Consider the following 61,760-nt stretch of genomic DNA (forward strand, 5'->3'; position numbering starts at 1 on the left):
AGATTGGCAAAGAACAAAACATTTGATCACACGCTGTGTTGGCAAGGGTGTAAGGAAACAGGGACTCTGAAAACTGTGAACTTAAATGGGCATGGCCTCTGTGGAAGACAATTTGTTATGCACTATCAAAATGTAAAACACACTCAGCCAGGTGTGGTGGTGTAAACCTGTAATCCCAGCACTTTGGGAGGCCGAGGCGGGAGGACTACTTGAGCACAGGAGTTTGAGACCAGCCTGGGCAACAAAGCAAGACCCTCACCTCTACAAATAATAATAATAACAAAAAAATTGGCCGGGCGCGGTGGCTCAAGCCTGTAATCCCAGCACTTTGGGAGGCCGAGGCGGGTGGATCACGAGGTTAAGAGATCGAGACCATCCTAGTTAACATGGTGAAACCCCGTCTCTACTAAAAATACAAAAAATTAGCTGGGCATAGTGGCGCGTGCCTGTAATCCCAGCTTCTCAGGAGGCTGAGGCAGGAGAATTGCCTGAACCCAGGAGGCGGAGGTTGCGGTGAGCCGAGATCGTGCCATTGCACTCTAGCCTGGGTAACAAGAGCGACACTCCGTCTCAAAAAAAAAAAAATTGCTGAGCATGATGGCATGCACCTGTAGTCCCAACTACCTGGGATGGGAGGCTGAGGGAGGATGATAGCTTAACCCAGGAGGCAGAGGCTGCAGTGAGCTGGGATTGAACCATTGCACTCTAGCCCAGGCAACAGAGCAAGACCTTGTCTCAAAAAAAAAAAAAAAAAAAAGAAAGGTCCATTCCATCTGAAGTTGGAACACACTAAGCAGCTGTAAAAAATAATTATTTTGTGAACATTGATGATAACACTGTCTCCAAAATATATTAAGTGAAAAAAGGCAAGGTGCAGAACTGTGTGCATAGTATCCTACATATTGTGTGAAAAGGAATGGGGCAGACAAATCCCTCTTTGCCTATGTAAGGGACTGCAAATGTCTTGTCAAAGTGATGGCCTCTAAGGAGGGAAACTAAGTACTTGAGGGAACATGAATGGGAGCAGTTTACTCTTCATTCTAGACCAGGGAGGGGTTAGTAACTTCTCTGGAAAGGGCCAGATAGTAAATATTTTAGGCTGTGTGGATCATTTGGTCTCTGATGCAACTATGAACTCTGCTGCTGCACTGCAAAAACAGCCTTGGACAATATGTAAATGAGGGGCAGGGCTGTGTGCCAATTCAGCTTTACAAACTAGAATTTGAATTTCCTGTGTTAGGAAATGTTGTTCCCCCTCCCCCAGCCATTTAAAAACTGCTCGTGGCTGGCATGGTGGCTCACACCTGTAATCCCAGTGCTTTCAGAGGCTGAGGTGGGAGGATCACTTGAGGCCAGGAGTTTGAGACAACCCTGGGCCACATAGCAAGACCCCTTCTCTACAAAGAAAAATTAGCTGGGTGTGGTGGTGTGCATCTGTGTAGTCTTAGCTACTGGGTAGGCTGAGATGGGAGGATCACTTGAGCCCAGGAGTTTGAGGTTACAGTGAGCTGTGATTGTGCCACTGCATTCCAGCCTGGGCAACATGGCAAGGCCCTGTTTCTAAAAAAATAAACAACCCACAAAAGCTTCTGAGCTGTAAAAAAGCAGGTGGGCTGGATTTGGCCCACTGGCCAGGGTCAGCTAATCCCTGCTCTAGCCCCTTTTATATTATTTGATATGAGCCACTGTACCTGACATGATTCTTATTCTTTACCTATGCAAGCATTGCCTGTTGCAATATATATATATATATATATATATATATATATATATATAAAAGGGTAGCTTGAAAATTATTTTTTATCAAAAGGGGGTTGGCTGGGTTCGGTGGTTCATGCCTGTAATCCCAGCACTTTGGAAGGCCAAGGTGGGCAGATTGCTTGAGCTCAGGAGTTTGAGACCAGCCTGGGCAACATGGTGAAATCCTGTCTCTACAGAAAATACAAAATGAAATTAGCTGGGGGTGGTGGCGCATGTCTGTCATCCCAGCTATTCGAGCAGCTGAAGTGGGAGGATTGCTTGAACCTGGGAGGTTGAGGCGGCAGTGAGTGCGGATCATGACTCTGTACTCCAGCCTGGGTGAGAGCGAGACCCTGTCTCAAGGGAAAAAAAGGAGGGGTGATGGAGTTGAAGTCAGGGGCAAGTGCCCTGATGTGTGTCCTCAGGCCTCCTCTAAAGAACAGTGAGCACAGGGGGGCATGCGAGTTCACTACAGCTCCCCTGGTGGAGCTGGAAACCCATGTTTGCCCTGCATGCCACCTACCCTGTGCCACCACCAGATAGCAGCACATGCCCACCTAAAACCAACCCATCCTGCACCAGCTGGGAGGGAGGCTGCAGGCAGTTGGCCCATGCACCCGTTTTGTTTTGCCCACGGTACGTTTTAAACATGGAGCCAGCATTTTTAAAGTTTAGATTTCCGCCTTCTGTTTAAGTAGCTGCTGTGAGTAGCAGCTGCCCTTTGGGGCCTTACATCTTCAGGTCATCCCAGTCCCAAGCATCAGCTGCCCTTTCTCAGGCATGCTGCAGTGGCCTCATAGTGGCCACATTTCCCACCTGCCCCCTTCTCACCTCCTTCTTCACAATGGGAGCGTTAAAGCACATGGGCTTTGGGTCAGACCTTGGCTCAAATCCTGATTCTGCCACCTGCCAGCTGTGTGACCTTGGGCATGTTACAGGACCTCTGTGCCTCAGTTTCCCCATCTTCAGATGGTGCAGAGTACTCACTTCTCAGAGCTGCAGGGCTGCTTGACAGGACCCATGCGAGAGCTCTCTGCACAGTCTGACACCAGGTTAAGTGCTCAGTAATATTAAGTAGCATTTTTCCCTGTCTGGCCCTCATAGGCACTTATTTGCAAGTCCCTGATCTCACAAGTGGTCCCAACACTCTCAGACCCAATGCACACCTTCTTCTGGTTTTGAGATGGATTCTTTCCCCAGCCCCCAGGATTCAGAAGTGAAATGGTCTGAGTCTGAAGCCTACTCTATTCTTACTACCTGTAGGACCCTGGGGGGAGTCACTTAACCTCTCTGGATTCAGGGGAACTGACCCAGATTGGTAGGGCCTGGAAACCAACACCACAGTTGCGAGCCTTGGCCTCTGAAGAATTGAGCTGCCTGTCCCATCCACTATAGACTTGTTTTTGTGGTAATGCCTTAATTTTGATCTAGGAACCTCCCTCTCTCCTGTGGCTTAGGAAGAGGTCACCGCAATCCTGCAAATCCAGGTGGCCATTTTTCAGCCCCGGGCAACCAGAGCATTTCACCCCATTGGCCAATGTGATTGGCCTAGTCCAGACCAATGAGAGCCTGCCCTGGGACTTCCACTGCAGCTACTGGAAATGCACTTTCCACTGAGATTGCTGAGCTAGTCCAGTAAGTCTCAACTCAGAAAAACAGAGCTTAGAGAGACCATGTTTTGATGAATCATGTGAGCTCCTGGGTCCTGCCAAACCTTAAGTCAGAACACCTGTGGACTTTAGCGTTTTATGAGCTAATACAATTATTTTAGCTGTTAACTTCTGCTTTAGTTTTCTGTCATTTATGAGTTGTTGAATTCTAATATCCTTGCTTGTATGGTCCCCTAAGGCATAGTCACAAATCAAAAGTCTAGTGTGGGCAAAGGAAAATGGCATTATGGGTCATATTTTTTTTAAAAAAAGTCATAGCTGGGAGTGGTGGCTCACGCCTGTAATCCCAGCACTTTGGGAGGCTGAGGCGGGTGCATCACCTGAGGTCAGAAGTTCGAGACCAGCTGGCCAACATGCTGAAACCCCATCTCTACTAAAAATACAAAAAATTAGCCATGCGTGATGGCGAGCACCTGTAATCCCAGCTATTTGGAAAGCTGAGGCAGGAAAATGGCTTGAACCTGGGAGGCGGAGGTTGCAGTGAGCTGAGATTGTGCCACCACATTCCAGCCTGGGCAACAAGAGTGAAACTCCATCTCAAAAAAATTGTCATTATCTGTGATTGCTTTGGAATCCTTTAGGTATCTCCCTGTCCCCAACAGGCTTTCTTTTTTCTGGTTAATATTGTAGAAACTAGCTTAGACTAGACAGTGACTATCTCTGTAGTGTTCACTACAGAATCACAGTACCTAGTTCATAGGAGATTCCTTATAATTACTTGGACAATGAATAAACAAATTACTAATTTGTCGACAATGTCCTGGCCAGGTGCAGTGGCTCATACCTATAATCTCAGCACTTTGGAAGGCCAAGGCAGGAGGATCACTTGAGGCCAGGAGTTCAAGACCAACCTGAACAACATAGTGATACTCCATTTCTTAACAAAACAAACAAACAAACAAAAAATCCAAGCCAGGTGTGGTGGTACATGCTAGTCCCAGCCACTTGGGAGGACTGTTTATGTCCAGGAGTTCAAGGTTGCAGTGAGCTATTAACACCTCTGCACTTTAGCCTGGGTGACAAAGCATGACCGTGTCTCTAAAAAATAGTAATAAATAAAAATAACTAAAACGACCAGCAGCTCCCCACTCACCTCAGCCTGTGAGTCTCTGTATAACAAGTCCATCTGTTCCCAACCTCGTCTTCCATTTTTCCTTAGCTCACTCTAGTCCAGCCACAGTAGCTGCCTCACCATCTCTTAAGGTCCCAAGCTTGTTCTTGCCTCAGGGCCTGTGCCCTTGCTGTCCCATCAAGAGGCCTCTTCCCTCACTTCTTTCCTGGCTGGCCTCATCTCCTTCTCCAGGTCTCAGTTCAGAGGCCCTCCATGACCGCCCTGCAAAGCAGTGCCGACCCTGCTTTTCTGATGTGGTTCTGTCCTGTTTGACTTTCTTCACAAATCACCACCTGAATTTCCATGTGCATTTATTTGTTTATTGTCTCTTTCCCCAGGAGGTCAGCTCCACCAGGGCAGGCCGTTGTTGGTTCTCTGACCGCTGTACCTGTGTACAGGACAGAGCCTGGCACACACCGGGTACCAGTGAATATTTGCTGAAGGAAATCACAAATAGGGATCAGCCATCACTACTTTATCATTATGATCAACAAGAAAGACCACTGTCCCCACCCAACCCCCTCCAAAAGTCTTTGGATCAGATGTCAACATTAATTCACTGTCTCCGGTGACAGCTCCCATCCTGAGGCCAGGGTTGGGGGGAGCTGAGAACAGGGTGAGAGTGGGGCCTCATGCCCCAGGCTCCTTGATACCTCCCACCCCACCCAGCCAGGAAACACCACGAGGCAGCCAAGGTTAAGTAGACTCTTGCTGCTTTGTTATAAATATATTATGTACATCCAAAACATGACATTAAAATATTACTCCGTGTTACAGAAAAGATATTAAGGCTTTCTATTATTTACATTAAACAAGCAAGCACCTTTAAAAAAAAAACAAAACAAAAAAGCCCTACTCTTCCTTCTCGGACATACTTTGGCCAGAGGGGATACTGTGTCCTCTTCCAAATGACCAAGACCCTCTATAGGGGCTGTATCCTGTGAAGACATCCTGGTATTGGAAACATCAGCTCTGGCAGGGTTGGGGCAGCGGAGAAGTAGGGGTCTAGACTTGGGCAGGAGGTTCCAGCCTCTTTTGGCTGGCTGCCCTCAGACCCCTGCTGAGCTTCGCCATCCTTCGGAGACAGGCTGGGGTTGTCCACCTGCCCAGCCTTCCGGGGTCAGTATGCAGGGCTGTGGCAGAAAAATACTCCGAGTTGCTTAGGTGTGCCTGGGGGCTCCCCAGACCACTGGGGCCAGACAAGGAGGGAAAGATAGAGGCAACTCAGTGGCCCCAATGCCAGCCACACTGAAGGGCTGCCCACCGGGGCAGGGGCAGCAGGCGTGCAGGGAGTGGGTAAACCTCCTCTCTTCCAGGGGAGGCTGGCAGGGTGGGGGCTCCCTTTTCTGCAGAGTCAGGCTTGCAGACAGAACAGCTCAGGTGGCTGAGGAGGGGTCGAGGAAAGAAAATGAAAAATCAGTGGCTCAAGTATTCTGTGTCATGAGGGGTGGGCTGGGGGTACCCAGGCCCAGCCCAGGATTTGTCCTCTCCATCTGGAGGGGCTAGCTCGAAGAGGCTGGCATTTGGCAGATGGCTTCGATTTAGGGGCTAGGGAAGGTTGGCAGCCAGGAAGCAGGCTCGGAGAGGTTATTTGATCTTCTGGGCCCATTTCATGTCATCTGCCCGAGGCTTCTCGCCCGTCAGGCCCTGGATGAGGTCTTCCAGGCGTCGCCAGAAGCCTATCTTCTCCAGAGGGTAGTTGAGCCAGCCTGCAGTAGAAATGGCACCAGGAGGTTGAATGGGAGAGTAGTCAAGGGGACATTGGGAGAGAGCTGACCTTCACTGGGCTGGAGGGGCCCAATGAGGAGTGAGTTCGTAAAGGATAGGACACAGGGACTGACCAAGGAACTGGAAGTGGGGGCCTCCCACCAATCGGCCTGGGGGGCCACTCAGGCCTCCAACCCCCTTATTCATCTACTTTCTTACTATATACCACGCACTTACTTGTATTTGAGCACTTACTATGTACCAGGCACTGTAGTGGCCTTATCACTCAGCTCAAATGCTACCTCTGCCAGGAAGCCTTCCCTGATCACTCACTTAAGCGGCACCCCAGGTTTCTCGAATGATCCTTTATTTATTTCTATTTTTAATACAGATGGGGGTCTTGTCATGGGGTGTTGTCTTATAGAGGCTGGTCTTGAACTCCTGGGCTCAATCCTCTCACCTTGGCTTCCTAAAATGCTGGGATTACAAGCGTGAGCCAGCGTGACAGGCCACCCTCTTTCATTTCTTTATAGCCTTTATGATAACCTGTAATCATCTTCGTTAATTCTCTATTTTCCTGTTCTGAGTTTGTTTACCTCCTAATCCCCAACTAGAATATCAGCCCCAAAATGCAAAACACCATGTTCTTCCACTGCTGATCCTCAGTACCTAGATACAGCCAGGCACACAGGAGGTGCTCAGTAAATACTGCTCAATCTGACAGCCTTCCAGCTCACCATGAGGTTGACACTAATATCAGTCCCATTTTCCACACGAGCACACTGAGGCTTAGAGAAGAGTTTCCCAGTTAGCAGGTGGCCAAACCAGGATTGGAACCCAGGCCTGCTTAAGTAGCTAACCCATCTCCTAAATAGCCTAAATTCTAACCCCTCCACCTGCGCTCCAAGGAGCACAAGTTGAGGACATGAAAAAGAATATTTTCTGTGGTTCTCAGTTCTGTTTCCAGAAAGAAAAAAAAAAGTAGCTGTAATTTATCAAGTACCTACTATACGCCAAACACTGCATCTGCCACTCCCCCGAGAAGGTGATATATGAAGGAGGGGGCGGGCTTCAGCCATATTTTGTGGAGGAGAAAAGTGGTCCCCAGGGAGGTTTGTGTTTCCTAAAGACATATATGGAGAAGCTGAGAGTTAGGCCTGAGATGGCCCGACCTGACAGCCCCTGACACACTCAACCTTGAATGAAGCCCAGCTGGCCCCAGAGAGACTGCTCAGTTTACCCTGCCTCTTCCGCACTGGCCGTTAACCGAGCCTGGCACATGGGCCTCCTTTCCATCCCTCTGTTGCACCTGGCGCTCCTACCTCTGGCCTGCGTGCTTCCTGCTTCCTTTGCTCTCATCTGTGCCCATCTATCTGCAGGCCCTCCCGCGCTTCTCTCCTCCCTCTTCCATTGCTCTGCCCCCAACTCCCTCCACGCCAGTCAAGAGCCTCTTTGCCATGCTGGAAACACCCGAAGCAAGCACAGGCCAGCCTCAGGGCCTTCGAACCTACTGTTCCTGCTGCCTGGAGTGCCGCTCCCACAGAGGTCTTCACGGCTTTCTCCCTCAGCTCCTTGGGTCTTTGTCCAAGTGTCACCTCCCTGACCATCCCATTTAAAAGGCAAAATCCCCCTCTTCCTTCTCCCACCCTCTGCTTTATTTTCCTCCATAGCAGTTAGCAAGTTAGCACCAGCAGCTACACTACATATTTTTTTCATTTGTTCCCTCTCCCTCACTAGACGGTGAGTGCCACGAGGGCAAGGATCCAGGGTGTGTGTGTGTGTGTGTCAGACCCACTCTTGTTGCCCAGGCTGGACTGCAGTTGTGCGATCTCAGCTCACTGCAACCTCTGCCTCCCCAGTGCAAGCAATTCTCCTGCCTCAGCCTCTGAGTAGCTGGGACTACGGGCAGCCGCCACCACACCCGGCTAATTTTTTTTGTGTTTTTAGTAGAGATGGGGTTTCACTGTGTTGGCCAGGCTGGTCTCCAGTTCCTGACCTCAAGTGATCCACCCACTTCGGCCTCCCAAAGTGCTGGGATTACAGGCGTGAGCCACTGCGCCTGGCTGATTCCTGCTGTTTTGTTTGCTGCAGGAGCCTAAGCCCAGAGCACCGTGGCATGTGATAGGTGCTCAATAAATACAGGATGATGGGTGGCTGGAATCACAATGCCATGAAGTCGGGGGAGAGAGCTTTGTCTGTCTTACTTACTGTGTCCTCAGCACCTAGAAGAGTGCCTGGCACACAGTAGGTGCTCAATAAATGCACGTTCTGAGAGACTGTTCCAGAGGGCAAGGACTGTGTGACCTCCCGCTGTGATCTCTGCCCTCCTGACCTCGAAGATGGTGTGGTGGCTGGGGTGGGGAAAGCCCATTCCACGCCGCCGCTGGCCGCACCTGTGGTGATGCAGAAGTAGGTCTCGTGGGGCGAGACGTGGTGGATGCGATGGTGTTTACGTGGCAGGATGACGTGCCAGTCCTGCAGGAGGGTGACCCAGCGCGGCAGCCCAAAGTACGTATGCGACCACTTGTGAATCTGGTTGGTGAAGGTGCCAAAGATGATCAGGCAGAAGACGAAGCACTCCCAGGGGTAGTACAGCTGCTCCAGGGCTTCTGCAGGTGGGGCAGAGGGAGGGCCGGCACAGCTGTCACTCGGACAGGGAACCCACCCCTACCGGCCCTCACCACCTGCCCCTGGCGGCTCCTGCACTGTGCAAGCACATGGGATTCTTTCCCACCCCCTGCAGGGCTGCAGGCAAGCTCAGGTGCTGCCATGGGCTTCAGGCTTTCCTCCTGCTCAGGAAGCAGGTGTAATGGCAATAGGATAATGGCTAAGAACGTGGACAGGAGTGAGCTGGAGCTGGGTTCCGATCCCTGCTGACATTTCTTGGCAGTATGAGCTAGGGTCAGTGGCTGCCTCTTACAGGCTTAATTTCCCCTTCAGGAAAATGGGAATAATGGCTTCACCCAGGTTCCCTAGGAGCGGAGCCTGAAACAGGTTCCTGTGTATACGATTTATCAAGGCGGCCTCTTCAGGAAAAAACTCGAAGGGAGGGAAGCCAGACAGGGCAGGGCAAGAGCAGAGCAAAGATGAGGTGGGTGGCGCCCTGCCTCAGGCTGTTCCTGCAAGGAGCTCTGACGTGTTAATGGCTCTTTAGAATTAGACCCACTCAGAGGCAAAGGGACTGGCCTCGGAGGCGGTTCAGTCACTGGCTCCAGGCTTATCCCAGGGGGAGAGGCAGGACTTCCGCTCCATTTCTGGAGAAGCTGGGAGCTGTCAGCAGCCACCACTCACAGGAGCAGAGGATGGGTGCACCCCCAGGGAAGGGAATGGGTAGGGTGCCACAGCACCCACTGCATACACATCCTCAGCACCTCTATCCACGGGAGGCTGCCCGAAGAACCAATGGGTGTTAAGGTGCCGGAGCAGGACCGGGCCCCACTTTACCTCCACCTGACAGATAAGGCAACTGAGACTCAGAGTGGTGAAATCACTTGCTTTGGGACAAGTCCCTCTAAAAATAGGTAGGCCCTATTTTCACAGCCTAGATGTTTTCTACTAGGCCATGGTAGCAAAACCAGAAGCCCTGACAGGCAGGTAACACAAAGGAACAAGGTGGGTCGGGTACAGGGCAGCAAGTGGTGGGGACGGTGGTAAACTGGAAAGACTCGTCCTATCAAAGGCAGTGGCTGCGTTTCAGCTCCCACCCAATGAGGCCAGGTGGGAACACGGACCCAGGGGGGCCAGAGCAGATTGTGCAAGAGAAGCTGGAAACCCCGATCTTTATGTCAGGTTTCCTGATTTTACATGAAGACAATGAATGAAAAATCTTTTAAAACACCATAAGGAGCCAAACACAAGCCCCAGGAAGCTCCTGGGGGTGGGCCTCTGCCCCCACGGCCCCCTCCGGGCCCACCACTAGCTGGGCGTCTCACCAGGGCTCTGCGTGCGGAACTTGTAGGCCATGTTTAGCAGCGGTAGCAGCGTCACCAGGCAGTTGTCCCCGTTGGTCTCGATGAAGTCGTGCCGTGTGATAGCTGTGGGATCAATGTGGTGCTCCCGGAAGGGGCGGATGAAAGCCTGGGGTTGGGGGGGACACAGTCCCAGCAGTCACCCCACGGTGGTCAGCTGCTCTCACAGACCCCTAAACACAATCACCCTAGGCTCGCCTCCCACCTTTGCTCCTAAGTTCCCTCCACCCGGGATGCCTGAACATTCCCACCCCGCCCACTGCTGGAAACAGACCTCATCCAGCCTTTGGGGAGATAAGCGAAATGACCCTGGGGGGACTTTGGGTTGGCACTATCTGCCTCTGGGCCTCAGTCTCCCCATCTGTGCTGTGAGAGGGCTTGGAGACAACATCTGCCCTTCCTCCCTACCCCAAGGCAGCTGAGGAAGTCCTTCTAACAGGTGGGACCCTCTGGACCACGTGCACCTCCTAGGGTAACAGCCTCCCCTCCTTAATCCAAGCGCTTCTGGTTGGGCTGACCCCGCCCCCTGGCTGAGAAAGAACATGTGACCAGGCCTGGCCAATCACAGCATCTCATCCCTCTAGCCACAGTGACTGGCTGACGGCCCAGAACGTGACCCAATCTGGGCCGATGGGAGTCAGCCATGAGACTTTGGTTGGCGGAAACCATGGGAAAGGAGAAATGCTGTTTTCCTGGGAGGAGGGCTGTTCTCTTTTCCCAGGAGCTGGAAGGATGCGTGTCTGGGCAGTGAGAAGCCACACTGGCCACCTTATGAGGTAAAAGTAGAGACAGAGATGGAAGAAGAATGAGCCTGAAGAATGTGGTCTGTCTGTCTTGCTGGATGCAGCCATACCTTAATTTGGCTCTAACTCTGACATTTTCAGTTACATGAATCAGTACCCTTGTTTTCCTAAGCCAGTTTAAATTTTCTATCAAAACCAAAAAAGTCTGATTAATACAAAATAAAATGCAGTTGAAAAAGCAAGGAGCAGCAGGGAGACAATGGAAAAGCAAGATGTGGTCCCCAAATTCAGGGGTTCTGGTGAGGCAGGCACACATCTAAACTTTTGGACCATCCCAAGCCTGATGCTTTTGCTTCCAAAATCCCAATGGACTCCTGTTCTAGTCTTGCAGGATGGGGGTGAGGGACAGGTGCCTTCTTTCAGATAGGGAAACAGTCTTAGAGAGGACATACAGCCCAACCTCCTTCTGGAGGACATGGTTAGGTCAACATACGCACCTTCCCCACAACAGGCAGCTCCACGGAGCCCCACGTGTCAGCACCCCAGTGCACCAGGCCAGATAAGAAGTCAGCAATGAGAGCCCCTGCAACTGTGGACAAGAAGTGGGTGAGTGAAGGGACATCCCTGTACCTCCCCCAGAGTCCCTCATTCATTTACTCCTTTGCCTGCTCATTCATTTGTTAGGAGGGGAAAGTGTCCCTTCTCTACTCGGGATGTTATCTTCCCTGAAGATGAAGCCTCAGGCATAACACTCCTGCTTGTCACTTGCTGTGCCCCAGGGGAGATGCCAAGACTCATCTGCTTGGAGAGTCTGAAGAGCATAAACTGGGCATGCTCAGATCGGCCCAATCTTTCCCTATTAGGAGCTGGCTGTGCCCTTCTCTCTGCCCCGCATAGGGAAGCCTGTTCGAAACCGGTGTTGCCTGGAACTGGAGCAATGTCCTTCTAGGTTTGGTGTTAGAAAGAAAGTACCTTCCCTGCAGATAGAAGCCTCACTGCTCCACCCCCACCCCCAGCCCTTTTATCAGTAATAAACGTGATCATTTGGTCTCCAGCAGCCTTTTCCTTGTTTCTGTTCTCAATCTGTTCAGAACTAGATGAGGGTTGCCTCCGACACCATGCACTCACTTGAGGGTTCAGTAGATTTGGACTCAAATTCCAGTTCTGTCACTCACTAGCTGTGACATTGTCACTAGCCATGACACTGCACATGTTATTTAGCCTCTCTGTGCCCAGTTTCATCTTGTAAAATGGAAATGATGCGGCCAGGCGTGGTGGCTCATGCCTATAATCCCAGCACTTTGGGAGGATTATGTGAGGTCAGGAGTTTGAGACCAGCCTGACCAACATGGTGAAACCCCATCTCTACTAAAAATACAAGAATTAGCCAGGCATGGCGGCACATGCCTGTAATCCCAGCTACTCATGAGGCTGAGGTGGGAGAATTGCTTGAGCCCGGGAGACGCAGGTTGCAGTGAGCTAAGATTGTGCCACTGTACTCCAGCCTGCCAGACACGGCAAGACTCTGTCTCCAAAAAAAAAAAAAAAAAGGGGAATAATGCTAACATTTATGAGCATTTTCTCAATGCCAGGCACAAGGGCTTTACAGGCTAGATCCTGATGAATTCTCACCATTTCTTAGAAGTTGGTAGCATTTTTATTCCCACTTTGTAGAGACGGAAACTGAGGCTCCCACCCCATGCCACCTCCCATCACTCTCTTCTTTCACTGCAGCCCAGGTCTACTGGCTTATCCCCTTCCCTTGCACGCACCCTTACGCAACTCTGGGTCTTTGCATCTGCTGTTCTCTCTGCCTGGAACATTCTTTCCCAAGATGCAACACAACTCACTCCCTCACCTCCTTCAGATGTTTACTCAAATGTCCTCCCTGGGCACCTGATGGAAAACTGTAATCACCTCATCTTTCAGCATTTCTGATCTCCTACGTATATTGTTCTCCAAGCACTCAGCATCTCTGACTGCTCTTTTGCTGGTTTATTTTCTCCCCTGACAAGGATGTTGGCTCCACCATGGCCAGGGCTTTAGTCTCTTTTGTTTGTGGCTGTATCCTGGCTCCTGGCACCTGTGTGGAACTCGGTAGAGCACTAAGTGCAGTGCTTGGCACACAGTAGGCTCCAGGACGTATTACTGTTGCTGTCATTCAATCAACTAAGCAACATTCTATGAAGACCTACTGTGTGCTAAGCTCTAGGGACAGAAACATGTCAGACACTGAGCTCACATCTATGGGGGAAGGAATGTTGTGAAACCCAGCAGGGGACAACGGCAGCTGTGAGTGACGACACATGCAGCCTTGGCTCATGGGGCTTCAGACAAACCCTTCCCCGCCCCTCCCCAGACTCAGTTTGTCTGTGTCAACTCGTTGTCTGAGGTTCTGAGTTCTGCTGGTGCCCTCAGCCCCTTGGTGACAGGGGACCAGGCTCTTGGGGCACTGTGGAGACTGCAGAAAAGCCCCTGGATGCCTCCTGGGTGAGACTTGTGGTTGAAGGGACAAAAGTAAACATGCCAGTCACTGTAGATGGGCAATCCTGATGCCCGAGCCCAGGGTGAGGGGCAGCCACTTGACGCAGACTTTCAGAGGCCCTGTGGTGTCCATCACAGATGCCAAGCATGGGAGGGGTGGCGGGGGTTGGGGCAGCACAGTTTCACACAAGCACCTGCAAGTTCCTGGTGATGAGGGTAGGAGGGCAGGTGGGCACAGGTGGCAGCTATAGCTCTTAGCACACAGATGCTTAAGGACAGGCTGAAGTGTGTCACTGCATGGTGGCTGGGCTGAGGGAAAGGGGCTGGGCTCAGCAAGGCCCAAAAGCCTAGGCACCCAGTGGCCCTGCTCTGTCTGGGCAGTCCTGCTCCTTGGTGATGGGGAGGGTGGATCCAGGCTGGAGCAGGGGAGCGGGTGTAGAAGGCGAGGCAGGTGTAAGCCAGAGAAGGGCTTCTGCATTTGCTGTTCCTCTACCCAGCACCCACCCCCACTCCAGATCCCCTGTGCTGGCTCCTCCTCAGCCTTCTCACTCAGAGTGAAGGTCAGCCAACCCTCCTGGCTGAAGTCATCCTCCCAGGCAGTTGCTCTCACTCACATCTCCCTGCTTTATTATTATTATTGAGATGGAGTTTCACTCTTGTTGCCTAGGCTGAAGGGCAATGGCGCAATCTCAGCTCACTGCAACCTCCGCCTCCCGGGGTCAAGCGATTCTTCTGCCTCAGCCTCCCAAGTAGCTGGGATTACAGGTGCCTGCCACCACGCCTGGCTAATTTTTTGTATTTTTAGTAGAGATGGGGTTTCTCTAGGTTGTTCAGGCTGGTCTCGAACTCCTGACCTCAGGTAATCCACCCATCTCAGCCTCCCAAAGTGCTGGGATTACAGGCGTGAACCACCGAGCCCAGTCCCCCTGCTTTATTTCTTTTATAGCATGTGTCATCCCCACCTCTTGGATGAACAAAGAGGCCTGGAGAAGTTGAACCACTGCCTCCCAGTCAAGTGGCAGCTATGGGATGACAAGGGGCCTGTCTACCAGCACCCTTTCATGCCCTTAATCTGCACTGCAGAAGGTCCATGGCATTATTAGAGCTCCTACTGCATACTTTGGGATGCTGTGTATGCACTGCCTCTGTCTACCAGGAGGGACAAGAGGCCATGTGGCCAAGAGCTATGACAGAGCTAGATCAAGTTACCATATTGCTGTGTGACACTGTGCCTAATCTAGACCTCAGCATCCTTACCTGCTTAACAAGGTCAACCGAGGATCTCAAGGCCCTGTCCCCATAGCTCTGACTAATGATGTCTCTAAATGCTGCCTTTAGGCCAGGCGTGGTGGCTCAAACCTATAATCCCAGCACTTTGGGAGGCAAGGTGGGTGGATCACTTGAGGTCAGAAGTTCGAGATCAGCCTGGCCAACATGGTGAAACCCGTCTCTACTAAAAATGCAAACATTAGCCGGGTGTGGTGGCAGGTGCCATAATCCCAGCTACTTGGGAGGCTGAGGCAGGAGAATGGCTTGAACCCGGGAGTCGGAGGTTACAGTGAGCTGAGATTGGTCATTGTACTCCAGCCTGGACAACAAGGGCAAAACTCTGTCTCAAAAATAAATTAATTAATTAAAAAATGCTGCCTTCATGAAAGGAATAGCTACTGGATAGAGGAGAAGGGACTGGATGTCATAGGGGTGGGGCCTTGCAAGGGATTCAGAGTCCATGTTCCTTGTTCCCCGAATTCTGGGCTCTTGGTGAGATGGGGACAAGCCCCTTCCCCTCCTTAAACCTCGGCTCATTTTATGTTATAATTGAATATAACCTACAAAGAGTAAAGGCCATAGGCCTTACACAGCTCACAGCCTTTACACACATAGACACACCTGTCTGACCACCCCCAGGTTAAGAAAGAGATTCTATACTTACATAGAATATAAGGGGTTGGTGACCAGGCATGGTGGCTCACACCTGTAATCCCAGCACTCTGTGAGGCTAAGGAGGGTGGATTGCCTGAGGTCAGCAGTTCAAGAGCAGCCTGACCAACATGGTGAAACCTCGTCTCTACTAAAAACACAAAAAAATTAGCCGGGTATGGTGGTGCGTACCTGTAGTCCCAGCTACTCAGGAGGCTGAGGTAGGAGAATCGCTTGAACCTGGGAGGCGGAGGCTGCAGTGAGCAGAGCTCGTGCCACTGCACTTCAGCCTGGGCAACGGATGGAGACTCCATCTCATAAATAAATAAATAAATAAATGGACAGTAAATATTTTGGGTTTTCCAGGCCCTGCAGTCTCTATTGCAACTGACTGAGACTCCATCTTAAAAACAAATAAATAGACAGACAGACAGTAAATATTTCGGGGTTAGCAGGCCAGGCAGTCTCCACTGCAACTCCTCAACTCTGCAGCTGTAGTGTGAAGGCAGACATCAACAGCATTCCCAGAATACTTGTTTACAAGTATCTTTGGTCCTCAGGCCATAGTGTGCTGACCCCGACAGAAAACATTTCTAGCCCTGCAGCAGGCTCCCCTGTTCCCCTATGCTCCCTTCCAACCCTGTTCCCTGCCAACAACAGAGCTGCCTCCCATCAGCAGAGACTGATATTGCCTAGAACTTTATGTGAACGATTCATATGGTAGGTGCTCTTTGGAGCCTGGCTTCTGTTACTAGTGTAATGCTTCTGGCGTGGGCCATGCAGTCGTGTGGTCAGTAGCGATTCCTCGTTTTTAGGGCTGATGAGTATCCCACTATCTGGACGTACAATGATGCATTTATCCACCTAGCATGGTTGGACACTGGGGCCATTTCCAGTTTGGGGCAGTTTTGAATCAAGCTGCAGTGAATACTGGTGTACAAGTCTACATGTAGACTTCCACCCTCATTTCCTTTGGGTTAAGATGTCAACTATTTTTTAAAAAACAAACCTGATATTTATTGAGCACTTATAACTACCAGGCCTCGTGCCAATGCCTTAAATGTTTCATTTCCTTTAATTGCTGAATGGCACTAAGGCCTGGCCCAGGCCACGTCTTATCTCCTTAATCATCCTAAACACTTAATCCTCACAGATAATGGGAAAGCTGAGGATAATAACAACGATACAGATGAGAGAACAGTACTTGGGTTAATGCTGTGTACCGGGGCTTTGTCAAGTGGTAAAAAGTGCATTGCTGGGAGCGTGACTTCCCGTTCCTTAAGTGTGGGCTGTGTACAGAGACCTCCTTCCAAACAGAGCACAGGATGACAGAGGAGGGAGGCAGGGCATGGTGGCTCATACCTGGAATCCCAGCACTTTGGGAGGCTCAGGCAGCCAGGGCACTTGAGGTCTAGAGTTCTAGACCAGCTGGTCTACATGGTGAAACCCCCTTTCTACTAAAAATACAAAAATTAGCTGGGCCATGGTGATGCAGGCCTGTAATCTCAGCTACTTGGGAGGCTGAGGCAGGAGAACTGCTTGAACCTGGGAGGAGGAGGTAGCAGTGAGCCAAGATCATACCACTACAGTCCAGCCTGGGCAACAGGGTGAGACTCCATCTCAAAAAAGAGGGGGCTGGGTGCGGTGGCTCACACCTGTAATCCCAGCACTTTGGGAGGCCAAGGTTGGGGGGATCATGAGGTCAAGAGATTGAGACCATCCTGGCCAACATGGTGAAACTCTGTCTCTACTAAAAACACAAATATTAGCTGGGCATGGTGTGTGTGCCTGTAGTCCCAGCTCTTCGGGAGGCTGAGGCAGGAGAATCCCTTGAACCTGGGAGGTTGAGGTTGCAGTGAGCAGAGATCACGCCACTGCACTCTAGCCTGGGTGACAGAGTGAGACTCCGTCTCACAAAAAAAAAAAAGGAAAGAAAAAAAAATACTAAGAGGAGGAAGGCTGGGCACAGTGGCTCATGCATATAATTCCAGCACTTTGGGAGGCCAAGGTGGAGGATTGCTTGAGTCCCAGAGTTCAATACTGACATATCGAAACCCTGTCTGTACATAAAATAACAAAATTAGTCAGGTGTGGTAGCAGGTGCCTGTGGTCCTAGCTGGAGGCTGATGTGGGAGGACTGCTTGAGCCTGGGAGGTTGAGGCTGCAGTGAGTTGTGACCAAGTCACTGCACTCCAGCCTGGGTGACAGAGGAAGACTTCATCTCAAAAGAAAAGGTAGGTCAAGGGGAGCAGAGTAACTTTTTTTGTTTGTTTTATTGTGACAGGGTCTCCCACTGTGGCCCAGACTGGAGTGTGGTGGGGCCATCACAGCTCACTGCAGCCTTGACCTCCCGGGCTCAAGTGATCTTCCCACCTCAGCCTCCCAAGTAGCTGGGACTACAGGCATGTGCCACCACACCCTGCTAATTTTTAAAATTGTTTGCAGTGACAGGGGTCTCACTATGTTGTCCAGACTGACCAGTGAACTCCTGAGCTCGTGACCACCCACAAATCCTAAAGTGCTTCCCAAAGTGTTGGGATTACAGGCGTGAGCCACTGCATCTGGCCGAGAGTAACTTTACCGTGGAGTACTCCGACGTCTGCTACCTTAGCCAGGGACCAAAGTCATCACAGTGATAAGTCATGTTGACAGTCTGTACTTTTGCTATGAATGTGATGACAATGGCACTTTACCTCTGAACTTTCCTCATAACCCATAAACCCAGTCTAATCATGAGAAAAACATCAGACAGACACCAACAGAGGGGCGGTCTACAACACATCTGACTAGCACTCCTCAAAACCGTGAAACTCACGGACAAGAGGAGCCTGAAGGGACATGACCACTAAATCCCACGTGGTACCCTGGGTGGGATCCAGGGACAGAAGAAGGACGTTAGAAAGAACTAAGGCAGTCTGAATAAGCTATGGACTCCAGCATGAAAATGTATCAACACTGGCACACACTGTAACAAATGTGCCCCATTAAGTAAGATTTCAGATGTGAATAATGCAGGAAGCTGTGTGCCCAGAGATACGGGGACTCTCTGTACTATCAGCCCTGTCTTTCTATAAATTGAAAACTTGCTCTAAAAAATAAAGTCTATGTTTCAAAAAGTGCACAATTTCACTTCATGTCCACAGTAACAGGCCCCACCCCATCCCGACCTTCCAGAGGAGGGTAAGGACTGGCCAAGATCACACGGTGGCAGGGGCAAGGCAGGGCTGCTGGTGAGTAGTCACAGACTCGCTAGAGTCATTCAGGTTGATGCAGCCTTAGGGTTAGGGTTAGGGAGGCTTCACACCCAGGAATGGAGGATGGGGAGGCTTCACACCCAGGTATGGAGGATGGGGACATTTACCTCCCTTCACCATGAGAAGTTAATAAAATGGGCCACTGGGTAAAGAGCCCGGTGGGTTCCGTGACGCAGCAAGCATCCCCCTGACACAGCTCCGGTGAGTTCTCTGCTGAGCCTCAGTCTTGCCATCTGTTCAATGGCCAGGCCCGGGTGCCTGCAGGCTGCCCAGTAGGGAGGAGTGAGTGCTTTGGACAGAAGGCAGGAATTATTTTAGGAGTTGAGGAGCCCTCCCCCTGGTTCCGTGATCCTGGGGCCTCTGCTGGTGGCAGTGACTCCAGGCTGCTGTCTGAGGCTGCTTTAATGGGGGCAGGGGTGGCAGACAGGCACACAGAAGCCTCTTTGTCCCAGCTCTGGGGTGGTAGCAGCTGGCAGCCGGCTCCCCCTGGGGACAGCTTCGGCCTGGTTACCACCCCTCCCTGCAGAACACTGAGACAAGGAGAGGGATGGGAGATGGCTCACCCCAGGCTACTCTGACTCACAGGGGACCTTGAGGCAGACTCTGGGCACCTGGGGGCTTCCATTTCCCCAGAGGTCACCCAGCTGGGACTTCTCATTCCTCCCTGCCTACCTCAAAGGCCTGGCATGGAGATGGAAAGCGTGGCTGAGGGCACAAGTGAATGCCCTGAGGGTAAGCCCATGGGCTCTGGTCCTGGGTCCCAGTCCTGTCTTCACCGCTTTTCAGCTCAGTCAGATCCAGACTCCACTTCCACCCACAGGGTGGGCCACCACCCGAGGCCTCCTGACTTCTCTGACCTCATCTCCGACCTGTGGACTCACTGTGCCCTCTGCCTGGAACACCCTCTCCCAAGGTCCACGGAGGACTCTGACTGCTCTTTAAGGTCTGACTCACAACACAAACACTCTTCCTCCCCTCCTCCACGTGGAACCAAAGGTCAGGGCTCCCATGGCCTTCACTTGTTCACCCACTCATTCATAACAATGAGGTGCTTGTCAAGGTGGCTGATGACCTCCACGTGGCTAAATTCAAAGGTTCCTTTACTGCCCACCTTGCTGGTCCACTCGGTGGCCGTTCCCAGTTGACCCCCAAGACTCCTGGAAACACATTCTCCTCTTGGCCCCTGCAAGCCCTCCCTGGTTCTTCCCCGACCTCCCTGGTCTCCCTGGCAGTGCCATCCCAGCCTCCATTGCTGGCTCTTCCTCCTCCCCAGCCTGGAAACCCTGGAGACTCAGCCCCTGGGGGTGCTCAGCTAGCCTAGATGAAGAGGTCCACCTCGACACAGATGACCCCCCAGATTTCTTTTTTTATTCTTTTTGGAGACGGAGTTTCCCTCTTGTCGCCCAGGCTGGAGTGTCATGGTGTGATCTTGGCTCACCGCAACCTCTGCCTCCCAGGTTCAAGCAATTCTTCTGCCTCAGCCTCCTGAATAGCTGGGACTGTAGGCATGTGCCACCATGCCTGGCTAATTTTGTATTTTTAGTAGAGATGGGTTTCTCCATGTTGGTCAGGCTGGTCTCGAACTCCGGACCTCAGGTGATCCACCCACCTCAGCCACCCAAAGTGCTGGGATTACACGCGTGAGCCACTGAGCCTGGCCTCTTTTTTTTTTTTTCCAAATGGAGTCTTGCTCCATCTCCTAGGCTGCAGTACAGTGGCACGATCTTGGCTCACTGCAACCTCCACCTCCCGGGTTCAAGTGATTCCCCTGCCTCAGCCTCCCAGGTAGCTGGAATTATAGGCGCCCACCACTGTGCCCAGCTAAATTTTGTACTTTTAGTGGAGACAGGGTTTTACCGTTCCAAAGTGCTGGATGACAGGCGTGAACCACCGCACCAGGTCAGACCCCCAGATTGCCATTTCCAGCCACCTCTCCCTGCCTCCAGATCTGGATTTCTGGTTTGCTGCTCGACACCTCTCCTTAGCTCACCAGCCGCCATCTCAAGCATCTCCCGCAGGCCTGCCCTGCCAACCTCTCTCCATGTCTGTGAATGACAGCTTCATCCCTTCCATCTCTCAAGACAGAAACCTTGGAGTCAAGCTAACTCTTCCCTTTCTTGCCACCACAGCCAACCTAGAAGCACATCCTGGCAGCTCACCTTTCACAGCTCATCCAGAATTTGACAACTCATCACCACCTCCCCTGTTCCACCCAGGTCTGGGCCGCCCTCGGGTCTGGGCTGCCATCTTCACGTGGCTGGACCATGGCAGGCGCCTCCTCCCTGGCTGTCCCCACCCTCAGCCATCTTCCCCTCTGTATCCGATGACGTCAGCTCCCTGTGGGAAACTCACCGGTGGCTTTTCATGACCCCACATCCAGACCGACGCCCTCAAGTCCCCACAACATCTGCTTCCACTGTCTCTCTGGGCTGCCACAGTTTTCCTTTGATCAGTTTCTTCCAGCCACAATGGCCTTGCTCTATTCCCCAAGCACACGAGGCACGCACCAACCTCGGGGCCTTTGCGTCTGCTCTTCCCTGTGCCTAGGATGCCCCTCCCCCAGATCTCTGCACAGCCCCTCCCTCACCTCCTCCAGGTCTCTTTTCAGAGAGGCCTTCCCTGCCTGCTCCCTTAGCTCGATCTTGCGTGCCAGTGTTGCATCACGTGTCTGTGTTTATTAACTCGACACCTTTTCGTGCTTCAGCCTTCCTTGATTCCTGGGGCCTGCCTGGGACAACGGAACCTCTGGGGAGACAGTTAGGGGCAGGGGACAGGCTCTACAGGCTGGCACGGTGCCCTTACTGTCTACATGTTAACACACAAATCAGGCGGCTATTTAAATCGATTAGGGACTGTGCAAACACCACTATCAGGGGATTGTCTGCTTTTATCAGCCCAGAGGGAAAGGTGTGGGATGGGGAAGCTGGCGCTGTGCAGCCTCGAAAGCCAGAGATTTCCTGGGCTGTGGCTGGAAGCTCAGGTCCCAACCAGGGAAGAGAGACAGTGACCTGCCTGGGACATCCCCTCTCCCAGCCTGCATAGCACACACCTGGTCTCTGACCCAGCCCATCCATTGCCTCAGCTGGGCCTGCTGCCACCAACGGCCTGGCCTCCCAATGTTACCTGGAGGCTATACAGGCCCTGGGGGGAAGTCAGCATTAGAGAGCCAGGCAGGTCCGGATTTGCCATCTCTGACTCTGCTGCTATCTGGGGGAGGACCAATATGTGACTTACTTGGCCTCTCAGATGGTGATGGGAACCTCCTCACTAGGGCGGCACAGAGTGAAAAGTGTAGGTGCTCACAAAACACCCATCACTAAACTGACCAGAGAGGCTGAGGTGCAAGCTCGATCAGTGGTCTGGCAGATGCTGTCCCTTCCCCACCCTGCTTAGTCACTGGTTTCCTCAGCACCTCGGCACACCTGCATTTTGTCTTCACAACAGCCTTAGGAGGTGGGTACTGCCAGCAGCCTTATTTTACAACGTGGAAAATGAGGCTCAGAGGTGCAGTGACACTTGCCCAAGGCCACACAGCCAGGAGGTGGTGGAGCTGGGACATGAACCCAGGTCTGCAGAGGCCTGCTCGTAACCACCCCCAGATGAGGCTCCAAGGCTCAGGCTGTCTACATTCCTGCCCTTGAATTCGGGGCTTGAGGCAGAGAGGCCGGTGGTACAGGTCCCTCCCATCCCTGGGGGCAGGGGACAGGCTGGCTCCTGCAGGCCACGCTTCTCAGCAACAGACAGGTTAATCTCTCTCCCCTCCAGCTGGTCCAGCTCCCGCCCCCAGCATATGCCAACCCCACCAGACCCAGATGGCTCAATTAGCTGGCCTGAGCACTATTGGCTTAGGCGGCCAGAATGCTTTTAATGAGATTGTGGGAGTTGAACCCTTAGGGAGGGCCAGGCAGGACCAAGGCCTTCAGTCTGGAAGCCTGGGATGGGCAGGCGACGGGTGGTGCATGGAGAGGAAGGAAACTGAGTCATCCAGGGCCTGAGAGTGGAGGCAGTATGCTAAAAACTATGTTGTACTCTAGCTTGAAGTGTGACTCTGGGCTGGTCCCTTCTCTGAGCCTCAGTTTCCTCATCTGGAAAATGATGTCAACCTTAGCGTAAGGAGTGACTGATGGAAAAACACCCAGGAGGTCCTAATAAACAGCAGCTCCCTCATTCATTCAAACAACACTGAGCGCCGGCTGTGTGCCAGGCCTGGGGCCTGGAGCTAGGGATGCAGCAGTGAATTTAGTTGGGAGAGATAGATGATAAACAAATAAAGACACCATGGACAGTGTAACAACAGAAAAGGGGATAGTGTGTGACATGGCTGCTATTTTGAGACAGGAGTCTTGCTCTGTTGCCCAGAGCAAGTGATCTGCCTCCCAAAGTGCTGGGATTACAGTCATGAGCCACTGCCCCCGGCCAGGGCTGCTATTTTTTGTAGGGCAATCAGGGAGGGCTTCCCTGAGGAGGTGACCTCTCAAAAGAGACCTGGAGTGAACCATGTAGGTGTCTGCTGGAAGAGTTCTAGGCATAGAGGACTTCTGCACATGCAAAAGCCCTGAAGTAGGAATGCATCCAAGAGTAGGTGGTGGAGGCACAGCCAGGAGGCCAGTGTGGCAGGTGCAGGGTGACCTAGCATGAGGGTGGAGAGAGGACACTGGGGCAGGTACACTGAGGACTGGCTGTTCTATACAGCTGCAAGTGTCCGCAGGTGAGAGTGGGGGAGTGGCATGATCTGCCTGGGGCTCTGGCAGGCTCCCGGTAGCTGTGTGGACACTGCACAGTGCAGGGCAAAGGGGAAGGCAGGGAGACCCGGAAGGAGGCTCCTGAAACAGCCCAGGCGGGAGGAGATGGTGGCTGGACCAGCATGGGGACCATGAGGATACGGAGCAATGGCTGGACTCCTCGTGCAGTCTGAAGTAGTTAACAGCGTTTGCTGATGGTTTGGATGTGGAACGTAAGAGGAAGAGAAGAACTATCATGTTCAGGTTTTGGGCCCAACGGACAGGCCGCAGGAGGTGCTGCTGACTGAGATAGGGAGGCGGGGTACTCAAGGCACACACTGGACGCGAGCACACACATCCATGCATGCGGACACACACGTGTGCCAGTTACCCGGTGGGTCCCTGGGCCCTAGGGAAGTTGAGGCAGGCAGCAGTGCCTTGGGCACTCACCGACACCCAGTATGACGAGGGGCGTGTGCTCCCAGCGGGTCAACAGCAGGAGGTGGACCAGGTTGTGGGCGATGAGGCTGAAGCACAGGACCACACAGCACCACTCCTGGAAGCGCTTGCCTGCAAGGAGTAGAGGCGACAGGGAACAGGTGGAGGGTCAAAGCCAGGCAGAGTGGGGCCCCATGGGCACTTTACAACTGTGTTCAATGAGTCTACAGTGCCAACCACAAGCTGAGTTTACAGACTGTACCCATTTCACAGATGATGTCACTGAGGCCCTGCCCAGGGTCAAACAGTCAGGGCTGGATGCATTAAACCAAGAATAGGGCCCTTCAGAGAGGGGCTAAATTCTTTGATAGACCAATTCTTTGACAGACAGGACTAGAACTCTGGTCTCCTGGGCCCCTCTGGGCTCTCTCTGGAGACACATAAGGGAACTTTAATGAGCTTCTTTTTCTTTTTTTAAACTAGAATCTTTGTGGTTTCACCTGTCCCCTTTTGCAGGTAATTATTTGGAGGCAGAAGCTACAAACAATCTTTAATCCTGGTGGCTCACACCCTGCCCAGCCTCCCTCAAGCAGGCTCCAGACAATGAGTCAGGAATTCACGGACAAATAGGGCTCTGGGGACGGTGGGGCTTCTAAAAGGATGGCCACGATCCGGCTGATGTGTGGGCCAGGGAGCCAGAGCTTCTGATTCCTAAGAGGAGCCGGAAGTCAGGCTTTGGGTGTGAAATCTGTTTAAGTGTTGCCACGGTTTTTTTTTTTTTTGCTTTTTATTTTTTTCTGTTTTTGAGATGGAATTTTGCTTTTGTTGCCCAGGCTGGAGTACAATGGCATGATTTAGGTTGACAGCAACCTCTGCCTCTGGGTTCAAGCAATTCTCCTGCCTCAGCTTCCCGAGTAGCTGGGATTACAGGCATGCGCCACCACACCCAGCTAATTTTGTATTTCTGTAGAGACGGGGTTTCTCCATGTTGGTCAGGCTGGTCTCAAACTCCCGACCTCAGGTGATTTGCTCACCTCAGCCTCCCAAAGTGCTGAGATTACAGGCGTGAGTCACCATGTCCAGCTAGCCACATAGTTTTCATAGGCATGTGAACCCAGACAAGCTGCAGCTTTGTTTGCGGTGTCAAAACTTGGGAAATAACCTAAGTGGCCATTGCCTGGGGATTGGCCAAATGAATTCGGTCCACATTATCCGCAGCTGGGAACACGCCTGGGCAGTTATCTATAAGGGGAGGTGGAGAGGAGTCCAGGACATCTTGGTAAGTGCAAAAAGCAAAGTGCCAAATAGCAGCCATTTATGTTTAAAAAAAATCTATATAGTTAAGACTGGCTTTTCCTTTATTCCCTTCTAAAGTACTAGCATATCGCATATTTTTTCTTTTAATTGTAAATTAAAATAAATAAAAGGGGGCTGTGCATGGTGGCTCACACATCTGTAATCCCAGCACTTCGGGAGGCTGAGGCAGGAGGACCACTTGAGACCAGGAGTTCGAGACCAGCCTGGCCAACATGGTGAAACACCATCTCTACTAAAAATACCAAAAAAAACCAACAACAAAAAAAATTAGGCTGGTGTGGTGGCAGGTGCCTGTAATCCCAGCTATTCAGGAGGCTGAGGCAGGAGAATCGCTTGAATCTGGGAGGCGGAGGTTGCAGTGAGCCAAGATGGCACCACCTGGGCAGCAGAGTGAAACTCCATCTCAAAAAACAAAAACTAAAGTAAAAATAAAATAAAAGGGGTTAGGCCCAGTGGTTCACTCCTGTAATCCAAGCACTTTGGGAAGCTGAGGCGGGAGGACTGCTTGAGCCCAGGAGTTCACGGCCAGCCTGGGCAACATAGCAAGATCCTGTCTCTATTAAAACAAAACAAAAATTTTAAAAAATTAAATGAAATAAGGCTGGGCACGGTGGCTCCTGCCTGTAATCCCAGCATTTAAGGAGGCCAAGTTGGGTGGATCACCTGAGGTCATCAGGAGTTTTGACACCAGCCTGGCCAACATGGCAAAACTCCGTCTCTACTAAAAATACAAAAAGTAGCCAGGTGTGGTGGCAGGCGCCTGTAATCCCAGCTACTAGGGAGGCTGAGGCAGGAGAATCGCTTGAACCTGGGAGGCGGATATTGCAGTGAGACAAGATGGTGCCACTGCACTCCAGCCTGGGTGACGAGAGCAAAACTCCTTCTCAAAAAAAAAAAAAAAAAAATTAAAGGAAACAAGGCCAGGCACGGTGGCTCACGCCTGTAATCCTAGCACTTTGGGAGGCTGAGGCAGGTGGGTCACGAGGTCAGGAGATTGAGACCATCCTGGCTAACACAGTGAAACCCCGTCTCTACTAAAAATACAAAAAATTAGCCAAGCATGGTCGTGCACACCTGTAGTCCCAGCTTCTTGGGAGGCTGAGACAGGAGAATCACTTGAAACTGGAAGGCAGAGGTCACAGTGAGCCAAGATCGCGCCATTGCACTCCAGCCTAGGCAACAGAAAGAGACTCCATCTCAAAAAAAAAAAAAAAACAGAAAGAAAGAAAAACACCATGTGGGTGACACGGAACGTGTGACTCGGGTATGCCCCAGGCAGCTGCTACAAAAGACACAGAAGACCTTTAATGACAATAATTTTATCATGAGTGTTGAAAATACACTGAGCAGTTACTACTTGCTGGGCACCTGCTGAAGTGATGCCCTTTTGCAGATAAGAAAACTGACAGCGTGGTCAAAGAAGTAGCCCAAAGCCACCCCAACTAGTCAGCACAGACCAGAATTTCACGGCCAGAGGGTCTGCCTCCTAAGCTCCTGCTCTCACCCTGCTCCATCCTGTTCCTGCTGCCCCTCATCCCTCCCTCTATTCCCCATCACCCTATCACCTTGACGACATTCTGGGTTGGGGGCCAGACAGGTCCCTCTGAAGGGGTCAGGGCCAGGGTAGGTAAGAAGGGCTCCTCCTGCTTCTGTCCTCTCTTTTTCTTTTTTTTTTTGAGATGGAGTTTCACTCTTGTTGCCTAGGCTGGAGTGCAATGGCACGATCTTGGCTCACCACAACATCCGCCCCCCGGGTTCAAGCGATCCTCCTGCCTCAGCCTCCCAAGTAGCTGGGATTACAGGCATGTGCCACCAGGCCTGGCTAATTTTTGTATTTTTTTCTGTTTGTTTGTTTTTGAGACGGAGTTTCGCTCTTGTTACCCAGGCTGGAGTGCAATGGCGCAATCTCGGCTCACTGCAACCTCCACCTCCTGGGTTCAGGCAATTCTCCTGCCTCAGCCTCCTGAGTAGCTGGGATTACAGGCACGCGCCACCGTGCCCAGCTAATTTTTTTGTATTTTTAGTAGAGACGGGGTTTCACCATGTTGACCAGGATGGTCTCGATCTCTTGACCTTGTGATCCACCCGCCTCGGCCTCCCAAAGTGCTGGGATTACAGGCGTGAGCCACCGCTCCCGGCCTAACTTTTGTATTTTTTTTTTAGTAGAGACAGGGTTTCTCCATGTTGGTCAGGCTGGTCTTGAACTCCTGACCTCAGGTGATCTGCCTGCCTTGGCCTCCCAAAGTGCTGGGATTAAAAGCATGAGTCACTGCACCTGGCCCATCCTTGCTTCTTTCTAGGTTTGTGCATGCTGTTTTTGTCACTCCCTGTACACCTGACACTGCTCCTGTAGATCTCACCTTGGAAACCTCCATCTCCAGGAAGCCATCCATGATGCCTCCTCTGACTCCATGCTCAGGAGGCCCATTGCTCACGCCTGTGGCCTTGTCTATTTTTGTCTTCCCCTTCCTAAATGTGAAGTCGGGAGGCCCAGAAACCATGTGTGGCTCACTCACCAGGGCCCTGCCTCCGTAAATGCTTGCAGAATGAACAAATTCCCAACCACAATCCTAAAGCACAGCTCCAAGGCTTTATCTCTGGGTGCTGCTCACCGACACACCTTGGGAAGGCAGTATTGGGCTCCCCACTTGTCCTGATAGGGAAACTGAGGCTCAGGGAGGGAGATGGCCTTGTCCAGACAACTCCAAGTCTTTGTCTCTGGGTGCTGCTCACCTACACGTACCTTGGGAAGAAGTACTGGCTCCCATTTGTCCTGACAGGGAAACTAAGGCTCAGGGAGGGAGAGGGCCTTGTCAAGGTCATACAGCAACGAGCTGCTCCTGACCTACCCTGAACCAGAACCAGGACAGCTGTCCTCCCCTGGCCCATGAAAAGACCAACGCTCAGAAAGGAGAGGGACACACCCGGGTCACATCCCCTCGGCCCTTTTTGTACAGAAAAGGGCACTGAAGCCCAGGAAGGACAAGGAACTCAACAGAGGTCACAGAGCAGAGGTCACAGGGGCCTAGATCTCCCAGTTTCCCAATTCTCAGGCAATGGCTGTTTCCCTCGGGTATGCGGCACCCTCACTGCCCCAGCAGCTGCCCCAGCCTGGGGATCACCATGATCAGGCCCCGCAAGGCCTTCCCCTTTCTGGTTTCTGTTTGTAGCCAAGGCTCAGGGCTCAGAAGCAGAAAGCCCCGAGCGAGTGGGGTGGGAGGACATGGAGAGGCAGTGAGAAGGAAAGAACAGGTGAGCCCTCTCCATCAGCATGCCTGCCCCACAGCACGCAGAGACAGGAAGTGGGCAGAGCTGACTGCCATACAATCAAATAACAGCTACCCTAACAGTGGCTGACACCCGAAGCCTGTCATGTGCTGGGGTGTGGCCCATATCGGAGACGTTGCAAACTGGCCTCCTCTGGCATGTTTTGCCTTCAGTTTTAAAAAGTGAGCTACATTTAAAAGTCACATAAAATTCCTGATTTCCTGCTTCACTCAAGAACACAGGCCACATAGGCCTGAACAGCAGTGGTGACCCCCATCCGATGGGGTACGAGCTCCAGGTTCACCCTCGTCCTCTCCCTTCCCTGGGGTCTCACACTGGGTGGCCTGATTTGGTGGCGGGCCTGGCTGGGCCCCTGCAGTCATCTGAGTTTTTGAGCCCGAGGCACAGTCTCTCATTCAAGTCTCAGCCCCTCAAGGAAGGAACTGAGTGATCTCATTTCTTAGACAAGGAAACTGAGGTTCAGAGCTGGGTTTGGATCCCAGACTCATAAATGAGACACGTTAGCCTGGACGTTCGGGGTGTCCTGAAACCAAAGACGATCCGGCTCTCTCCCCACGCCATGGAGAAAGTCCTCCAAATCTGAGCATTTTTCCATCTAAACTCCATCTCCCATTGGCCTCTGGAAACTGGATCCTTCTGCAGACCGAATACCTTAATTCTGATCCATAAAAAATACATACACAATGGCCGGACGCGGGGGCTCACGCCTGCAATCCCAGCACTTTGGGAGGTTGAGGTGGGCGGATCACGAGGTCAAGAGTTCGAGACCAGACTGGACAACAGGTGAAACTCTGTCTCTACTAAGAATACAAAAATTAGCCAGGCATGGTGGCGTGTGCCTGTAATCCCAGCTACTCAGGAGGCTGAGCCAGGAGAATCACTTGAACCCGGGAGGCAGAGGTTGCAGTGAGCTGAAATCACGCCACTGCACTCTAGCCTGGGCGACAGAGCAAGACTCCATCTTAGGGGAAAAAAAAACATACACAACATAAGTAGCCTTCACTGAGCACCTGGAACATGCCAGGTACCCAGGGCTAAGATGACCTCAGCAACCCTCACCACCTGCTGGAGCCAGGGACCCTCTGTCCCATTCTTTACAGAGAGAAGCTAGGCCTGGAGAGGTGAAGGCACTTGTCCAAAGTCATTTGAGGGTCACCAAAGTCACAGCATGGACCAGCAGCCTGGCAGGGCCTGTGGGGTTAGCTGGCCTAAACTGTATCACTTTACAGATGGGCAGACTGAGGCGGGGGCAGGGAGGGGAATTGCTCAGGACACAGGAGGCCTGGCTGTCCTCTGGCTGTGTGCTAAGGTCCTGCTTTCTGAGCCAGCCACTGGCTTGGCAGGGGTTACAGATCTGAGCCAACAGTAGTGGCCACCTGTCGGCCTGAGGAAGGGCTGGCCTTGTGTGGTAGGAAGGAGGGCTAGGAAGAGGTTTGGGTCATGCCTTCGTCATTCTGCTTTCCAGGGGCAGGCTGCAGTTAAAGGCTTGGCAGGCCCAACTCTTCTGGTTGCAGGTAGAGACAAGCCCCAAATAAGCTGGACTTTTGAGGGCCCCTGGCCACCAGCAGACCCTCAGCCTCAGGAAGTGGGGGACAAGAGGTAGAGAGAAGGCAGGAATGAGTGACAGACAGATGGACAGAGGGACAAATAAGAGACGAGAGACGAATAAGGAATCAGAGTCATGTGAAGAGGAGAAACAGGCTGAGCACCGCAGCTCATGTCTGTAATCCCAGAACTTCAGGAGGCAAAGGTAGGAGGATCGTTTGAGGCCAGGAGTTGCAGACCAGCCTGGGCAACATAACCAGACCTTGTCTCTACAAAAACAAAAATAAAAATTTGCTGGGCATGGTGGCTCACATCTGTAATCTCAGAACTTTGGGAGGCTGAGGCAGGAGGATCACTTGAACTCACAAGTTTCAGGCTGCAATGAGCTATAATCGCTCCACCGCACTCTAGCCTGGGTAACAGAGCAAAACCTTGTCTCAAAAACAACAAAAAACAAAAGCAACAAAGATGAGAAACAGAGACAAAAGGAACAAAAAACAGCCAGAAGGCCCATTTAGGGGACTGAACCCCCAGGCTCAGCTTCGGGAGTACAGGCCAGGACTCTCACCCAGCACTCCTGACACCCTCCACCTTTCCCTCCCACTGTGCCAAGACCCTCTGTAATCACCAGGGCAGGGGGCACCCCCAGTTGGCCTGGGTGGGGGACAGGTGGATCAAGGACCCCCAGGCTGCACCCTTGAAGCCTGGGGCACCTGAGAAGTGTCACACACGGCCAGATTTCAGCTGGGACCTCCTGGGAAGCTGGACACCTGCCTCACCCTCTGGCCTGCCAAGCTGGCCAGGCCCTTCACAAACCCTGGCATCTGGCATGAGGTGGGCTGCTCCTGCGAAACTCAAGCCCAGAACAGAACCCTTCATGGCTCTGGGGGCCCGGAGGACCAGGCCTCAACTGCTGGGCCAGACACCTGGGGCCTGCTGAATCAGGCAAAGGCCACTTCCCTGCTATACCTGTCACCATTCCCTCCACCCCATGCTGCTCTGTTCCAACGACTCACAGCTCCCTATACATAGTAGGCCCATTCTCTGCCTCCTGCCCTGCACACATGCTGTTCTGACGGCCTGGAATACCTGCCCCCACTGACTCCTGCACACTCTCCCCAGGCGGGCGGACTGACTTTGATAGTGAGGGGTAACAACCCAGAACCTAGTACACCCCCACCCCGCCCCTGGAATACCTGCCCCCACTGACTCCTGCACACTCTCCCCAGGCGGGCGGGCTGACTTTGATAGTGAGGGGTAACAACCCAGAACCTAGTACACCCCCACCCCGCCCCGCCCCTGGAGTTCCAGGCCTAGCCCTGCTGCTGCCCCGCCCTGTGACCTCAGGCAGCCCCTCCCATTTTCTAAGCCTCATGAAATGTTCCAGCAAAGGTGGACTGGGTGCTTATGAGGGGCCAAGCACTTCAAACAAACCAAATAGGTTTAGTCCCTGTCCTGCCGGCCTTGCCATCAGGCAAGGGCAGATACAGGCCTAACCCTGATCAGGGCGAGCTTTAGGAAGAGCATGTATGGGGTGGGGGTTGGGAGGGTTGTAGCCTCCTCCTCTGTGGATGGGGTTAATATCAGGGTATAGCTCTCACAGTTGTAGACAGGATGCACTGAGAGCAGGTGAGGAAAAGGCCCAGCACAGTGAGGGCCCAGTCAAACTCGGCTGGTTGATTGCCATGATTATGGTTGTCAGCTGTCACAGTGCCAAACCACCTCCGGCCCCACTAATCTCAAACATTCCGCTCCTAGAACCCAGGAACTTCTCCCACTCCTCCCACCAGCCTACATGTGTCCTCCAAGTTCCCTAAATGTGCCCAGCAAGCTCCTGACTCTGGGCCTTTGCATTTGCTGTTTCCCTGGTCTGGACAACCATTCCTCAAGTATCTTCAGAGCCCCCTCCCTCCTGCCTTCCTCCCTTCAGGCCTCCGTCCCAGTATCACCTGCTCAGGAAGGCCTTCACTGCCCCCTCTCTAAAATGTCAGCCCTTCCCCAACATTTAAGGTCCCTCTCTCCGGCTACACATTTGTTCCATGGCGCTTGCCGCCACTGGGTATGTGAGATCGTTATCTGCTGAGTTTATTGCCTGGCTCTCTACTAAACTGCCAGCTCTGTTTTTTCTTTTTCTTTTTTTTTTTGAGACAGAGTCTCTCTCCCTCTGTCATCCAGGCTAGAGTGCTGTGGCATGGTCTCAGCTCACTGCAAACTCCATCTCCTAGGTTCAAGTGAGTCTCCTGCCTCAGCCTCACAAGTAGCTGGGATTACGGGCGCCTGCCACCACAACCAGCTAATTTCTATATTTTTAGTAGAGTTGGGGTTTTGCCCAGGCTGGTCTTGAACTCCTGACCTAAAGTGATCCACCCGCCTTGGAATCCCAAAGTGCTGGGATTACAGTTGTAAGCCACCGCACCTGACCAGCTCCATTTTTTTCTGTCTTGTTCACCACTCTGCCCCCAGAGCCTAGAACATAGGTGTTCAATAAATATTGAACCTGATCTCTCATTTTATCAGGCCCAGACGGGTCAAGTACTTCCCCAAGATCATACAGTGAGGGGACAGAAGCAGAAGCTCAGTGAAAAGAAATCTGCAGAAACTAGTTTGGCAAGTTTCCTCCTCCACCTTCAGGTCTGGAAGAGATAAAGGACTTTGACTGCAGATTTGGGGCATCAGGCTGTCTGCAGACTCTCATTCAGGCATGGCTGTTCTTCAGAGAGTGAAGGGTACTTGAGGAAACCAGAAATGGACAGATATGCCATGGATTGTGGTGGAGTGGGGAGATGGCAGTCCCTGGGGAGGCTCGGAATGCCTGGGAATGATTTGGGCTATCTGAAGGTAGGTGAGGTTCACAGGAGCAGGCAGAGTGGACACTGATGAGGGAGGCCCTTGCATCCTTACCCTCAATTCCCAGGTGGGAAGTTTGAGGACCAGAGAGGTGAGACGGATCCCCCACAGCAAAGGTCAGATGACTGTGTTAACAGGGAGTGCCTACTGAACGCCAGGCACTGCACCACAGTGGGTCATCTCACTTCCACCTCCTGACACTAAGGGGCAGGTCAACTTCAACTTGCAAGGAAACCAAGGGGAAACAGAGAGGGAAAGTGGCTTGGACCAGGTCACATAGCTGAGTCACAGAGTCAGGATGTTAACCCTGGCCTACCCCCAGGAGAGGAAGAGACTTTAAGTCCATAGGCTGGGTGTCTTGGGTATAGGCCTGAAGAAACCATGGTGGTATGGACCAGGTGCCCAAGTCAGGTGTGAAGAATCACATACAGAGAATGGAGTGGTCTAGGACCCAGTGAGGAAACACAAATGGCCCATGGTCATGCTGCCTCTTAAGGAAGGGACAGCACGGAACCCAGGCTAGTGAGGGCAGGAAGCTAAGGTGCTAGTGACCCCAGGCCCACGCCAGGCAAGGGCTGTGTGCGGTGCTTGGTGGCTGCCCCACAGCGAAAGGAAGGATGCCAGAATGTCTGACACACAAAGCTTGAAGCAATGGTTACAACCCAGGCAGAGGGACCTCCCAGTCACCTGAATCTGGAGATCTCAAAGGCACTTCCTTAACCCCCGGGGATACAGGGCCCTCCTGAAGCCAAACAATAAAACTAGGGCTCACATAGCAGTCAGAGAAGATGGGGGTGGGGAGTGCTTGCTGGAGCATATACAGTGAGCAAAGCAGGAAGAAGCCAGGGAGAAACCGTGGCCTGAGGAAAAGGGGCAGAGAGGGAGAGGTGAACTCCAACTTATGATCTGGTATGGGGAATATGGGGGTTCCAGTTCCAAGTCCTAAGGAAGGGGCTAACATATGGATGTGTGGGAGGGGCAAGAACTGGAGTTGGGGCTTATATACGGGAGAGCTTACACCAGGGGTGTATATACAGGAGAGCTTATATACAGGAGAGCTTACACGGGGGGATGTTCAGTCCCCTCAACTGCCTGGGATCCAGGAATATGGGGTGAGGGCTGATGCTCCCCACTGAGGGTTGGGGAAAGCATCTCCATCTGTAGCCACTGAAGCTATCACTAGGATGGGGTTTTGCGGGAAGGGTGTGGGGGGCACGCTGCAGCTGAGAGTCCCTGAGGTAGTGTTTCCTGGGCAGAGGGGCTGACATTCCCCTGTGTGCAGCGACGGCCTGGGCTAGGGCACAGAGGAAACACTAGGGTGTAGATTCCAGATCTGACAAACCCGGGATGAGGTGTCACTTTTAGGGGCCCGAGAGCAGTGCTTATAACTGAAGGGCAGCTTTGGGCTTGGAATGGGTCCTGGGGGGATGGGAGGTGGGGTTCTAAGTCTAGGAGCACTCTTCGCAATCGAGAATGCCCCGGGGCTAGGATTCCGTATCTGTGGGTCCGAAGGGAGTTCCGTTTGTCGCCCAGGGAGCTCAGGGTAGTTTCTTGATCTGGGGAGTCTCTTTGCAGTCAGGAACCACCGGGGCCAAGGTTCTGGCTTGGGTTTGGAAGTGACGCTGGGGTGGGGTCCCCGGACTTAGGGGCGCTATTTGCAAGTTAGAAGCCCGGGCTGGAGTTCGGCATCTGGGCCCGAGGTTGGGGCTCCGATCTGGGGTCGCTGTCCGCAGCCCGGGATGGTGACCGCAGGCCTGGAGCGGGGCTCGGAGGTCTTACCTGGCGAGTATAGCGCAGCCAGCTCGCGGGCCCCGGCGTGCTGCGCGCCCCAGCGGCAACAGGCCGCCTCGTCCTCGTCCAGCTCCAGCTGCTGGCCCGGCCCGTCCTCGGCGCCCGCCATGGCCACCCGCCCGACCTGCCCGGTGCGCTCTGCTGGCGGCGGCGGCAGGGCCGCGGAACCGCGGCGAGATCACGCCGCCCAATGACCGCCCGGCGCCGGGCGCGGCGGCGACGCGGGTGGGGTCCTCGCTCGGCCGCGCGTCACAGCCAATCGGGACCCGCGCCCGAGCCGCGCTGGCCAATCGGATGCCGCTGAGCCGCAGCCAACCGCGGCGAGCCGGGGGCTGGGCTGCAGCTGGACGCCCCTGGGCGCGGGAGCGTGGGGCCGAGGCGTGTGCCCGCCTGTCCCGCTCAGCCCTGGCCGGGCTGCCGGGTCCAGCCTCCCCGGGAGCTCGCAGCGTGTTGCCGCCCACCTCGGCCTCGGTTCACGGACCCATGCAATGGGCCGAAGCTGGGCCCAGAAATGGGCATTTCTTGAGCCCGCAGCGTTAAGCGCCCACTGTGTACAAGGAACGCGAGGGCAGGGCGCCGGCCCAGGGCGGGGGCCGAGGCCAGGGAGTGTTTGGCCCGCGCTTTGTACGATGCTCTCTAGGGAGGCCAATGGACCGTGGGCTGGTTTATCGAGCCCTACTGTGTGCAGAGGTTTCGGTGGCCTTGTGTTCATCAGCTGTGTGCCAGCTCTGTGCTGTGCGCCCAGAAAAACCTCGAACCTGCCCCGCATTCCCCCCCAGTTCACGTTCTCCCGATGAAGAGGACAGTACCCTAGTGAAAATGACAGCTGGGGTCACTATGAGATGTGCTGAGCGCTTAATATCTGTCAGGCTCTCGACCAAGAGCTAGACGAGCAACATTTCTTTGACCCTTAAACATCAATTGTATTGCCTCCTCAGAGAGCACCCCCACCACCACACTGCTCAAAGGTGCCCCCTCCTCCAGTCACTGTGACATCACCCTGTTTTGTCTTCACAGCGCTTGTGGTGGGCAATGAGCTTGCAGTCCCTGTCTCTCCTATCAGAGAGCAAGCTCCTGAGAGCAGAGAACAGCTTTGCTGACAGCTGAGCCCCGTGCCAGGATCGGGACTGGAACATGGTAGAGCTCAATAAATGCTTGTTGAATGAATTAAGGCTCAGCCAGATGTCTTTAATACTTCAGCAGATAAATGACAGCAGCAGGGATTTACCCCAGGTCTAACCGACAACAAAGTACACAATAATTGCGCATAGAAATTCCATACAGGCCTGGCGCGGTGGCTCATGCCTATAATCCCAGCACTTTGGGATGCCGAGGCTGGCGGACCACCTGAGGTTATGATCAGCCTGGCCAACATGGTGAAACCCAGTCTCTACTAAAAATACAAAAATTAGCCGGGTGTTGCAGCGCATGCCTGTAATCCCAGCTACTCGGGAGACTGAGGCAGGAGAATCGCTTGAACCCAGGAGGTGAAGGTTGCGGTGAGCTGAGATTGCACCATTGCACTCCAGCCTGGGCGACGAGAGCAAAACTTTCAAAAAAAGAAAAGAAAAAAGAAAAATCCATACAGTGTGATCATATAGGAGCCTAATCCATACAGTGTGATCATATAGGAGCCACCCTAGAGGCTGTGGAAGGTCCTGAGAGGTGCTGTGGGGAGCAGAGAGGGGAAGTAAAATCCCCTTCCAGAATCCAGATTCTCCCCCTGGACAGCCACAGCCAATCAGGGCCCGCGTTTCTTATGCTATGCTCCCTCCGTTTCTTTCCCACACTTCTCCCAGGAAGGAAAAGCCACTTTCCAGTGGCAGGGACGGGTTGCAGCCCCAGTCCTGGTGAATTCTGGTGAAGCTGTCTGGTCTTGCGTGATTTATTTATTTATTTATTATTTTTTTTTTTTTTGAGATGGAATCTTGCTGTGTTGCCCAGACTGGAGTGCCGTGGTGCTATCTCGGTTCACTGTAACGTCCGCCTCCCAGGTTCAAGCAATTCTTGGCCTCAGCCTCCCGAGGGGATTATAGGCGCCCACCGCTGGGATTACAGGCGCCCACCGCTGCACCCGGCTAATTTTTGTATTTTTAGTAGACATGGCGTTTCGCCATGTTGGCCAGGCTGGTTTTGCACTCCTGATCTCAGGTGATCCTCCCGTCTCAGACTTCCAAAGTGCTGGGATTATAGGCATAAGCCACTGTGCGCAGCCTATGTCCTTTGTTTTATGAGATAAAAATGTCATACCTTTTAAAGTAAACCGTATTAAAGCAAATTCTGTGGTTTTTAGTATATCCACAAAGTTGTGTAATCATCATGACTATCTAGCTCCAGAACGTTTTCAGTACCCCCAAAAGAAATCCCATGTCCATGATCAATTACTCCCTACTTCTCTCTTTCCCCAAACAAACAAACAAATCCTTTGCCCTTTTTCAAATTCAGTTATTGGTGTTTTTCTTGAATTGTAAGAGTTCTTGATACATTATGGATATTAATCCTTTATCAGATATAGAATTTATAACATATTTTCTTCATTCTGTTGGTTGTCTTTTAACTTTTTTTTTTTTTTTGAGATGAAGTTTTGCTCTGGTTGCCTAGGCTGCAGTGTCACTGAGGCAGGAGGATCATTTGAGCCTAAGAGGTTGAGGCTACAGTGAGTCATGATTGTGCCACTGTATTCCAGCCAGAAAGACAAATAGAGAGAGCTACTCCCAAGTAGCTCGGATTACAGGGACACAGCACCATGCGTGGCTAATTTATTTTTTGTAGAGATGGGATCTCACTATGTTGCCCAGGCTGGTCTTGAACTCCTGGGCTCAAGTGAACCTCCCCAGCTTCCCAAAGCGCTGGGATTACAGGTGGGAGACACTGTGCCTGGCCTCCGAGTGGTACATTTGTTAACTGCCAAACCTACATTGACACTCCATTATCACTGGAAATTCATAATTTGCATTAGGGTTCAGTCTTGGTGTATATTCTGCGGGCTTGGGGAAACGTGCAATGACATGGATCCACCGTTGTAGTTATCAGACAGAGTGGTTTCACTGCCCTAAAAATCCACTTTTGCAGCTGGGTGTGGTGGCTCAGGTCTATAATCTCAGCACTTTGGGAGACTGAGGCAGGCAGATCACAAGGTCAAGAAATTGAGACCATCCTGGCCAACATGGTGAAACCCCATCTCTACCAAAAATACAAAAATTAGCTGTGTGTTGTGGCGGGCACCTGTAGTTCCAGCTACTTGGGAGGCTGAGGCAGGAGGATCACTTGAACCTGGGAGGCGGAGGTTGCAGTGAGCCGAGATCGCACCACTGCACTCCAGCCTGGTGACAGAGGGAGACTCTGTCTCAAAAAACAAACAAAAAAAATCCTCTGTTGCAGATGCATTTCAATCAGACTGAATATGTGGGCTGCTAAGCAGTGGGCTTGGAGCCCACAGAAATTTTAAAAAACCCAGGCCATAGCCTGGTAGAAGGACCAGGGGGCCTCAGAGAATATACCAGGCTGCGAGAAGAGCCTCAGAGGCGGCAGGGATGGCCATGTGGGGAGGATGTTGGGGGCTCCTGAGAGACTGTGTGTGCCCAGCAGAGCTACCTGCGCCTTGAGCCGGTCACTGAGCACAACTCCTTACCCCCAGGAGGGCCTCCTACCCAGCAGGAAGTGTCCCAGGCAGTGCTCTGGCCCTGTTGCGGAAGGTGTGAACAGGAAGCCTTCCTTCCCTGGGGTTGAGTGTATCCCGGAGGGGCTGACCAGAACCAGATGTTGTATGTCTGGGCTATGGCACAGCTGTCCCCAAACCAAACTTCCTCTTTTCCCCACGATGTTCATTTTGAAACATTTGGTTGTACCTGTGAGTCACAGGCATGTGGATATCTGTTTCTGGCTGCCCACATCCATTCCCGCTCCTTCATAGAAATAATACCCTGAATTTTTGGAGGACTGTCTCTTGCTGCCCCTGCTCTCAGCCTCTGAATTTAGCACAAGCCTAGCAACATTGTCCAGTCCCCTGGAATGCAGAGATTGGTTCAGGGATGAGGATGTGACTTTAGATGGTCCAATCATAGTGGACTTCAGGATCCTAGTATGGAATTGGGATGTGAATAAGGAAGCAAGTCTCATCAGAATCTGCTGGCAGCCATGAGGACACGATCCTCAGGGTGAGTTCAACATTAGAGGAAGCAAAAAGGAGATACCAAGAGAAACCAGGTCCTTGCTAAGACCTTTGAATGGTTGGATAAAGCTTCACCTGAAAGCAGACCTAGACCTTCCAGTCACAGACTTGGGTTAAGTCTCAGTTCCACCACTTGTGTGCTGTGTGACCATAGGCAAATTATTTATTCTCTTGGGATGTCAGTTTCCTCTTGTAAAAATAGGGATCCGGACCAGGTGCAGTGGCTCACGCCTGTAATCCCAGCACTTTGGGAGGCTGAGGTGGGCAGATCATGGGGTCAGGAGTTCAAGACCAGCCTGGCCAGCATGGTGAAACCCCATCCCTTCGAAAAACACAAAAATTAGCCAGGCATGGTGGCACGCACCTGTAATCCCAGCTACTCAGGAGGCTGAGGCAGGAGAATCTCTTAAACCCTGGAGAAGGAGTTTGCAGTGAGCCAAGTTTGCACCACTATACTCCAACCTGGGCGACAGAGCAAGACTCTGTCTCAAAAAAAAAAAAAAAAAAAAAAAAAGCAGGGGGTTGGGATTCTGGCAGAGTGCCTGCTTCATTGCTTCATAGGGTTGTTACAAAGATAAATGAGTTAATACATCTATAGTTGTCAGAAGAGTGCCTGGCATATTCCAGCCAGCAGGAAGGGGCAAAGAAGACAACACTTCCCTGCTTTGCTCCCACTGGTTAGAACTTGGTCTTGGTCATATGGCACTCTCTGCTATGCAGGAGGCTGGAGAATGTAGTTATCCTCCTTGGAGACAAAATAAAAAGCTGGGGTTCTATTAATAAGAATGAAAACCAGTATTATTAATAGTTGATACTCGGAAGCCTCTGCTGCACACATGGCAGACACGAGTCCTTCTTTTTGGCCTCCAGTGTTTGAACTGCTTTCCTAGTTTCTCTAGCTGTCCCAGTGTTCCTGCGAGTTCCCCGGTTATTTCCCTAGTAAATTACTTGTTTCTTGCCTGTCATCATGAGCCCTCGTAGTGAATGGCATAGGGGATGAGAGCAGAAATGCATGATCACCAACAATGGTGAGCATTTATCGAGTACTTACTGCATGCCAGGCCATGTTATAACCTTACTGAATCTTCACATTCATCCCCAGGCATCCCCTGGACGCCTGGCTCATGGCCTGGCTCATTTTAGAATTGTTTCTTAATCCTAGTTGCTTAAAAACAGAGTTGTTACTTCTGGTGAGTCTGTGCATTGGCTGGTGGTTCCTCTGTGGCCTTCACCTGGGCTCCGGCATGCAGCTGCTTCTGGCTTTCAGCTGTGTTGGCCGGGCCAAGGTGGCCTCATTCATGGTGACATGGGGTTCAGCTGGGATTCTGATGGTATTCAGATAGCAGCCAATTGTTGCTGGGGCATCTTAGTGCCGCATCTGGGCTCTTATCATCCAGAAGATTAGACTGGCTTCTGTACATGGTGTTTTCAGCACAGCATGCAGGAGCCCTAGGCCCAGATGTCCCATAAAGTCACTTTCTCCCATTTACTCTATCTCAAAGCAAGTCAAATGCCAGCCCAGGGCTTCTTCCAGGAAATTGCTCCTTGCTTGCTATTGGCCCACAGACTTCATTTGTACTCACTAGCACAGGGATAAGATTACCTTTTGACCCATCTGGCCCTTCAAGGTGGGGCGGGGGATGCGGTCACTTCCCTGAGGCACCTGGGCTGCCTGGGGAAGGGGTGGACGTTTGAACAAAACTGGGGAGGGGCAGGTGCAGGGAGAGGGTGGTTACAGGGCAGACAATAGACAACAGGACCATCACCTCCCACTGTTAATGTTTGGTGGAATTTCTTTGCAGGCATTTTACAAATATACGCAAGGGATCTTCCTGCCTGCCACACTTACCCTGAGAACCCTTTTCTGGAAGCCTCTTGGGACTGTGCCCTAATTATGCCCAGATCCTGGAAACAATCATACAATTATTTTCTTCCTTTTCCTGGGAGCAGGTGGGAATGACAGATTAAAACTATGCTTTCAAAACTAGAATAAAATATAGGTGAGTTTCTTAAAAAAAAAAAAAAGCCTTTAAAAAATAATAATTTGGTCGGGCATGGTGGCTCATGCCTCTAATCCCAGCACTTTGGGAGGCCAAGGCGAGTGAATCACCTGAGGTCAGGAGTTCGAGACCAGCTGGCCAACATGGTGAAACTCCGTCTCTACTAAAAATACAAAAATTAGCTGGGCGCGGTGGCGTGGGCCTGTAATCCCAGCTACTCGGGAGGCTGAGGCAGGAGAACTGATTGGAGGCAGAGGCTGCAGTGAGCTGAGATTTTTCAGAACCATTTGAGAGTCAGTTTCAAACATAATGCCTTTTTATCCTAAATTCTTCAGTGTGTAATTCTTAAGAACAAGGACATTCTCTTACAGGAACTCTGTAAGTTTTTAAAATCAGAAAATTTCATATTGATACAATGTTATAATTTAATTTCTTTTTTTGTTTGTTTTTTGAGACGGAGTTTCGCTCTTGTTGCCCAGGCTGGAGTGCAATAGTGTGCAATCTCTGCTCACTGGAATCTCCACCTCCCAGGTTCAAGTGATTCTTCTGCCTCAACCTCCCCAGTAGCTGGGATTACAGGCATGTGTCACCAGGTCCGGATAATTTTGTATTTTTAGCAAGACCGGGTTTCTCTGTGTTGGTCAGGCTAGTCTCGAACTCCAGACCTCAGGTGATCTGCCCACCTCAGCCACCCAAAGTGCTGGGATTACAGGCTGGTCTAGAACTCCCGACCTCAGATGATCCACTTGCCTCAGTCTCCTAAAGTGCTAGTATTATAGGCATGAGCCACCATGCCTGGCCTATAATTTAATTTCTATGGTCCAGATTCAAATCTCGTTATCCCAATTAGGACCTAAGACTTTTTTTTCCTCTGAATCTGCTTGCAAAGGACATCTCTTATTCTTAAACTAGTGACTACCAATGTCATTGCACCTCTTCTAAGGAGGCAAAATGCCCTTCTGCCCAAAGAGAAGAAACTCAGTAACACATAATACCTGCTTAAAGAATCTGTGGTTAGAAATCCTACTCATAAGCTCTATACAGTTACAGCAATGGTTCTCAGTTGGGGGTGATTTTGACTCCCAGGGGATATTTGGCAAAGTCTGGAGTTTTTGGTGGTTACAACTGGGGGTGGTGATTTACTGCCATCTAGTGGGTAGCAGCCATGGATGCTGGTAAACATCCTACATTGCAGAGGACGGTCTCCCCCGGCCCCCCTTCCCACAACAAAGAATGACCCAGTCCAGGATGCCAATGGGGTCAAGGTTAGAAATCCTGACCTTTAAGTAAATTAAAGAGACAGGCCTTTTTCTGTTGCAATGGAGCTCCCGTGGATCTACAATTCACCCTAGCAATTCCATTTCTCCCCACCTATGTTGCAAAATCCCACCTCTGTAGGCTCAGCAGGTCCAGCCAAGTGTGTTTAGGATCGCTGGAAACCGGAACCGACCTGCATGCTCATTGGGAGGAGACAGATAAAGAACCGAGTTACGCCGTGCTATGTCGCTTCCCTCCGCTTCTTTTGCTCCTGGGTAAATAGGGCGGGAGAGGTGGGATTGGAAGGCTGCCAGGAATCTTGGGCCCAGCTGCTGCTTTATGACTTACGGACATAACTGCTTCTGACTCACGCGTGATTGGCTCTTTGTGATTATGTGCCAAGGTACGTCAGCAGGAGGCTGTCCCGGAATGTCTCCCCTTGCGAATCGAGGGTGGGGCCTCTGCTGAGTCACCTCTGGCTCCTAAAAGCCTGGCTCAGGGTCAGCTCATTTTAAAAGCAGCTGCAATTTCTTTTTTTTGGGGGGGGGTACAGAATCTCACTCTTTCCCCCAGGCTGGAGTGGTGCAGTGGCACAATCTCAGCTCATCACAACCTCTGCCTTGCAGGTTCAAGCAATTCTCCTGCCTCAGCCTCTTGAGTAGCTGGGACTATAGGCACACACCACCACTCCTGGCTAACTTTTTGTATTTTTAGTAGAGACAGAGTTTCACCATGTTGGCCAGGCTGGTCTCAAACTCCTGACCTCAAGTGATCCACCTGCCTTGGCCTCCCAAAGTTCTGGGATTACAAGGGTGAGCTACTGTACCCGGCCTTTTTCCTTTTTTTTTTTTTTTTAAACTTGGGAAAATACGCAACACAAAACTTACCATCTTCGCAAAGTGCTGGAATTACAGGCATGAGCCACTGCGCCCGGCCTGGCTATTCCATTTTATACTCTAACAGCACACAAGGGTTCCAATTTCTCTACATCCTCACCAAAACTTGTTGTTGTTGTTGTTATTATTATTATTATTATTATCTGAGGATGGAGTTTCACTCTGTCACCCAAACTGGAGTGCAGTGGCGCTATCTCTGTTCACTGCAACCTCCACCTCCCAGGTTCAAGCCATTTTCCTGCCTCGGCCTTCTGAGTAGCTGGGACCACAGGTGTGCACCACCACACCTGGCTAATTTTTTGTATTTTTAGTAGAGGCAAGGTTTCATTTTGTTGGCCAGGCTGATCTTGAACTCCTGACCTCAGGTGATCTGCCCGCCTTGGCCTCCCAAAGTATTGGGATTAGAGGCACAAGCCACCAAGGCTGGCCGGTTTTGTAGTTCTCATTGTACAAGTTTTTCACTTTTTGGATTAATTCCTAAGGATTTTCTTCTTTTTGATGCTATTGTAAATGAAATTGTTTTTATAATTTTTGTTTCAAATCACTCACTGTTAGTTGAGAGAAATGTAACTGATTTTTGTGTGCTGATGTTGTATCTTGCTATTTTGTTGAATTCATTTATTAATTCTAACAGTTTGTTCTTAGTTTGTGAAATCTTTAGGGTTTCTACATATAAGATCATATCATAGGCCGGGTGTGGTGGCTCATGCCTGTAATCCCAGCACTTTGGGAGGCTGAGGCGGGCAGATCATGAGGTCAGCAGTTTGAGACCAGCATGACTAACATGATGAAACCCTGTCTCTACTAAAAATACAAAAATGAGCCAGATGTGGTGGTGCGCACCTGTAATCCCAGCTACTCAAGAGGCTGAGGCAGGAGAATTGCTTGAACCTGGGAGATGGAGGGTTGTGGTGAGCCGAGATTGCGCCACTGCACTCCAGCCTGGGCAACAGAGCAAGTCTCCATCTCAAAAAAAAAAAAAAAATCATATTATTGGAGAGCAGAGATTATTTTACTTCTTCCTTTCAATTTGAATACCTTTGATTTCTTTTTCATTCCTAATAGCTCTGGTTAGAACTACCAATACTACGTGGACTAGAAGTCAACATAGTCACTTTGTCACCCAGGCTGCAGTGTAATGGTGCAATCTCAGCTCACTGCAATGTCCTCCTCCTGGGTTCAAGTGTTCCTCCCACCCAGTCTCCCAAGTAGCTGGGACTATAGGCACCTGCCACCACACTTGGTTAGTTTTCTTTTCTAGAGATGAGGTTTCACCATGTTGCCCAAGCTGGTCTCCAACTTCCAGGCTCAAGTGGTCCGCCCACCTTGGCCTCCTAAAGTGCTGGAATTCCAGGCATGTGCCTCCGTGGGCAGCCATTTTGGACCATGAGATGAAAACTACCAGTTGTCTTCAAGAAGAAAAAGAGGACAAGATAGAAAAAGACTGGGTTCCTGACACTGTAAAGCCACCATGCAGCTCTGGACCACATTCATTCAGATTAATAGGAGAGAGGAAAGCAAACTTTTTTTTTTTTGACTAGGAGACAATTGTTATCTGAACCTTTCTTACAGCATGAAGCCTGTAGCCCACCATTCCAGTTTGTCTAATGAATATGTGGAGGATTGAATAACCAAAGGAGCAGTCAGATCCAGGCCCTTAAACAGATTTATGCACAAAGACTCTGCCTTAGCCTGGGTGGGAGCAACGTCCAGGTGCAGTAGAAATATCATGGCTGGAGGCTGGTTATTTTTGATATAGGGTCTCACTCTGTTGCCCAGGCTGGAGTGCAGTGGCGTGATCACGGCTCACGGCAGCCTTGACCTCTTGGGCTCCAGCAGTCCTCTCACTTCAGCCTCCTGAGTAGCTGGAACTACAGATGTGTGCCACACCTGGATACACACACACACACACATATACATATTTTGGTATTTTTTATGGAGACATGGTCTCGCTATGTTGCCCAGGCTGGTCTCAAACTCCAGGACTCAAGTAATCTGTCCACCTTGGTCTCCAAAAGTGCTAGGATTACAGGCATGTGCCACCGTGCCTGGCTGATTATTTTTCTGTATCTTTTGTAGAGACAAGGTTTCACTATACCAGGCTTGTCTTGAACTCTTGGGCTCAAGCAATTTGCCCACCTTGACCTTCCAAGGGAATTACTTCCAAGGGAATTTCTAGAATAAGAGAGATTCAGGGCAATTGTGTGAGGGTGGTTTGGGAAAGCACAGAGCAGGGAGAGATTTGGATGGAAGGTCAAGGCAAGGAGGTGGCCTGGGTGTGGTAGTTGCAAGCATAGACTTGGGTTCGAATTCCAGCTTCACTATTTACTAGCTGGGTGAGCCTGGGTGGATTTGGGACTTTCTCTGAGCCTCACTTTTTTCTTCTATAAAATAAGGATCCCAGCCAGGTGCCGTGGCTCATGTCTATAATCCCAGCATGTTGGGAGGCCAAGGTGGGCAGATCACATTAGGTCAGGAGTTTAAGACCAGACTGACCAACATGGAGAAACCCCGTCTCTACTAAAAATACAAAATTAGCCAGGCGTGGTGGCACATACCTGTAATCCCAGCTACTTGGGAAGCTGAGGCAGGAGAATTGCTTGAATCCGGGAGGTGGAGGTTGTGGTGAGCTGAGATCGCACAATTGCACTCTAGCCTGGGCAACAAGAGCGAAACTCTATCTCAAAAAAAAAAAAAAGATCCTAAGGCCCGTGTTACAGATGATTGGTGAGGGCTGGGTGAAAGAATTCATTTAATCATTTATTGAAACAACATTGCGCACCTAAGATGTCCGTGACTGACTGACAATCTCATCTAGGTGCCAAGGATACAGCAGGGGATGAGGCCTGGGCCCTGCCCTCCTGGAGCTTACAGTCTAGTGTGGAGAACACAATAACCAATAAGTATGCATATGAGATGATTGCAGGTATTATTATTATTATCATTTGAGAGACAGAATCTCACTGTGTTGCCAGGCTGGAGTGCAGTGGCATGATCTTGGCTCACTGCAACCTGCGCCTCCTGGGTTTAAGCAATTCTCATGCCTCAGTCTCCTGAGTAGTTGGGAACACAGGCGCACGCCACCACACCCAGCTACTTTTTGTATTTTTAATAGAGATGGGTTTTCACCATGTTGGTCAGGATGATCTCGATATCCTGACCTTGTGATCTGCCTGTCTCAGCCTCCCAGAGTGCTGGGATTACAGGCGTGTGCCAATGCGCCCAGCCAATTTCAGGTATTACAGTTATTTATTTATTTAGAAACAGAGTCTTGCTCTGTTGCCCAGGCTGGAGTGCAGTGGCACCATCTCGGCTCACTGCAGCCTTCGTCTCCTGGGTTCCAGCGATTCTCATGCCTCAGCCCGCCAAGTGGGCTGGGACTACAGGTACACACCACCACGCCAACTAATTTTTATATTTTAGTAGAGATGGGGTTTTGCCATGTTGCCCAGGCCAGTCTCTAACTCCTGCCCACCTCGGCCTCCCAAAGTGCTGGGATTACAGGTGTGAGCCACCGCGCCCAGCCTAATTTCAGGTATTGAGGACACTATAAAGGAAAATAAAGCAGGAGGTGTGTTGGTGTGGGTGGAGGCATTGTTACAAGTGGGGAATGTGGGGAGGGTGTCTCTGAGGAGGCTTCAGCAGAGCCCCGACGAGCTGTGTCCTATGTGCATGTGGAATGCGTGTGAAATGCTAGCAGAAAAGCCTCGCACATAGGAAAGGGTCAATAAATGGTGGATGATCATCTTATTACACACATCAGGGGGAGCGAAAGGAAGGGAGGGATTGGAATCCATTTCCCAGGGTCTGTGGCAGTCACAAAGGGTGACAGAAGGTTCCCTGGGCTGGCAGGTGGAGCAGCAGTGCTGCTCGTGGTATGGGGCATGGGAAGCCCTGAACCTGGGGAGACACAGCTCTGGGTGGTCTTGGGTGAGCCACTGTCTGGGTCTCAGTTTCCTCATTTGGAAAACAGGGTCGATAATGCCCACTTTGTGAAATTGGGGGATGTCACAGGCTGAATGATGACCCCTTCCTAATCATTATGTTGAGATTCTAACCCTCAGTACCTCAGAATGTTACTGTATTTGGAAATAAGGGCTTTAAAGAGGTAATTAAATGGCCAGGCACAGTGGCTCATGCCTGTAATCCCAGCGCTTTGGGAGGCTGAGGTGGGCAGATTACTTGAGGTCAGTAGAGACCAGCCCGGCCAACATGGTGAAACCCCATCTCTATGAAAAATACAAAAATTAGTTGGGCATGGTGGTGCACACCTGTAATTCCAGCTACTGGGGAGGTTGAGGCAGGAGAATTGCTGGAACCTGGGAGGTGGAGGTTGCAGTGAACTGAGATCGAGCTGCTGCTCTCCAGCCTGGGCCACAGAGTGAAGCTTCCTCTCGAAAAAAAGAAAAAGAGGTAATTAAGTAAAAATGAGGTCATTAGGGACCCTAATCCAATATAATTATTGTCTTCATAGGAAGAGAAAATTTGGACACAAACAGAGAAGGCGGCGGCCGTCTACAAGCTGTGGAGAGCGGCTGCGGGAGAAACCAGCCCCACTGATGCCTTGACAACAATCTCTGTTGTTTAAGCCACGGAGTCTGCAGTACTCTGTTGCGGTGAGCCCCGAAAGCTGAGATGGGGGTGGCATGAGAGTACAGTGGGCACACAGGAAGCCCTCAGTGGAGGCTGGTTTCTTCAGCCCAGTGTCACAGGGAGCCCATCCACTGGCTGAGCTGGGGGTCTGATTGTGGCCACTCAACCTCTCTGCAGAGCTCAGGGTCTGCTCTGAGATCCTGCACTTACCACGGAGTGACCCTGCCTTGGGCACCCATCTCACTTCACTTCTGCCCTCCTTCCTGGTTCATGACTCCGTCATCCACAAACCTCCCGTGGTAGCACTGTGGCCACTCTGTAAATGACAGCACCGCTGGTGTCTCACTGGGGGCCAGTCTGGAAGAGGGAAACCACTCCAGGCATTTCAACAGAAGGGACGGGATACAGAGCATCGCTTCCACAGAGGATGGATGAGCAGAAAAGCCGAGACATTGGCCACAGCTGGAGGCGCTCTACCCTAGGCCAGCGGGACAGAAGGAAGCTGCAGGACTGCTGGGTCTCAGAAGCCGTGGCTGGGGCCACAGTGGGGGCTTCCTGGTAGGGAGCTGACCAGGGAGGGAGGGCCAGTAGGGTGGGGGCGTGGGCTCTTTGCCTCCCGCCCTCTGCAGCTCTGCTCCGGGTATCCCAGACCTGACCCGCAGCTGCCAGTCCCAGGCTCTCATCCAATGAGTTCCTACTGGCCAACGGGAGTCCCCAGTGGTGGCTCCTCCGTGGTCCAGCGCCCGGGACAGGACAGGCCCCTAGGCCTCTAGCTTTGCCGAGTGGCGCAGGCCCTGGGCTACTGCAACCTCACCAGCCCCTCCAGCTTAGAAGTGGCAGTGGCTCTCTGTGGCTGCGATGTCTTTCTTGGAGCGTCCTCCCCAACCCGTTCGGCCTCCGCTCCACTGTTGTCTCTGTAACCCGTTCCCTGTGGGAACGTCCCTGTTGCAGTGTTCAGGGGTTTCGGTTTCCTGGCTGAACAGTGATTAACGTGACGGAAGGTGCTGATGGCCAGGTGGCAGGAGACCAGCCCAGCAGGGCCCCCAGCCCTCCCCTTCCTACAGACGAAAGCAGGAAGGCCTGAGGAGGGGAGGGGCAGGTTGGCGTGGGGTTCCGGGGGCAGCCCTGGACTCAGGCCTTGTTTTGTCCCAGGAAGAAAATTCCGACCCAGACCACAACGCGAATGGACCTTGAAAACACTGCTAAGTGAAAGAAGCCAGGCGCAGAAGGGAATGTTGTTAAGAGGTACATGGGAGGGCAGATTCAGAGATGGAGAGGAGAACAGAGGTTACCTGGAGAGAGAGGGGCATTGTTTAATGAGGATGGAGTTTATGCTGGAGATGATGGAAAAGTTTTGGATAGGGAGAGGGATGACGAGTATACAGCATTGTGATTTAAATTTTTTTTTTTTTTTGGTGACAAAATCTTACTGTGTTTGCCCAGGCTGGACTGCAGTGGTGCAACCCAAGCTTGCTGCATCTTTGACTTCTGGACTCCAGCGATTCCTCATCCACCTAGGCCTCCCAAGTAGTTGGGACTACAGGTGCGTGCCACCATGCCTGGCTGATTTTTTTGTATTTTTTTTGGTAGTAATAGGGGTATCACTGTTACGCAGGCTGGTCTTGAACACCTTGGCTCAAGGAATTCTCGTGCCTTGGCCTCCCAAAATGCTGGGATTTCAGGTGTGAGCCACTGTGCTTGGCATGAATGTATTTAATGCCACTGAATTGTACACTTAATAATGGTAAAAATGGTAAATATTCTGTTAAATATTTTACCACAATAAAAAAAACCCTGGGCCATGCGTGGTGGCTCACATCTGTAATCCCAGCACTTTGGGAGGCCTAGGCAGGCAGATCATGAGGTCAAGGGATCAAGACCATCCTGGCCAACATAGTGAAACCTCATCTCTACTAAAAATACAAAAATTAGCTGGGCTTGGTGGCACATGCCTGTAATCCCAGCTACTCTGGAGGCTAAGGCAGGAGAATCGCTTGAACTAGGGAGTCAGAGGTTGCAGTGAGCCGAGAACACACCACTGCACACTCTGGCCTGGTGACAGAGTGAGACTCCATCTCAAAAAAAAAAAAAAAATTATCTGGGCCTTGTGGTGCATGTCTGTAGTTGAGAGGCTGAGGCAGGAGAATCGCTTGAACCTGGGAGATGGAGGTTGCAGTGAGCCGAGATCGCCCCACTGCACTCCAGCCTGGGTGGCAGAGCGTGACTCTGTCTCAAAAAATAAAACAAAACAAAACAAAAGAATGTTGGGGACACATTGAAAGGACCCAGGAGTCAGCCCAAGGGGCCCATACAGGCCAAAACTGGGTCAGTTTGAGCATCAACATAAATACTGGTAGTCATGGATTTATAAATCATGGGATAAAGTAGAATCCCTGAGTCCATACTGATATAAACAAGTACACACATAAATGGGAGTGTGATTTTAAAATATGTCCACAAAGGCCAGGTGTGGTGGCTCACGACTGTAATTGCAGCACTTTGAGTGGCTGATGCAGGAGGACTGCTTGAGGTCAGAGGTTCGAGACCAGATTGAGCAATATAGAGAGATCCCATGTCTACAAAAAATATAAAAATTAGCCACGCATTGTGGTGCACACCTATAGTCCCAGGTACTCAGGAGGCTGAGGTGGAAGGATCACTTGAGCCCAGGAGTTCGAGGCTGTAGTGAGCCATGATGGCACCACTGTACTCCAGCCTGGGCAACAGAGCCAGATCTGGTCTCGAAAAAAAAAAAAAAAAGTCTGCAAGTCTGCAGATTCTTTGACGTTTTTCCCTTTTTCCCTTTTTTTTTTTTTTTTTTTTGAGATGGAGTCTCGATCTGTGACCCAGGCTGGAGTGCGATGGCATGATCTCGGCTCACTGCAACCTCCGCCTCCTGGGTTCAAGCAATTCTCTGCCTCAGCCTCCTGAGGAGCTGGGATTACAGGTGCCCGCCACCATGCCCGGCTAATTTTTGTATTTTTAGTAGAGACAGGGTTTCACCATCTTGGCCAGGCTGGTCTTGAACTCTTGACCTCGTGATCCACCTGCCTCGGCCTCCCAAAGTGCTGGGATTACAGGCATGAGTCATGGCACCCAGCCTGACGTTCTTCCTTTCAACAGGTGAGTCGCATTCATTTCCCCTTGTGAAGGGGCTGGGCTTATGACCTGATTCTAAAGAACAGAAGTGATGGTGCGTCTGAAGACGGTCACAAAGGCACTTTGCTTTCTCCTTGCTCTCTCTCTGGGGGAAGACAGCTTCCATGTCAAGAGGACGCTCAGCAGCCCTGTGAAGACGTTCACGTAGTGAGTAGCTGAGGCCTCCCGCCAGCAGCCGCAGGAGTGCGCCATCTTGCGGTAGATCCTTCAGCTTAGAGCTGTCAATCCAGTAGCCACTAAGCACACGTGGCTTTTGAGCGTTTGCAGCGCGACTCATCTCAGCTGGAATGTACACACCAGGTTTTAAAGAGAGCATAACAAAAAGAATGTCAAGTATCTAATATTTTTGAATATTGATAGCATGTGGAAATGGGTTAAATAAAAATGTACTATTAAATGAATTTCCTCACTTTTTCTTTTTAAAATGTGGCTACTAGAAAGTTTTATTTTTAATTTTGAGACAGAGTTTCACTCTGTCACCCAAGCGGGCGTGCAGTGTCGAGATTTCGGCTCACTGCAACCTCTGCCTCCCGGGTTCAAGTGATTCTCCTGCCTCAGCCTCCTGAGTAGCTGGGATTACAGGTGCCCATTATCATGCCCGGTTAAATTTTTATTTATATATTTTATTGAGATGGAATCTCGCTTTGTCGCTCAGGCTGGAGTGCAGTGGTGTGATCTCAGCTCACTGCAACCTCTGCCTTCCGGGTTCAAGCAATTCTCCTGCCTCAGCCTCCCGAGTAGCTGGGACTACAGGCGTGCACCAGCACACACAGCTAATTTTTGTATTTTTAGTAGAGACGGGGTTTCACCATATTTGCTAGGCTGGTCTTGAACTCCTGACCTCATGATCTGCCCACCTTGGCCTCCCAAAGTGCTGGGATTATAGGTGTGAGCCACTGCTCATGGCCAAATTTTGTATTTTTAATAGAGACAGGGTTTTACATTGTTGGCCACACTGGTCTTGAACTCCTGACCTCAGGCGATCCATCTGCCTCAGCATCCCAAAATGCTGGGATTACAGGTGTGAGCCACCACGCCAGCCTTATTTTTATTTTTTGAGAGCAGATCCTGCCCTGTTTGTCCAGGCTTAGGTACAGTGGCACCATCATGCCTACTGCAACCTCGAACTCCCGGGCCCAAACAGTCCTCCCCTCTCAGGCTCCCAAGTAACTAAGATTACAGGTACATACCACCATACTTGGTTATTTTTATTGAAGAGAAGGTGGTCTCACTTGTTGCCCAGGCTGGTCTCAAACTCCTGGCCTCAAATGCTGAGATTATAGGCATGAGCCACTGTGCCTGGCCTAGAAAAAATTTGTTAAAATTATATTTTTTCCTTTAAAAATGATTTATTTATTTTTAGAGACAAGGTCTTGCTCTGTGGCCCAGGCTGGAGTGCAATCATAGCTCACTGGAGTCTTGAACTCCCAGGCTCATGCAATCCTCCTGCCTCAGCCTCCCAAGCATCTGAGACTACAGGCAGGCACTACTATATCCAGTTAATTTTTAAAATTGTTTGTAGAGATGGGGCCTCACTATGTTGCACAGGCTGGTCAGTCTAGAAAATTTTAAATTAAATATGTAGCTCACATTTATAGCTCACATTTATATCTCACATTATTGATTGATTGATTGAGACAGAGTCTCGCTCTGTTGCCTAGGCTGGAGTGCAGTGGTGTGATCTTGGCTCACTGCAACCCTAGCTTTTTGGGTTCAAGTGATTCTGGTGTCTCAGCCTCCTGAGAAACTGCGATTACAGATGTGCACCATCACGTCCAGCTAACTTTTTGTATTTTCAGTAGAGACGAGGTTTCACCATATTGGCCAGGCTGGTCTCCAACTCCTGACCTCATGTGATCTGCCCTCGTCAGCCTCCTAAAGTGCTGGGATTACAGGTGTGAGCCACTGCACCTGGCCTACAGCTCACATTATATTTCTCTTGGACAATACTACTCTAAGCCCAGCTGATTCTTTGGATAGCTGTAGTCCCAGCTGACATCTTTTTCTTTTCTTTGTTTTTAGACAGAGTCTTGCTCTGTTGCCCAGGTTGGAGTGTAGTGCTGTGATCTTGGCTCCCTGCAACCTCTGACTCCTGGGTTCAAGTGATTCCCCTGTCTCAGCCTCCCAAGTAGCTGGGATTTCAGGTGTGCACCACCACCCCCAGCTAATTTTTATATTTTTAGTAGAGACGGGGAGGCAGAAGAATCACTTGAACCCGGGAGGTGGAGGTTGTAGTGAGCTGAGATCGCACCACTGCACTCCAGCCTGGGCGACAGAGCAAGACTCCATCTCAAGGAAAAAAAAAAAGTCCTTATTCTTAGAAAATATACCCCAAGGGGCTGGGTTCGGTGGGTCACGCCTGTAATCCCAGCACTTTGGGAGGCTGAGGTGAAAGGATCACCTGAGATCGGGAGTTTGAGACCAGCCTGACCAACATGGAGAAACCCCATCTCTACTAAAGACACAAACACTAGCTGGGCATGGTGACGCATGCCTGTAATCCCAGCTACTCAGGAGGCTGTGGCAGGACAATCCCTTGAACCTGGGAGGCAGAGATTGTGCCATTGCACTCCAGTCTGGGCAAGAAGAGTGGAACTCTGTCTCAAAAAAAAAAGAAAAGAAAAGAAAATCTACCCCAAGGTATTTGGGGATAAAGGTGCATGATGTCTGCAACTTATTCTACAATGGTTTTTAAAAGTTGTAGGCTGGGCGTGGTGGCTCATGCCTGTAATCCTAGTAATTTGGGAGGCCAAGGCTGGAGGATGGCTCGAGGCCTAGAGTTCCAGACCAGCCTGGACAACACAGCAAGACCTCATCTCTTAAAAAAACCAACAACCCAAAACCAAAAAGAAATACCTGTAATCCTAGCACTTTGTGGGGCTACGGCAGGAGGACTGCCTGAGCCCAGGAGTTTAAGACCTGGGCAACATAGGGAGATCCCTGTCTCTACAAATAATTAAAAAATTAGCTGGGTGGTGGACTCAGGAGGCTGAGGTGGGAGGATCGCTTGAGTTCAGCAGGTCAGGGTTGCAGTGAGCTGTGATTGTGCCACTGCACTACAGCCTGGGTGGCTGAGAGAGACCCTGTCTCAAAAAACAAACAAACAAAACACCATGCGTGTGCGTGTGCATGAGCGTGTGCGTGTGTGTCTGTCTGTGTAGAGAGAGAGAGAAAGAGAGAAGGAGAATATGATACGTCAAATGTAGTGAAATGAAAACATTTGGGAAATATTTGAAGTATTTGTAACTTTTCTCTAAGTCTGAAAGTATTTCAAAATTAAAAAAAAATCATTTAAAAGGTGAATAGGGTTGGGCACGGTGGTGCATGCCTGTAATCCCAGCACTTTGGGAGGCCGAGGCAGGTGGATCACCTGAGGTCAGGAGTTCAAGACCAGCCTCACCAATGTGGAGAAGCCCTGTGTCTACTAAAAATACAAAAATTAGCCGGGTGTGGTGATCCCAGCTACTTGAGAGGTTGAGGCACGAGAATTGCTTGACCTAGGAGGTAGAGGGTGCAGTGAGCCGAGATTATGCCATTGCACTCCAGCCTGGGTGACAGAGCAAGACTCTGCCTTAAAAAAAAAAAAAAAAAAAAAAAAAAATGTGAATAGTAGAAAGGGGTGGTGGAGGATATGGGATATAAAACCCTTGGGCATAGCTGGTGGCAGTGGAGATGTGATAGCCTTTTTTATTTATTTATTTATTTTTATTTTTATTTTTAAAGATGGGGTTTCACCATGATGGCCAGGTTGGTCTTGAACTCCTGACCTCAGGTGATCCACCCACCTTGGCCTCCCAAAGTGCTAGGATTACAGGTGTGAGCCACTGCGCCCGGCCTTGACGGCCTTTCTGTAGAGCACCTGGTACTCAGTCAAATTAGTCCCCTCATCCTCTACAACCCACTCCCAAGCCAAAGTCCCAGAGACATCCTCGCGCCAGCCCTGGAGGTGCAAGGGCGGCAGCTCACCTTATCTGTGGGTGGGGGAAGGTGGGGGTCACTTGGGTGTCTGCCCCAGGGACTGGGCGGCTGAGATTGGGGCTGCACACAGAAAGGATCATGGATGAGTCACCGCCACAAAACCTTTCACACAAGCGTTCATGCCACAAAGTAGCCACAAGTGTTTTGCAGGGACACATTCCAGCAAAAAGACACAAAGTGACAGAATGTCTGCCTTTGAGTGGGGGTGAGAAGAGGTGGATGGCAGGTACCGGAAGAGAAGGGAATAAATACACGAAGAAAAATGACCCCCTTGGGCAGTGCTGGCACAGCGTTAGTGCCCAGGAAACAGAGGCTCAGCTGCTCATGCTCCAGGCAGCAGGGCCGGGACCAGCGCTGGCTTCCTGGTGAAGGAGGCCACTCTTTCCTTTTTTTTTTTTTTTTTTTGAGACGGAGTCTCACTCTGTCACCAGGCTGCAGTACAGTGGCACAATCTCGGCTCACTGCAACCTCTGCCTTCCAGGTTCAAGCGATTTTTCTGCCTCAGCCTCCTGAGTAGCTGGGACTACAGGCATGCAGCACCATGCCCAGCTAATTTTTGTATTTTTAGTAGAGCCGGTTTCACCATATTGGCCAGGTTGGTCTCGAACTCCTGACCTCGTGTCCCACCCGCCTTGGCCTCCGAAAGTGCTGGGATTACAGGCGTGAGCCACCAGCCTCACCCTTTCCTCTTGAGGGGCCTGAGTGGGCATGTCAGCACCCGGTGGGCACCCAGCTGACCAGGGGCCTTCACCTCTGTGGGGGTCACCGGCCTGGCCCTGAGAACTGGATGCAGGCTGGAACAATTCTTCCTGTAATAAAGCAAATGCGCCACATGCAACCTTTCCCTCCATTTCAGAGACTTCCACAGCCGATGCCTCCCACAGCCTCGGGCTGAGTCCCCAGGTGCTCCGGGGTGGCGGCAACACTGACACTGGGTTGGTTTCCATAGTTTTCATCATTCAAATGTTTAAATGACTGGGCCGGGCATGGTGCTCAGGTTTGTAATCCCAGCACTTCGGGAGGCTGAGGTGAGAGGATTGCGTGAGCCCAGGAGTTTGAGACCAGCCTATGCAACATAGTGAGATCACATTTCTCCAAAAAAAAGAAAAAAAATTTAGGCTGGGCATGGTGGCTCAGGCCTGTAATCCGAAAACTTTGGGAGGCCGAGGTAGGCAGATCGCTTGAGCCCAGGAGTTGAGACCAGCTCCAGCTTGGAAAACATGGCGAAATCCTGTATCTGCAAAATACAAAAAAAGCCAGGTGTGCTGGCGTATGTCTGTAGTCCCAGCTACTTGGGAGGCTGAGATGGGAGGATCACTTGAGGCTGTGGTTGCAGTGAGCCGTGACTGTGCCACTAACCTGTGAGCCATGACTGTGCCACTCTAGCCTGGGTGACAGAGTGACAGACCCTGTGTCAAAAAACAAAACGAAACAAAATTAGCCTGGCATGGTGGCGTGTGCCTGTGGTCTCAGCTACTCGGGAGGCAGAGGAGAGAAGATCGCCTGAGTTTGCGGGGGTCGAGGCTGCAGTGAGCTGTGATGGTGCAAACGCACTGGAGCCTGGGCTGGAGCCTACCTAAAAACCGGCTAAATGAAAGCGTGGTGTGGAGCAGGCTTGAGTTATTTCCATGCTGAGCTCCTCAGGGTAGATTCTCAAAGTGGCATTGGTGGGGCTCTCCCTCTGTTTATTCATTAATCTGTTTTACTTTTATTTTTTATTTACTTTTTTTTGGAGACAGAGTCTCATTCTGTCACCCAGGCTGGAGTACAATGGCACGATCTTGGCTCACTGCAACACCCGCTTCCCGGGTTTAAGCCATTCTTCTGCTTCAGCCTCCTGAATAGCTGAGACTACAGGTACGTACCACCACACCTGGCCAATTTTTGTATTTTTAGTAGAGATGGGGTTTCACCATATTGGTCAGGCTGATCTTGAACTCCTGACCTTGTGATCTGCCCACCTCAGCCTCCCAGGGTACTGGGATTACAGGCGTGAGTCAGCCCACCTGGCCCTCCAGTGTGTTCCTGGGTTGGGCCCTGAAGTCACCGAGCACCTACTCAGCACCTGCATGATCCCATTGTATGTGTGTGTGGACAGAGATGACCTAGATTGTACAGGCCTTGAGGGGTTCCCAGGAGAGGGAGATTAGTCAACACTAAGTCTCGTAGGGTGGATGGAGCAGAGGTCCAGAAGCCTGAAGTCCAGCTGGAGCCTGGAGGATAGAGTAATGGACTTGGGCATTCAGGGAACGCTTCCCTGGGCATCTTTACAGCTGGGGGTGGAAGGAAGGGTGTGAGAGGCAGGCGAACAGCACAACTAAGGTGTGGAAGCAGCACTGGGCAACGTTCTGGACCCAATCAACCAATATGTGTCCATGTGAACATTCTTTTTTCTTTTAAGAGACAGGATCTTTCTCTGTCACCCAGGCTGGAGTGCAGTGCCGCAATCATGGCTCACCGCAGCCTTGACCTCTCAGGCTCAAGGTCTTCCTGCCTCAATCTCTTAAATATCTGGGACTACAGACGCGTACCACCATGCCTGGCTAATTTTTGATTTTTTCATATAGACGGGGTCTTGCTATGTTGAGTGGCTGGTCTTGAACTCCCAGCCTCAAGCGATCCTCCTGCTTCAGCCTCCCAAAGCGTTGGGATTATAGGTGTGAGCCACCACGGTCGGCCCCATGGTGAACTGTTTTTTTTTTGAGACAGGGTCTCATTCTGTCGCCCAGGCTGGAGTGAGGTAGCGCCATCTCAGCTCTCTGAAGCCTCCACTTCCTGGGCTCAACCGATTCTTGTGCCTCAGCCTCCTCAGTAGCTGGACTATAGGCTTGTGCCAACATGCCCAGCTAATTTTTGCATTTTTAATAGAGATGGATCTCACCATGTTGGCCAGGCTGGTCTTGAACTCCTGACCTCAAGCAATCCACCTGCCTCAGCCTCCCAAAGTCTGGGATTACAGGCTTGAGCCACCACACCCAGACCTGTGGTAAACATTTTAAAGTTAAAAAAGGGTATAGGTCTTCCTCCTTGAACCTTCGCCCTACTCCCTCCCTCCTGCGGTAGCCTCTTTAGCAGCGCCCATGACAAGTCTCCTGGTGTGCACGGGCTTGTGCGCTTCCTTCCCTTTGGATCAGGCCGATCAACCCAATGTGACAGTGTTCGGCTTAAGACTTTTTTTTTTTTTTTTTTTTGAAACAGGGTCTCACTGTTGCCCAGGCTGGAGTGCAATGGCGCGATCTTGGCTCACTGCAACTTCCACCTCCTGGGTTCAAGTGATTCTCCTGCCACAGCCTCCTGAGTAGCTGGGACTACAGGTGCCTGCCACCATGCCCAGCTAATTTTTGTATTTTTAGTAGAGATAGGGTTTTACCATGTTGTCCAGGCTGGTCTTGAACTCCTGACTGTGATCTGACCGCCTTGGCTTCCCAAAGTGCTGGGATTACAGGCGTGAGCCACCGGCCTGGCCTCACAATCTATACTATAATCATTGATCTTGTTTGTGCTGTTTTCCCCCAGGAGAATTTCAGCTCCACGAGGACAGGAATTGCTTGTCTTGTCCATGAATGTGACTCTAGGGCCGGATTTACAGCATATGCCAAGGAACATTTGACGAAAGACTATGTGAAGATTGAGCACTGTTTTCCGTTCGTTGGATGCTTTGGTTCCTCTCGGTGGCCTGCTGATGTCCTGTGTGCCTCTATCACATCCATGGCACTGGCTTCCCTGCACCCAGAGCAAGGGCGCCCAGCGGGTCTTCAAGCTTGTGAATTGTTCCTGCAGCCCCAGAGCCTGCCACCTGGTGGCAGCATATACTCAGGCAAGTTTCACCACCAGGCCTGGCACCTCCTGCCTCCAAAATCCTAGGTCCCAGAACCTCAGAGCCTGGCAGCCCTCAGGGATCTACCTCTGCCAGCCCCATTTGGCAGATAGGGGAATTGAGGCCTCAGAGAGGAGGCATAATGTGGAAAATCTCAAACACTGGACTCAGGGAATCTGGCTAAGTCTGGCTCTTGTCCCCATTCACAAGGGCACGAGGGGAAATTGGAGGGGGAAGTGGGAAGTCCTAATCCTCTTTGGGCCTCAGTTTCCCCATCTGCCTGCTTTGTGGAATGAAAGGGACATCTGATTCACCCCCATGTGTCGGGGAAGGCCAGCAGTGAGGGGGAATAGCAGGCCCAGAACCCCAGATAATGTTATCACCCCATTTTATCGACCAGGGACTGAGGCCCAAGGGAACACCAGACATGGCTGGAGAGCCACAGCATGGATGGCCCAGGTAGAATGAAAGGCCAAGCCCTGCCACCCCCTGCCCCAACCCACTGGAGACACCCTCATTCATGGTCTGATGGTTCACCTTTCCACCTTATTTTCAGACCTGCTGGCTGGTTTCTTTTTTTTTAATTTTTTTTTTTTTTTTTCTGAGACAGACTCTTGCTCTGTTGCCCAGGCTGGAGTACAGTGGCATGATCTTGGCTCACTGCAACCTCTGTCTCCTGGGTTTAAGCGATTGTCCTGCCTCAGCCCCTCGAGGAGCTGGGATTACAGGTGCCCGCCACCACATCCAGCTAATTTTTTTTTGTATTCTTAGTAGAGATGGGGTTTCACCATGTTGGCCAGGCTGGTCTCAAACTCCTGACCTCGGGCCTCCCAAAGTGTTGGGATTACAGGCGTGAGCCACCATGCCCGGCCACTGCTGTCTGGTTTCTAAGCCCCTCAGCAAAGCACTCTCCATCAAAGCAGCCACCGTGGGTCTCCCCTTGGCGAATTGCCTCAGTTTTCCCCTCTTGAAAATGGGCTAGAGAAAAGCTGCAGGGACAGGGAGGAGGAATTCTGAGAAGCAGTTTGGGGGCAGAGGAGGACGTGTGTCCCAGGTAGGAAAGTGCCTGTTCCTTCCCCGCCCCCGCCTGGCTTCTGCCCACCACCATGTGGCCACGTGGGCCCAGCCCACATCTTCAGGTTTTAAAAGAGGAGCTGGAAATCTGAATTTTGATGTGAAATCTCCTGATTTTTAAATGTTGGCATTAAATTCACTTAAACACACACACATCAAATAAAACACTCTGGGGTCACATTGAACCCATCCCTGGTCTTGATTGGGCTACTGGCTGCCAGTTTGAGACCCTTTCCGGCTCTAGGTTCTGAGGGCAGGTGACTGGGAGAGGTGGCACCAGGGGGATCCTGGCTTCCTGGGCCCACACAGCCACTCACATGCTCTGGGCCTCCGGGCTGTAGTGGTTCAAGTTCCCACCATCCTTCTCCTTGGGGAAAGGCTGAAGAGGACTGGGGTGGGGGTAGGGAAGCAGCAGGCGGGGCCTGTTGAGCAAGAGCCTTGTAAAAACAAGGGCTTACGTCATCCTAGCTTGCAGCTTCCCTGCAGGACACCTGGGGTGGCACCGGGGTGGGACCTGCCCTGAGAAGGGATGGGTCACCCCTGGCAGGGGGTGGAGGGCGGGGAAGGGTGGCAAGCATGCTCTACTCTGGAGGCCATAGGGCCTGGACCCCTGCGGGGCCGAGTCTGGTCTTTGGGGGCTGGCCCTCAGGGTCCGAGTAACACTTAACCCACAGTGTGAGACCCTCTGGGCTACTCTTCTCTGGGCCTCAGTTGTCCTCTCCAGAAGGTGGGACTCACATTGCCAGGCCTGTTATGACAAACCCAAGGGGGAAAGTTGGGCTGGGCAGATTTCGTTCCTTCTCATCCTTCTGTGTGACCTGGGGCAGATGCACTTAGTTCTTCTGGGCCTCAGTGTCCTCATCTGTAAAGTGGAGATGATGGTAAGACTCTGGCCCGGTGCAGTGGCTCACACCCATAATTTCAGCACTTTGGAAGGCTGAGGCAAGAGGGCCACTTGAGGCCAGGGGTTTGAGAAAAGCCTGGGCAACATAGTGAGACACCCATCTCTACAAAACATCAAAAAATATAGAAAAAGAAAAAAAACAGAGCTGCCTCCTCAAATTATCAGGAAGATTAAATGAATTAATACATGCAAAGAGCTTGGAATGTGGTTCAGAGAGGGTGGAAGGTTGGCCTGAGGACACACAGCAAATCCTCCAATTACCTTCAGTCCCCCAAATCTCATTTCGTCTCTTCAGAATCCAGAAAGGGGATGTGGGCGAGTGCTGTGGCTCAGAGAGGGAAGCCATTTTGCCTAAGGTCACACAGCCAGCTAATGAGGAACCTCTCCTTCTTCTCAGCCTCCTCCATTCATTCATTGAGCACCTTCTGTGTACCAGGCTCTGTTCTAGGTACTGGGGACACAGTAGTGAAGGCCATGGGGACAGACAGCAAGATGGGCATGTGAGATAATTCTGATCATAGTAAGAATGGTGACAGCAGTGGGTTTGAGAGGAGCGACTGAGGGGCTGGACTTCCCATGGGGAGATTGCTGGGGGGTGCGGTTTCCTGGAGGAGGCAGCCTTTGGGCTGAGACCTGAGGAACTGCCTTGGGCAGAGGTGGGGTGACAGTGTTCTTGGTGCACAGGGAACAGCAAATGCATTCATTCATGGGTCCATGTTGATCATGCTGCGCCCAGGAGTCCCTTGTGGGCCAGCCCTCCCCAAGTGGCGGTCTGCAGGGAGACTGAGATAGACCGCTAGGATAACGAAGGCTGGTGATAGGGAAGGAAATTCGCCAGCAGGTGGGACAGAGAGGGCCTCTTGGAAGCTGTGGCTTCTAGCTCAGCCCTGAGTGTCCCATTTTGCAGTGAGGAAGGCCTGGCTGGGTGGCCCTGGGGAAACTGCCGCACCTCTCTGGGCCCTGATCCCTCCCCAGCTCAGAGGCCGCTGGGAAGGCCCAGAAAGCCAGCAGGCTGGGCCAGCGTTCTATCCCTCCCTCCCTGCCTCCTACCCACCAAGGGTGCCCAGAAATGTTATTTCTCCAGCTCTTGGGGGCAGAGGTCACCCCAGCTCAGCAGATAACACTGAAGGTTGAGCAATGCCCGCCTGCCTGCTGGGGCCAGGGCTGGGGTCAGTGGGCCGGGGGTCAGCCCCCGGCAGGCTGGGAGCTCCTGCCTGGGCAGCCTGGGCTAGGAGTGGCAGAGAGGTGGGCCCAGGGAGCTGCCCCAGTGGCCTAGGAATGGGTCCGGGAGGGCAAAGGGCCCTCTGACCTGAGCCTACCCAGCAGAGGCGAACGGTGGTCAGAGGGCCTCTGGCCTGTGTTCAAGT

The 61,760-nt window shown here is 51.5% G+C and overlaps 1 protein-coding gene across 1 annotated transcript; it reads right to left on the minus strand.

Annotated features, from left to right (window-relative positions):
* Positions 1-4,981: 4,981 nt before the first annotated feature.
* Positions 4,982-34,653, minus strand: PEDS1 (plasmanylethanolamine desaturase 1). Its single transcript, XM_064382513.1, has 6 exons — positions 34,533-34,653; positions 23,769-23,888; positions 11,437-11,528; positions 10,161-10,305; positions 8,622-8,837; positions 4,982-6,230 (listed from the first exon to the last, which is right to left on the minus strand). Exons 1-6 carry the CDS (start codon positions 34,651-34,653, stop codon positions 6,109-6,111), a joined length of 816 nt encoding a protein of 271 aa, XP_064238583.1. The 3' UTR covers positions 4,982-6,108.
* Between the last annotated feature and the right edge of the window lie 27,107 nt (positions 34,654-61,760).

The sequence above is a fragment of the Aotus nancymaae genome, unplaced genomic scaffold, assembly GCF_030222135.1.
Source record: "Aotus nancymaae isolate 86718 unplaced genomic scaffold, 86718_ANA_hifiasm-v0.15.2.pri h1tg000029l, whole genome shotgun sequence".
In the NCBI taxonomy this organism is placed as follows: domain Eukaryota; kingdom Metazoa; phylum Chordata; class Mammalia; order Primates; family Aotidae; genus Aotus; species Aotus nancymaae.

Excerpts from the sequence above, each read along its gene's own strand:
- PEDS1 (XM_064382513.1), bottom strand. The coding sequence starts at position 34,653 with ATGGCGGGCGCCGAGGACGGGCCGGGCCAGCAGCTGGAGCTGGACGAG. Across the intron at positions 11,529-23,768 it reads CCTCGTCATACTGGGTGTCG|TTGCAGGGGCTCTCATTGCT; the intron begins GTGAGTGCCCAA and ends TCTTGTCCACAG. Across the intron at positions 6,231-8,621 it reads CTACTTCTGCATCACCACAG|GCTGGCTCAACTACCCTCTG; the intron begins GTGCGGCCAGCG and ends TTTCTACTGCAG.